This window comes from Notolepis coatsorum, assembly GCF_963971535.1.
Source record: "Notolepis coatsorum genome assembly, chromosome: 14".
NCBI classification, from domain to species: domain Eukaryota; kingdom Metazoa; phylum Chordata; class Actinopteri; order Aulopiformes; family Paralepididae; genus Notolepis; species Notolepis coatsorum.
This window is the reverse complement of record NC_140178.1, coordinates 34,573,917-34,646,005: the sequence shown is the minus strand read 5'-3', so window position 1 is coordinate 34,646,005 and position 72,089 is coordinate 34,573,917. Positions and strand designations below refer to the sequence as shown.

Genomic DNA, 72,089 nt, shown 5'->3' with positions numbered 1-72,089 from the left:
CTACTGCTTGGCGTTACTCCTAAAACACACCTTACCCCTGCCCATTTTGACAATCTAGGATGGCTTAGAGTAGACGACAGAGTACAGCAACTTGCAATGGGCCTGGTCTACAATATACACTATACCACTAAGATACCCATGTAGGCCTATCTGTCAAAATACTTCCTAAAGGTCAGTGAAGTTCACGACCACAACACCAGAGGGAGTTCCACAAATCATGTTCAACCCAGATTCGGCTCAAACAAGGGACTAAACACATTTCGCAATTATGCCACAATAATGTGGAACGCCCTACCCACAGCCGTAAAGGAATGTGAATCCTTACCCTCCTTCAAAACCGCTCTCAAAGAGCACCTACGGGTGGCTGCAATTAGAAACTGGCCCCTGTAAATGTCAAAATTCCCCTCACCTTTTTTACCCATTAAAGGTCCCATATTGTGAAATACTCACTTTCTCTGTGCTTGTGCATATACAGTTGGGTCTCTGATGGGCCTACTAACACTCAAGCTGTGAAATAAGACAACCCAGTCAAATCTGGGCTGCCTAGGTCAGAAAACATGCACTTCAACAAGCCATTCAGATTTGCCTCTCCATCACAGGTCAATCAGGGATCATAGACAGTAGCCCTTGACCTGTGTGTGCATGTAAAGAAACGTGCACGTACAAAATGGCAGCTTGCTCAAAAATGTTCTTGTTTTCCACCAAACGGTGGAATAGAGACAATATTTTAGGCGAGAAGTAAAGCATGCAAATGCTGCATCTTATTTTGTATCTGAAATGCCTATAGTTTGACAGTTTGATCTGAATTTCATGAGCCAGGCATGACGGAGTTCCGGAGCACGGTGTTGGGGAGCGGGAGCAGCTCATTTGCATTTAAAACAACCTGTTGAGAACATGACTGAAACAGAGGGGCATAGAGGCGTTGTTTTAGACGCTGTGTGCATATAATTACAGACTGATGTGACAAGGGACATTGCATACTGAATTATGCACAGCAATGTATGAGCATAAATAGAAGTGTGCATAAGTATGTGTGCATTGTGCACACACACACACACTTACACGCGTTTGCTTAACATACAGAACCCTTGTATATAAATTGAGCCCCAGCAGCACTGTGTAGGGGCACAGAGGAGAGGAGAACACATGTCTCACTTCAGACGTCTCAGGTTGTGGGGCTCCCTAATCTGATCCTCCAGGTCCTCCACAGCTCAACATGTTATAATTGCATCTCTACTCTTATTAGAAAAAGAAATGGAAATCAATCCCAGTGCTGGTGGAGCTAGTCTATCTACCCCCCCCCCCCCCCCCATCCCCTGCTCATCTCGCCTGTGCGGTAAACATCTGAAGCACAAAGCACTATAATACCACGGCAAGATAATTAAGATGCACTCCATTTCATTGTTCAGGACATCGTTCTTCTGTTGATTTTGTTGCTCCTGTCACACTCTGTCAGATCAGATCTAATTTCTTACTGACTGACTCTCTCTCTCTCTCTCTCTCTCTCTCTCTCTCTCTCTCTCTCTCTCTATCTCTCTCTCTCTCTCTCTCTCTCTCTCTCTCTCTCTCTCTCTCTCTCTCTCCTTTCGACAGCTGATGGTGTGACAGCTCCCCTTCATCTGTTTCTGCCTTTATGGGACCTTTAAGGGGAAAATGTCACAATAACCTGTCCTTTCACTTAGTTTCTGCCTACAGAAACGCAAACGTGCATGTGTGTACGCTTGGTCAAGAGAAGTCGGCTCACTCACCGTCACCGCCATCTTGATAATGGGGACTAACATGTCATCCATATCTAACAATGTGACACATCACTGTTTTTCGTTCATATTGAAGTCACTGGTAAATTACGAACTACACAAAATGGTTACTTTGGTCAAAAATGCCCTTTTCCCACTTAGACCATCTTCTACACATGCACTATCCAGTGTTTCTGCCACAGAGTCCCTAGTTACCACAGCAACCACTCACTTTTGGCTGAGATTGTTATACACTTTTTAAGATGTATTTGAAATTTCAAAATATTAAATAAAACATTTTATAAATGTTTTTTTCCACCAAATGGTTAAATAAACTACTAAAAAATACTTCTACACCTTTACCTCATTGAAAATGCAAGTACATATGCATATGCAAATTGGCGACAAGCACACATTGATATTCAACAAGAATTCCAAGTCGGCAACTATTCATTCAAGACATGTCACTACCTACTCTTCCTGTGTATGCTGAAGCAAAAGGTGTCAAGTTACCAGATATCAGACCATGAGAGATTCAACCTATTATACATATTAGTGACGTCATACATGGAACTCAGATTTTAGGGAAGTACAGAGAAGCTCTCCCTCGCCAGGGGAAGAATGTGAAAAAAGCACTCTGGTGTCAAGTTATGCACAAATAACAATCTGTATAGTCAAGGTCATGCCTCAGAGAGGAGTTAACCATTAAGAGAAAAACATGTTTTTGAGTGGACGGGATCTCTAAATCTTTCAAACTCAAATGTAACCTCAAGATGCATTGAATTAGCATTTTAATCAACATGAAATCACATCACATTTCATTATTTAGTTTATGCAAGTAGTTTTGATTGATTGAACATTTTATTAACAGATTGCAGAATGGGTACAATACAGTACAGCTCAATACACACAATTGTTAAGGGGATGCAGACCAGAGAAAGACTTTCGACTTGTTTACATCAGGGTCCCCCATTTTCAATTCATCATAACATATATGACATACATGACATAAAGGGTAGACAGTACTGTTGCATCTAGACATTTATGACATACCAGATCTACAAATATACAGTACTGATGAGTACAAAAATAGTCTAAAAAGAGAGGGGAAGAAACTGTACATTGGAGGAGGTTGGGTAGGTGGGGTGGGGGTAACTGTACATTGGAGGTCGTTGGGTGGGGCGGAGGTGGGTGGTTGGGGTAGGCGGGGTGGGGGGGAAATTGTACATTCTTCTTTTTGCTAAATCAACTCTGCCTCTCTTTGTTAACTACAACAAGCAATGTTGTTTGTTATTTAAGATGAGGTCGGACTCTGCACTGACAGATTTGTGTTCATTGTGCTTCTTTATAAAGCCTCAAATGACTGCTTACAATATTTCATGAAAGCAAAGTGTTTTGTTTGTCTAAGATTTAAAAAGGTGTTTGGAAAAGGTTTAAACTTTACAGCACTGACAAAGTTGAACAAAGTGCTGTACAAGTCCCACAACATTAAAAAAAAAATGCTTTTTCTCGAAGCTTCGAATTAAAATCGAATCTTGGCCCCGAAGCTTCGAATTCCAAAAAAAATTATTCGAAGGTCAGCCCTACCAACCAGTAATCCTATCCTGTCATTCATAGAGCTTTGGAAGCTATTTGCACACACACACACACACACACACACACACACAACACACACACACACACACACACACACACACACACACACACACACACACACACACACACACACACACACACACACACAACACACACACACACACACACACACACACACACACCTTTTGATGGAGAGAAATTAGGTCATATCCTATCAGGATCGTTGTACAGAGGACTGTCAAGCATCTTAAATTGATTGGAGAGGAGACATGGGATAGCAGAGAGACGCAATTCAACAGCACCACCAACACTTCTTCATAAGTACTACACTGCAGGCACTCAATCGGAACTCCAGTGATTATTTAAAAGATTTCTCTTTTAGGACAAAACTTTTTTCTAACCCATGTGCCATCGTCCTCGTGTAACTGAGAGGTGTGGGGAGGGGTCAGGAAAATAACAGGCACATGCAAATGAGCTGAACCTGTTTTTCAACCGATTTGACCTGACCAAACCCCACCCCCCCCCCCATTCAGCACCAGTGTCCCCCACCCCCCAAGTACCCCACCACTAGGGTGACCAAACGTCCCGATTTGTGCGGGACAGTCCCGCATTTCAGCCCTCTGTCCCGCATGCCGCAAGAGAAGAATATTGTCCGCATTTCAATAGTGGCCCACAAAAAAATAAAAAATTATTTATAAAATATTATTAATTAATAATTATTGTTTTTGTCCTCTCACTAATCCCCAAAACATGCACTAATGCACGCACCGCAAGTACTACATACGTAACGTTATGTAGCCTATAGTCTAACCAGCACAAGCGCATTATATATACCTGGCGCAAGCTGTTTATTTCCGGTCGCCTCAACTGCAATAAACAGCTCCGCCAGGTACTGTCTATATATGCAAGCTGCTATTGGTTATTGGTTATTGGGGGATGACGTGACTGTATGCGAGGTCTACCCCATACCCTGCGTCTGGCACTGACAAGTCCAAAGCTTGTCGTTATTGGCACAAACCAATTTAAAATTAGAAACGGTAGAAGGATCATGAATATCAAACGGCCACATACATACTCTAGCTACCAAGCGGGCGAAGACTGGTCTGTTAGAGGAGAGTGTTGCGGTCAGATCCCTGGTCTCAATGAAATCAGCTCAGATGGACAAGTTGAAGCTGCTGTTCCCACAACGTTCACTGCAATCGGGAAGAAAGGAAGACCCTTCACCGCCAAGTGCCTCAATGACGACAGGCCGGTCGCTCTGACGTCACACGTCATGAAGACCTTTGAGCGGCTAGTCCTGCAGCACCTCAAGCCCCTGGTGAGTGACTCCCTAGACCCCCTGCAAGTTTGCTTACCAGGCAAACATTGGTGTGGAGGACGCCATCACCTACATGCTCCACAGGGCCTATACACACCTGGAGAGGCCACGCAGCTCAGTGAGGATCATGTTCTTCGACTTCTCCAGCGCATTCAACACCATCCAGCCCACTGCGGCTAGAGGAGAAGCTCACTGGGATGCAGCTGGACCGGGGAATGGTGGCCTGGATCACTGACTACCTCACCAGCAGACCTTAGTACGTGAGACTTCAGGGCAGCCAATCAGAGGTGCTGGTGAGCAACACTGGCGCTCCCCAGGGTACCCGTGCTGTCACCCTTTTTGTTTACCCTCTACACCTCCGACTTCTGCTACAACACAAGAACGTGCCACCTGCAGAAGTTCTCCGATGACTCCTCCATCGTCAGCTACATTGTGGACGACGATGAGGCTGAATACAGGGCTCTGGTGGAGAGCTTCGTAGGGTGGTCGGACAGTAACCAGCTCCAACTCAACGTCAGCAAGACAAAGGAGCTGGTGGTGGACTATCGGAGGGGAGGAGGTAGAGATGGTGGAGTCCTACAAGTTACTTGGAGTTCACCTGAACAAAAAACTAGGACTGGTCGGACAACACTGAGGCCCTCTACAGGAAGGGACATAGTAGGCTGTTCTTCCTGAGGATACTCAGGTCGTTTGACGTGTGCAACCGACTGCTGCTATCGTTCTACCAGTCGGTTGTAGCCAGCGTCCTCTTTTTTGCTGTGGTGTGCTGGGGGGGGGGGGGGGGGGGGGGGGGGGGGGGCAACATCAACTCAAGGGACTCCAGCAAGCTGAACAAGCTGGTGAAGAAGGCTGGCTCAGTAGTGGGTGGTGAGCTGGATAACCTAGCGGTGGTGGCTGAGAGGAGGATGAAGAAAAAGCTAGAAGCCATCCTGGAAAACCCCTCTCACCCCCTCTACGAGGAGCTAGCCCAGTATGAAGAGCACGTTCAGCCTAAGACTCACCCCCCCCCCCCCCCCCCCCCCCCCCCCCCCGACACACCTCAAACCGCCTGGGCCGGTCCTTTATACCGACTATCTTGTTTCTTTGCACTAGAGACTCATATCACTGGACTCTCACCACTGGACTATCTTGTGTTTGTACTTTTTATATTACTATATTGTATTTGTATTGTGAAGCTATGCATCCCCCACCCTGTACCCCCCCCCCCCCCCCCATGCTGCTTGACAACTGAATTGCCCCAAGGGGATCAATTAAAGGATTATCTTAACTCAAATATGAATCACGAAAAAAAGAGTCACTGGCTGTCGCCACGCGTGTCGGAGGAAGCGTGCAGATGACTTCAGGGTTCCTTGTACCGACCAGTAAGAGAACATGCGCACAACAACCAGGTAGGGGGAGGGTGGAATTGGCACAACGACTACATTTGGACGGGGAGAAACAGAGAAAAAATCGGAGAAAGAGAGAATTAAAAAAAGAATATATATATATATATATATATATATATATATATATATATATATATATGAATCACTGTGCTTTATCTATTCATCTACTGAAGGTGAATCTCTTTGTTTTCACAATCAAACATTCTATAGTCTAGCAGGGGCTATCTGTTCTTTCTTGGGCACTATTTTGTCTTGGCCAAAGAGCCTTTGAGGGAAAGAACAACGCTATGCAACAAATAGCCCTGGAGGAAAACAAAACACTTGTGGAGCACACAGTGGGAGAGAGAGAGAGAGAGAGAGACAGTGAGAGAGAGAGAGAGAGAGAGAGATGAGAAGAGAGAGAGAGAGAGAGAGAGAGAGAGGAGAGAGAGAGAGAGAGAGAGAGCAAGAGAGAGAGCGCGAGAGGAGCGCGAGAGAAGAGAGAGAGAGAGAGAGAGAGAGAGAGAGAGAGAGAGAGAGAGAGAGAGAGAGAGAGCGAGAGCGAGAGCGAGAGCAACAGAGAGATGAGGGCGGTGTAGTTGGGAGGTTTCCTGTTTTTTTTATCACTTCTCTCGCTTTTCTGTTGTTCAAACATAGAGGTGACTACGTGTGACTCTCCTGTGCATAGATTGCCTGAAGCCACAATTACGTCCTGAAGTCTCTTCCATCACCTGTCCCCCCTTCGGTCATATAGTTTCCTCTTCAAAAGAAAGACTAAACCTGGTTATGTAACCTCTGGCTCTGTTCCTTATTGTTAAAAAGAAAATCCTACCGTTCAATGCCTCATGAAAAATCACACCTGTATGAAATGGAGAGAATATTGTGGAACACTCCAGCAAACGTCCACCATGGCAGGTGTGTTGGCACAGGTGTTGCAGGGCTGCGTAGGAGATTAACCCTACAGGACAGGCCAGTGAAAAGAATGCAGGTGTGTGATTGTACTCTATGCCTATATAATAGGGTTGGGTTCTCTTTAAGAAATGTAGTTCTGTTGGTTTTGTTGCTCCTGTCACACATCTGTCAGATATCTCTCCATTTCTTACTGATTCTCTCTCTCTCTCCCCCCTTCTCACTCTATTTCACCATACTTTTTTCTGTCTATTACCCCCCCCCCCTCTCTCTCTCACACTCTCTCTTACGCTGCCAGCTATGCCAGCATCATCCTTTTGGCAAGGCCTTCCCCCTGTGGCGATGCCCTGCAAGGCTGCCTTTCAACAGCTGATAGTGTGACAGCTCCCCTTCGCCTGTTTCTGCCTCCTCTATGTTCATATCATTCTTTCTGTCTAGTCCCCCCCCCTATCTCTCTCTCTCTCTCTCTCTCTCTCTCTCTCTCTCTCTCTCTCTTTCTGGGAGCTGAATAGCTGGGCTCTCCCTGCCTGCCTGCCTGCCTGCCTGCCTGCCTGCATGCATGCATCATTAAGCCACCCAACTCTCTGCTCAGTGTGCTGTGCTGATGTGGAGGTTGGGAGAGAGAACACTGACATAAACAAGCTCCAAGCACCTCGGCTAATGCTGTTTGTCTTCACTGCAGCCAGTTTTACACGCTGAACACAGACGTGGCTGTAAGCGGCTCCGAGATAATAAGCGCTTAAGTGAGGGGGACAGTCACTCTCCTACATCATCATCATCTGCTCAGTATCACAGTGCTTGAGGTTCATTAGCTAATGCCTTGGATGTACCTAGTTCTTATACTGCGTAAACTATACCGTGTGTGGGATTTCTGCCTTATTTGAGAGAGCGTGCAGGGGGAGAATGACGGAGATAATAAAGGAGGTTGTGAACCGCAATAAAATTTACAATGTCACCCAATGACAGTGGAGAGCCTATACATTTAATTAATGTTTTTATCTCCAATAGGCGGAAACCTGGAGTGAGATCGTGTGCGTTGTGTGTGTGTGTATCTGACTGTCTGTCTGTGCGTCTATCTGTCTGTCCGTGAATCTCACGAACTACAAGGCCGATTGGTCTAATATTTGCGGTGCACATTCATGACCTCTAGAAGAAGGATCCTATTGATTTTGGTGACCCCATGACCTTTCCTCTAGTAGTGCCACCGTCAAGGTAAATGTTCAATACTTAAATTAGCGTACCTCCTGATCTGATTTCGACCAAACTTGACACATGTCTTATCGTGTAATAGTGTAATTGTGTGTAATAGGAATAATGTCCGGAGATCTGCTTTTGCTGGTCCATTTTTGCCACACCCCACACTTAAAGGACCATACCAGTCTAATTTTTACCTCTCACCATTACCAGAGATTGCACCTGTCTTAACAAATGTTGTGTTGGTACTAGGTATATACGGCCGGTGTGATCGCTGATATCAGCTGAATGAATGAATGAATGAAAACTTTATTTAACAGATTGCAGAATGGGTACAATACAGTACGGCTCAATACACACAATTGTTAAGGAGATGCAGACCAGAGAAAGACTTTCGTCTTGTTTACATCAGGGTCCCCCATTTTCAATTCATAGTGACATTTATGACATACACAACATATGACATCATGACATGTATGGCATAGGGACATACATGACAAACAGGTATATAGTACTGTTACATTTGTGACATATATAATATGCAAATATACAGTACTGTTACCCATAGATCCTGACAGAGAGTATGACCTTACTAAACACCATTTACACTGTCGTTGAAGTTGAAAAGGGGTGGAAAATACTCCATTAGACTTCAAAGATGTTCGAAAGTTGCTAGTGAAATTCATCCTGGTGAAAATCATGGCACTGTTTTACTTTCCTTAACACTTTGGTTGCCACTTGTTAACATGGTAAAACATGGTTGGATGCCAGCACCCACTTCAATGATAGCGTTGTGAATGCATAATCTCTGTCTTAAATTATGGCTATGTGTCTAATCTGCCCGTCGTTTATCAATGACTTGTTTGCAGTCAACATTGTCAAAACGGATTGTTTTGTTTTTTAATCGGTTCATTTCCGTTTTATGGCATTTTGAAAAGCCCTCGCTTTTCAGGAAAATATATAGATTCCGTGATAAACGCCCTTTACTGGAATATTCTGGCATACACAAAAAACGTTGTCATTTTTCGGCCTATTTATGAATCGTTTTCAAATAAACGCTAGATTATCGATAGTATATCAAGTATACTTATGCACGCTATATAAGCGATCTGAAAAATATATTCTCTCATTTCCTGATCAGCGCGCACACACACACACACACACACACACACACACATGGGGCACATGCTGATATATAGGTCAAAAAAGATCCGATTACCCCAAGACTGGTCAAATAAATTGCTTACCTCTAGGGATGCTCGATATTGGCTTTTTTACCGATACCGATATCGTCCAACTCTTAATTTCCGATACCGATATCAACCAATATCAACCGATAAAAAATGGAATAATTTCAGGTAATTAACATTACATATCTCTTGTTGTGGAATTAACACAACATTATGCATACTTTTGACAATAAATAAAATCAGAATTTGTTCTTACTTGCTTGCCTGGGTAAATAAAGGTTATAGAAATGTAATTTTTTTTTAAATTAAAACCAATACCGATATTTTCCGATATCACATTTTAATGCCGATATCATCGGTAGGCCGATAATATCGGACATCCCTACTTACCTCAGATCAGATGTTCTCCAAAAAGATTATTCCAATTCCTGATCGCCATTCCAAATATCGATCGCATTGGGTACTGTAAATATGTATTCCACACGTTTTCCGGCTCGGCGATCACTTGGGTCTCTTCAGATGCCTCGCCGGAGAAGTACAATGAGGAGGCTGGACCCCCCCCCCAGTCTAACCAAATGGGGTGCAGTTACACAGGGAGAGACGATAGGGGGCGATATTTTTCCAATGGAGCTCAGAGAGAGTCTGCAACACTAGCGTGAGGCTCGATTGATGAAATATGAATTTAAATCGCTAATAAAATAAAAAATACGACAAACAAACACTATATAGCGTTGCTGGCATTCAACTGGCGGCATGAACTAACGACAAAACGCGTCCGTGGCACTCAAAGTGTTAACACTGCATTACAAGCCCTGCGTGTCAAACCTCAGCATTCAGTTGGGTGAGCTTGCTATGAACTCCCGGGTGCTCCCGGTTGCTGTGCAAATTTGTGCAAGCTTGTAGCAGAGTAATACAGTAACATTAGCAAAAATAAATAATACAGTGGGTAAATTACCTATGACTGCCGACTTTCAGGTTTCATGGAGCATATTTTCAACCCAGTGGCAGTGTGAACGGTAGACTGAGATCTACCAAAACATACACTTTATACATCTACGCACACGCAATTTATTAAAAACAAGGACAATCTCTTTAAGCTCTGCCTAACATGTAGGAGCTACTAGAGAAGAAATGTGTGGCTGCCGCCTGGTGAAGATTCACGCTCTACCGAGCGCACCTTTCTAGTTCCATATGTGTTTTGTCCTTTTCAAAGTCTTTGTACAGCAGAGTCGTGGGAGACTTTAAATTTTTTTATCCTAAAGGTCTCAAATTTTACATGCATAGGGAAATAAAAGGCCTTATTCCCTTGAGGAGAGGAGGACGTTCTTCCTTTGTGCTCGTCATAAAGACCCCTCATTATCTCTCTGTGGGGGAACTCACTCCCAGGAGAGCTGTTGACCTGACATGGGGGATCAGTGGTCATTATGAACGCACGCCTCCCTCGCTATATTATTCCCTGAGTTTTGTGCTTAGAGGTTCAACTGTCTCACCACCACATCCTCAGAGCCTGTGACTCTAAAATATCACTGCTGAACTGAACGGTGTTGGACGTGGCTTTGTCCAACTGCAATGGTCCCAATTAAGACTCCCTTTACTCTCCTACCACAGTGGTCTGAGTTGCACCTGGCTGCCACCCAGCCACACAATCTCAATCTCAATTGCCGGATTATGGTGATGCTGTCTTGAGCCTTTTTTGTTTGACAAGACACACATTGTGTGGAGACACCTGCTTTAGGCTACTGTTTTGAATAAAGCTGATTAGGAATATTCAGATGTTTGATATGTAATATGCAACTGCTCCCTCACATTGTGTGGTTAAACGTTCATGGTTCCAGGATGCATACTGGAACCATTTCAGTCAGCAAAGAGTCCAATCATGGTGCCAAAGGGAATCATGTGTTTTTTTTGTTTTTCAATTTCCGTGAGCTGTCTTTCCTAATTTGCATATGTGTTGATTTGTGGTGAAATGGTTCTATGAAGCTCAGAGGGGCTTGTTCTCCCCAATGGAGCTGTTTACAATCCCACATGAGCCAACGCCACAACACACACTCTCCCATTATATTTCCATAGGACATGATGATGTGCGCACAGCAGTGTGATTTGCACACAGTATTCTGACACGCTTGTGAGTTCAATTATACCCTCTATAGCCTATATGTCACAGTTTTAGTATGGAATGATCACTATGGATTATTTTATGGTCAGTAATAAACAGTCTCGTGGCGCAGAGGCCATCTGCCGCTTTTTGTTTGCCTTACCTTTATGAGTTTGCACCTGATCTGCGCGGACACCATATGGCTGTTGCGCAGGTTGCCCACGCGGAACATGAGGCACAGCTTCCCGTCGCGCTGGGAGATCACCGCGTACTGGCTGAACATGAGCGTCTCCGCGCGCTTCTTGGGCTGGGACATTTTGATGAACATGCAGCCGATGAGAAAGGCGTCCACTATGGAGCCCAGGAGGGACTGGAATAAGAAGAGGATGATTCCCTCTGGGCATTTCTCAGTGATGTAACGGTAGCCGTAACCGATCGTGGCTTCTGTCTCTATGAAGAAGAGGAAAGCCGAGGGGAAGTTGTAAACGTTGGCCACGCAGGGGATGTAGGACGGGTCGTGGCCGTGGTTTATGTCCCCTCGGATGTACGCGATGATCCACCACATCGACGCCATGACCAGCCAGGCGATGGTGTAGGTTAGGATGAAGATAAGCATGTTCCATCGCCACTTCAGGTCTACTAAAGTAGTGAAAAGGTCGGAGATGTACCTGCTGGTCTCTCCGCCAAGATTTCCATGCTGTACGTTGCAGCGACCGTTCTTCTCCACGAAGCGCTGGCGTTTCTTTTTGTTAACTGGCGCCGAAAAAGTGGTTGCTCGGTTTGTATTCACCACCTGGTAATCGTCCCCGAATTTCCTCCGAAGCGCAGCCATAACTTCACGGGTCAATCAGTTGTTATGATCCATCTTTTTTTAGTTAGTTCTTGTCCCAAAAGACTGTTTATCTGCAGTGCGTAAAATGCGCCATGGCCACTTCAGTGCGCAAGGATGAATATCTTCCAACTCAAAACAATGCTGTGTATTTTAGTATTGTGAAGCACAGAGTCCTTTGCCTTGTACATTTGCCACCATCCCTTCATCTATGTGCGGATAAATGTTCAACATCCAAAATCCAAGTGACGCTACTGAAGTAACCAAGTAGTGCGCTGAGTGCGCTCGGCTCAGACATACAAGTGCAGCCACAGGGACGCGCTCACCAATGGGCGAGTGAGGGGACATACGAGTTGCCTGCCATTCACAGCTTCTTCTGGGCTGTCGAAGATGAGAAGGGGGGGTGTGTGACTAGGTCTCGGAAGAGGGGAGGAGGGAGGGATGGAAGACATCGTTTTGAGGCGGAGTGTGAATATTACTTTTAATCACTTTTATAATATTTCACTTGTAAAAAAAAAAAAAAAAAAAAAACGCGTGCTTTCTGTAGGTAGTCAAATAGTGTGGTGGGGGAGATGCGTTTTGTATCCACATGTCATAAAAGCATATTGAACCTCTGACATATTAATTAATAATCCTATAGCCTAAATATTATTTGATCTTTGAAATTTGTGTGTGTGCGTGCGTGTGTGTGCGTGCGTGTGGGGAGGGGGTGAAGAAGACACGAGCGGACTTTGGTAATTCAATTTCGGTTATTTTGGTCAATTTAGTCAGATTTGGACAGAAATTAAACACTATAAATAATTCGTCACTCCTAATTGGTTTGAACATATTCATAATCTTTCTCAAATTATGCTCCTCGGGGGATTAGCAATATAGAGAATTCGGAGAACAAGTCTAGACGCTCGGGTGATTAGAACAGCGAGTCTATAATTGATGAAACGGTAGAATTTGTTGCCTACACTCCAAGTTACACACCGCCATCTACTGGCAGGAGCAAGCATGTGCACGGACGGGAGACTTGGTTGGACGGTGGCTTCATTGAATGCACTATAAGTAAACCTTATTGTAAACTGTAAACTGATTCCATTAGTAATTAAAAGCATTGTACTGAAGCTTGGCCCAATCGAGGCCTGACCTTGCCTTATCTTCAGTCCCTGGAGACTGTTATTGATTCAGGTAGCGTGGCTGGCTGGCCCCTCCATTGAGCGACCCATATCATCCCAAAGGACATTGTAAAGGGGGGGTTCGACCTTGGCTCTCAGCAATAATCAGACAGAAAGAAGAAGCCATCAGAACCTCACGTCTTCATGACTGATATTATATAGGCTTTCATTATGCATTGTTGAAAAATAAATGGTTATGTACTGCTGGATACAGTTTGAAAATATATTGTTATCGTTGTGGGAACGTTGACTTTTGTCTCCCTTGGACATTGAGGGGATAGGCTGTCCTGCTCACTAATGTGATGTCAAGCTGATACAGTACAAGTCCATACAGAATTAACTGGAAAATATAAAGGTCAGAGACAAATGTCACAGATGATGTTCTCGAGACAATGGTACATTTTCTGGTTTGGAATGGATAGCATTGGTGCGTGCAAATGTCATTTGGGTTCAAATAATATATTATACAAGTGAACAAATGCAGCTCCCTGGCCTCGTTAATAGATCAGCCCTATAGCTGTTCGTCGGTACAGCATCACAGATTAGTCTTGGTTCTTTGGTTTTTGGCCTTGAGGCAGAGATGTTTGCAAATACTGATTAGACAGAAGAACAACACACAGGGCGATCTGTAAGTGAGTGGTATCAATCTTTACATTTCTGGAAGGGAGAGGGCGGTATCTTAAGTACACATCATGTAGCTCAAACATTTCAATTCAAACTAAAATATTTTCGCTCATGTCGGCCTTCAACTCCGCTTCCCTCCATTTGATCTAATTTCATATAGTCCCATATAACCATTAGGGCATAGAGACCCTCATCTGCACCCTTGTTTACACTGTTTATTTTTCTAATATTTTTATATTCAGAGTTAATTATATTTTTTATACTATTTATTTTTCTCATATTTTATATTCAAATCAAATTGTATTGCCTATATCTATGTCTTTCTACTATTACCTTGCACATGCCTGTACCTCCCCCCTCCCCCCTTCCCCGAATTTCTCCAAGGGGATCAATAAAGGCATATCTTATCTTGTTTTATATGAGCCTACGCCGGCTGAATAGGCACACGTTTAGGGCTGTACCGAATAGTTCGAAGCTTCGAAGCTTCATTATAACTTTGACAATCGAATTCTAAATCAACATTCGAATTTTCTTTTTATTATTATTATTAAAAAAAATGTGTATGTGTCTATTCATTCTGTTTAGACCATGGGTTTTTTCTTCACAGTTGCAGATAAAGATTAGGCTACACTAATATTATACTATTATAGTATATGACTCGTCATAAACATTTAAAAACATTTATCATAAATAATGTAGCCTCTGCATCCGCTTGGTGCTCGGCACTCCATCAAGACGTCACCATCACTTTCTTACCAACCGTGCCCTTATTGGATTATTTATGTTGACGAAACTGACAAGTTATATTCATTAAAGAAAGTTAATAAAAAAAAATTTAAATACTAATTTAATCAGATTAATCACTTTATTCAAATTGAGGATTTTGTTTGAGGGGTTTTACATTTAAAATTGTATGATTACGTCGAGACGACAGACATTCGAAGCTTCATTCGAAAACTTCAATAGAAGCTTTGAATGTAAACAAATAAAATGACATTCGGTACAGCCCTACACACGTCTATTGAAAAAAGATCAGGAAAGATGGGACGCTAGTCTCACTTACACACTATTAAAGCAGTGCTCACATCAAATGTATATTTATAACTTTTAATAGGCTATAGTTGTCATGAAGGTTTCGTTTTTCTGTCCTTTAAACTTGTGGTCATATAGCCTACAGTTATCCTACATGCTCACAGGGGTGTACATTCGGACAGCGGAGGCCCATGTTGTGTGAATTTTCGTCGCTCATTTAGTTAGGATGACTCATGCAGCAACCAAGAGGCCTGGCAGGAGAGCGGAGCAAACAAATGAATTGTAACAATATTACAATTGCCTGTTAGAGCCATTAAGATGGCTGCTGGCAGACAACCAACAGCTTTACAGCCATTAGTCACCACAGCAGGAAAAACATCCCTGTAATATCTTGAAAGACCGGCCCCATGAGTGAACAGTGTGTAAAGACAATGGAGATAGCTCCACCTCAGCAGTGGATACAATAATTCATTATTCATTATTAAATTAATTGTGTTATTTTTGCCTTGTCTCCATTAGCTATGTTCAGCCTGGCTGGGGCTATAGCCACGGCCAGGTTTGGTCTGGTTGGGTTTGTGCCTCCATTGCCTTTCTTGTAAACTCTCCGGTTGCTAGGCAACCTTTCAAAATTCACACCAACAACTGTGGTGCACAAGCTAAACCCTGATGATACAACAGTCCCAGCCGGCTTTGGTCAGGTCTGGCCAGGTTGTGAAAGGTGGCTGTCTCAGCCGCGGTCCAGTCAGGCTTGTCCTGGTTCTAATATAAAGACAATGGACATTTCCCTCAACCTTTCCAAGGGATGGAGATACAAGAGATAGAGTTCTAGAGGCTCTATTCTAGATGTGGTCAAATGAAGAAATAGGACTCACGTAGTAAATGGAAGATGATCAAATTATCTATCCAAATATGTAATGGGTCAACAGAGATCGAGAGAGAGTTGGGGTGGGGGGGGGGGGTAGAGAGAGAGAGAGAGGGGGGAGGATAGAGAGAGAGAGAAAGAAAGAGAGAGTTTATATTGAAGCACACCTTCGAATCAGGTGCATTTCGTTTTTTCAAATTGAATGAGGCTCCGTAAAAATAACCAATAATCATTTCTATTTTATTTGATTGTGACTGTAAGAAAATGTTATTTTAATAAACCTAAGGCTATATGCATTGATGGCTACAGAGGCATAAGAATGATTTCCTTTCACAATGTAGACCGCTGTTATTCTGGGCTGTTGAACTGTGCCATTTGTGGTGCTGAGATTTCACTGTGGAGGAGGTTGGTGTAAGGTGAGGGTGGTGTAAGATGAGGGGGGTGTAAGGGGAGGGTGGTGTAAGGGGAGGGTGGTGTAAGGGGAGGGTGGTGCAAGGGGAGGGTGGTGTGCCAAGCAGCTTTTGAAGTGTGCCCCTTGTCACTTCACTTGCCCCAATCAGGTGTATTTAAGTCACACACCAGCTGATAAGGCATTTTTTATTTACCTGGTGAGCTTGAACTCTAAATAGGTTAACCGTTTCTGTTTGCACAGCCTCTCTCTAGATATGTTCCCCTTGCAGCATGCATAGAAAGATAATTATGCGCATGCTTACTGATCTTAATTTACGATCTCGATCACACAGCTGAAATACATTAGCATCTTTTGCATGGAGAAAAGGGTGCAACCATCAGCTTTTTTTCTCCTTCTTTTTTCCCCTCCTTACCGTCTGATCTTTGTCATTTGATATTCAGCACATGCACTTCTAAAGAAAACCTAACCAGGAATTCAAGACTGCAAACATAATCTTACTAACACACAGGCGGGTTGATTCTCATTCCCACCACTCGTTGGACTGATTCTAACCCCTATTACAGAAAGGTTCAATGAAATCACTAGATCTTTGAAAGAAGTTAAAAAAGCTTGAAGCCAAGTCCACTGTCAGACAGGAGGAGTTGGAACACCAAGGTGCTGAAACAGCAGACGGCTGTCTCTCTCTTAGAGAATAGTACAGCGGCCAAAGTGGAGTTTTCCAGAGTGCAAGAGACGGACCACGGCGTGCTGTTAGCCAAGATGCACCATTATACCAAATCAACTAGAACCGATGGTGTAGAAGCCGCCATGGAGCAGTGGGAGAACGTTTTAAACCCTTTCACTGCCACACTACAGAAGGTTTAACCCTTTCACTACCAACCGTCTGTAGTGTGGTAGTGAAAGGTTAACCTTCTGTAGTGTGGTTGTGAAAGGGTTAACCCTTTGTCGTGTGGCAGTGAAAGGGTTAACCTTCTGTATCGTCGCAGTGAAAGGGTTAACCCTTTGGTAGTGAAAGGGTTTAATAGTGCCTGCACCACCGAACACAAACTGTTAAAGCATTAAATTGAATCGTTTAGCCTTCTAACTAGGAACGGCATTTGTCATACAGTTTGCCAGGTTGATGTTTCACACCTCTCTTCTGTAACTTAAATGTCGCTCATAGATAATGAACTGTAAGACTCTGGCGATGAGGATTAGAGTGTAAATAGCATGGTCCCGTAGGCCCAGCCTTCCAATGAGAAACGGATAAGTCAGGACAACAAGGCTCATCAGTGAACCTTGGCCCTCAATCACCCACACTTTCCTTGGCCTTCATTAATAGATGGAAGACGGAGATATGATATTCATAGTGACATACAATTTGGTATATCAGGTTTGTCAGGTTGGCGTGGCTTTGGGGGAGAGAGGAAGACAGAGGGAGCATAGCAATTCCATGTGTAATGAAATATTAATGAGGAGCAAGAATTGATGACATTCACGTCAGTTGATATAGCGAATTACCTTATAGATACCAAACAAGAAGATGACGTTGTATTGCGTTTCCTGTTTTTCAGATGTTCACCCTCGGTAGGCAAGGAGGCCTGCAGGTGTAGAGTTGGTCGACCCTCGACACAGAGGGCAGATTACTTTACGAGAAGTGGAGTCATGACATCTCTGACCTTAAAGCCTTAATCAGTGATCCAAACATAAACAAATGGGGAGCCCCACCACAAAAAGGTACAATAATAAAATAATAATAATAATAATAATAATTCAGTGCAATGGCGATTCTCTAGTAGTTGATTGACTTGGCTCTTGATATAACAACGTAAATATGAGTTTTTAATTGTAATTGCTGTATTTTGTGGCATTAAATGTTTTGTTTATGTTGGTAAAGTAAAACATTGGAGTAAAATATACCTACATTCTACTTTATGAAGGTTAAGAAAGTTCCCAAAAGCTTATTTTATATTTGTAAACCAAACCATATTCCAAGAATATATTTGAATATAGCCCACCACATCTGGTCCAAATAAATTCCGACTTAGGGCTTTAATGTCCCATCTATAGTGCCTCCAACCGCTCACTTGTTCAGAGAGGATGGTGGAAAGCTGAGCCTTGCATTGACATTTTCTAACCTCAGTCATACAAGCTGAGCTTTACATAGACTAAGATGACATTGAAGTGACACAATGCTTGCAAGCTGACCTGATCCCCTCTCTCTCTATGGTGTGCGTGTGTGTGTGTGTGTGTGTGTGTGTGTGTGTGTGTGTGTGTGTGTGTGTGTGTGTGTGTGTGTGTGTGTGTGTGTGTGTGTGTGTGTGTGTGTGTGTGTTGTGTGGGCCTGTGCATATGTACGTATGTGCATGCATGCATGTGTGTGTGTGTGTGTGTGTGTGTTTGATGTGAAGAAGTGCCCTCTTGTCCTTATTATTCTGTCTCGTTGATACTTTGATGAACTTTGGTTAAACTGAATTAAACTTTGGTTATTACATTCTAAAAATGGAATCTCTAGTTATCCCATAGATCACTACGTGGCAGAAAATAACACCCGAGTCAACCATGGTCGCATTGCTGAATTTGATGAATGAAATACTAATACATATTTAAACACTCCCACAATGACAGTGATTTCAAAGATATATGAAGGGACTGGGGACATCAAAACCATAGTCCACTGACCTTCTTTTCATTAATTCTACCATGCATTTCAATTACACTCTCTCTCTCTCTCTGAATTAATTGGGTCATTAGTGCAAGCCAGGATTGGAATGCAAGGCCCAAAGAAAGAATTCAGTTTGATGTGCTGTTGGATGTATACACAGTCATTCATCCAGAAGATCTAAGGGGCTCACGTCTAGGGATCCTTTACTTTAGGGAATCTCTCTCATCTCAATGGCCTGGAAATGCACTTCCCTCCTTCTCCTCTCCTCTCTTGTTTTCAGGATCATGCCTTGTTTTCATAGGTCACCCTGTTCACAAGAGACCAGACCATCATGACTAATTAGTTTGAATGTATTTATGGAATTGATTTCTTTTGTGCTAAATATGTCACAATAGGAACCGGCACAATTAAAAAAAACAAGCAGACTTCCATCATCTTGTACTTTTAAAGCAATAGTTCACTGTGTACATTTTTGGTTTTTATTTATTTTTATTTTCCTGCACACACTCTCCACATCAGCCTTATTTTCAACTTAATCGATCATGCAACCTGGCAAAGTTTATTGGTGAAAAACGCATACAAACATATAGAAGTAATATTATCTTGGATAATGACACAAAAGTAATCGAGTGACATCACTATGGGACAGTAATATGGTTGCAGACTATTGTTTAACCTAACATGCCAGAACCATGCTAAAACCAAAGAGTTCTGGAAAGACAAAAAACTGGAAAGACATCTGAAAACATTGCTTGAAGTCATTGAAGAAGTGTCTATTTGAGGGATAACCCAATCAGAATAATGGGTTTTATAGGGAGACTACGGACATGTTCAGAATTCATGTTATTATATTTTCATTTAATTTCAACCTTTATTTAAAATCGTATGCTTCTGCGGTTTCCTTCATTTACAGAAACGACGATTATACAAAATGTAAACAGTGCATCATACAAGCAATATTCACAGAAAATTAAACACCAGAGTACAAATTAAAAACGTTTAAAATAATGTAACACAATGGTCTGAAATCATACGTTTAAACATACCAAGGCCCCAAGGGAAGGGAGAACCTCCCATTTCAGAGAGAATTGAAGGACATTAAGAGGAGTTAGAGGCATCAAAGGAAAAAGATGACTTCCCTATAGATCAGAACAAACTTGAGGGACCCTAAGAACCATCCAGTAATTTGATATGGTCTAAGATAGTCCAGAAATATTAGTGAACACAAACTCTCTCATAAATCCCTAAACTAAAGCACTAAAAGTAAAATTTGTGATTGAAGTTGCTCCATAGAGAATGAATTGAGAAAAACGGTACAGGTGACACAGAGAGCACCCAGGGGAATAATCTGACTATATGGGAACATTTTCTGTTTCAGAACTGGGAACACTGCAGCAGAATAAAGCTAATTTGGGTATACAAATAAAACATTCTGTGAGTATCCCATTCATTGTCAATGGAGTAGTCTGACTCACAGGATATAGACTGTGGGTATAAGCATGCCACTGGTAGACTATTTCAGTCGGAATTCTCCTCCCCTTCTGCTATCTGCAACACTATTTTGCAAGGGCACCATCACTGCATCCTGGACATAGCTCTGCCCAGGATGATTGTGATTGGTTTAAAGGAATACAAACAAGTCAGAGTGTATACAATGTATATACAATACAATGTAGTATGGAGAGAGTTCTGGCTACGTGAGACTATCAATGGAGCAGCTCCAGATTTTCTACCTGATTGATTGATTGATTGATTGATTGAAAACTTTATTAACAGATTGCAGAATGGGTACAGTATGGCTCAATAGTCAATACAAACAACTGTTAAGAGGATGCAGACCAGAAAAAGACTTGTCTTGTTTACATCAGGGTCCCCCATTTTCAGTTCATCAAGACATTTATGACATACATGACATACAGATATACAGTACTGTTTCATCAAGACATTATGACATACATGACATACAGATATACAGAACTGTTTCATCAAGACATTATGACATACATGACATACAGATATACAGTACTGTTTCATCAAGACATTATGACATACATGACATACACAGATGTACTGTTTCATCAAGACATTATGACATACATGACATACAGATATAATACAGTACTGTTTCATCAAGACATTTATGACATACAAGACATACAAATATAACAGAAAGAGATCATTAAAAAAATATATATCGAAAAGGAAGACATTTTATATTGGAGGGGGTTGGGTGGGGGGGGGGTTGGACATTTACAGGGGCCAGTTTCTAATTGCAGTCCTGTAGGTGCTCTTTGAGAGCAGTTTTGAAGGAGGGTAGGGATTCACATTATTTTACGGCTGTGGGTAGGGCGTTCCACATTGTTGTGGCATAATTGCTAAACGTGTTTAGTCCCTTGTTTGAGCCGAATCTAGGTTGAACATGATTTGTGGAACTCCCTCTGGTGTTGTGGTCGTGGAATTCACTGACCTTTGGGAAGTATTTCGACATGTACATGGGTATCTTAGTGGTGTGTAGTGTATCTTGTACCAGGCCCATTGCAAGTTGCTGTACTCTGTTGACTGTTGTCTACTCTAAGCCTATAGGTTGTCAAAATGGGCAGGGGTATGTTTTAGGAGTAATCTGGACTTTTTACATAGGCCTGTTTATTGTGCAATACATTGTAATGCATAACCTCTTGTGAAATCACAACATGGTTAGGCTATGGTCAACATTTCAGACAAAATATCACACACACACACACACACACACACACACACACACACACACACAGACAGTCACACGCAACCTATTGCTGTTCCTAAATTAAAGATTGGAGTAAAAACGTACTTGGGCAATTATGTCTTGCTGAATCACAGATATTCAGAAAGAGTTGACAAAGGGCTCTGTGGACAACGAATGAGAGATAACGAAAGCCGAAATTATTTATTCAACATCAAACTATGTATCCCCATACATACTGCAGTTTATCCCCGACCACTGCCTGTGTCTGCTCTCCTCAGAGAGCCCCGTCTGGGTGACTCCTCGCAGGACCCGTCCGCTAGAGCTAAACCCACAACCCCCTGCGCTGAGGCAAGATGGAAGAACACAGCAGCAGCTGCGGGAGGAGAACAATGTTTTGCCTCTAAAAAGATTGAAACGGACGACCGAAGGTGACTTCAATTGAACCGAAAAAAGCAGACCGTGGTCATGCACCGGTAAGGGAAATTCTCCAGAATGAATTTTGAGCAGGCTAGACTGGCGGAATGTGAAGCAGGCGCATGGGACAGACAACAAAGCGGTAACGTTACAGTGCCGCTGGTTAGTTAGCTCGCTAGCTGTGTCTCGGCTACAGTCTCCTCAATAGGGTATATCTGCAGAGCAGCTAGCCTAGCCGCCGAGACGAGCATCATTGTTCGCCTGAGTTGCATGGGCCGTTTGTTATGGGGGTAACATCGCTGCTTGCGTTGTCCTACCATCACTTTATACAGTCGGTTCACTTATCAGTCGAGCTAGCGGTCGGGGGGCAAAATAACAATGTAGTAGGTTTAGGTTATTTAAGTTAATAACACGCTCGTAACCATTTATGGGCAAATCAACTGGACGTCCTTGAAAATATTGCCGAATCGCGTGTTCTCTCTGCAGAGCGGTGCTGCCAGCTCCGCGCTCGTGTTTTAAATTACAATAATTTTTATTTTTTTTTAAAGAAAAGTTCATAAGACGATACTTATTAAAACGACTGTCTCGAAATCCTAACGTGCTTTTGTAAAACACGAGCCTCCGGCCGGTCACAGCGTGCGTTGATGTGTTATTTATCAAAGCAGACTGCCGTCATACATGGCCGATATTAATAATTGCATCCTCTGCATCACAAAGAAGGGCCCCGCTGCAAGAGTGGTTAGCCAAGTGGCTAGCTAGCTATAGCTAATTGCACGGCTAGCTAGCTTTCCTCACGGAGGCACCGTTGTTTAGTTTATACACCAAAGTCACTGCACTTCCACAAGGTGGAAATAAATAGCACTAAGTTGAGCTTATACACGAACTTGCCTTGATATCATTGATATACCAATGGCAATGATATATATACACGCATACACAAGTTCCTTTTTTTTGTTGGTAGGATGAGAAGAATGCATTTGGCATGGTATCAGTCAGATACAGTTCACTTCAGTTATTTGTTATCCTTGTTAATTGAGTGAAGTTAGTAGTCAGTAAATAGTTGCTCTAAAATGGTTAAACGATAATAAGCTACAGTATTGGGGGGGGGGGGGTTAACAAAAATGTATTGTTACAATAAGTGTTGCTAAATATCCTGGCTGTATTATTTCAAGTTGTGGTTGGTATAAGGCGCTCTCAATTAAACAATACAATGACTATATATAATTTGATTTTATGCCAAAGGCAATCAGCATAACAATAATCAAGTCAGATCAACTGCACATGTAATAACAGAGAATCAAGCAACAGTCTTTCCATTGCAGACTGCAGGCTCTCATTGGCAGATAAGCCCATGCAAATTGGATGACTGTGGTGCAGGCCCATCAAACAGATTAACATGGTGCTTCAACCCTGTCTCCTTCTCGTGAGATGTCTTGTTCAGGACAGCAGCCAGTGACCTTGTGGCCCTGCAAACCCAATACACACTTGTCAGTATCCTATAGTATCCTATAGTATAAGTGAAGGAATGTTGTACGGTAATGGGCCCAACATTTAGCTTGTTTCCACATGTCATCAAGCCAGACTGTAGCCCTTTTGTTGACCCACAAACCCTCATTTTTAATCCGACTAAAGCAGTCAGTGGTGAGATCAGAGGCCACGAGACTGATTTCTAAGAGCACAGCTTAGCTAACTCCATAATTATTGTCTGGTCAGTATCATTTGTGTTTGTTTATCCCTATCGCTTGATTACGGCTTATGTGTGCATCTCTAAAAGAAGTAGCTATATACCCAAAGAAGTATTCTGTTGCCAGGGGGACAGCTGTGGCCCCTGTTTATTTCCTGTCAGCAACTGTATTAACAAACATTGCAACAGGAAATGCAAAGGGGCCTATTTAGAATGTTTTATGTTGTCAAGTTAGAAAAGGTCAATAGGATACTATGTTACTCACCTCTCTCTGTCATTGACTCCTGCTATTTCTTTTTCTCCCTGTCAGGATGACACTGATTGGCTTCCTGTAGTTGTCCTGCCCGCTCGCCTGCCCACGATCAACCATGAGCATCATTCAAGACAAACTAGGCAATGAGTTCCTGCGCGCCAACGGGGGCATGGACTCCAACTTCGGCCCCGGCATGATCATGTTCAGCCACCTACCCCCGGTGACCAGCTTCACCCGGCTGGCCGCCCAGACCGTCATGCACGACCTCCCCCCGCAGGACATGATCCTGAAGAAGGAGCGGGACTCGCCCGACTGCAGCGGCGGCACCCTGGGGTGCGTGGGCGACTACGTTCACGCCATGGGCATCAAGCAGGAGAAGTTCACGGAGCACGACTACCGTCTGCCGCTGTACCCCGGGGGCCCCGGCAAGAGCATGGAGCTGCTGGAGGTGTCGATGGGGAACCACCAGAACCTGCTGGCACACGACCTCAGCATGGGCCATGTAAGAGCTGCTGACAGGAACAGGGAAGGCGGGGTGGATGGGGGACCGGAACGACACTACTAACGTAGAATTAGACAAATATCAGATATTATATATAGGTAAAAACATTTTTAATATTAAATAAAAAATTTAAATAAATAAATCTGTGAATAACACATTTTGGATAACTTTTTTAAGTTTAAATTGGCATACAATCCATGTCGTAGAAATGATCCCTTTACAGGTATGTATAATTTTCATGTATTCTTTAATTAATTCAAACTGGACAATATTGTCAATTTAGATAAGAGATATGAACCTCGTATAAGTCAGATCTCATATTCTGAGTTGAGTCTTGGTTCAAATCGGTTCCCCTTTCCTTTGAGTTGCAGACTTGTCAGACAGCCAATATTTGAAAAGGCGGCTGGAGGAGGTGGAGCATGTGGAAGGAGGGGTGTAGGGGAGGGGCCTATGTATAGCCAGTAATGGTGGCATAAATCTACTGGGGGATTGAGATGCAAAATATAAATCAGCCCCCACCCTCCAGAATAATGATGTCATCTAGCCTCCATCAGCATGAATGAAAATGTCTTGGCAAGGGCATAGCTGTCTTGTTTGAGCTTGCACTTCAGCTCAATTGTCTTTTATGCTTGCCTGAGTACACATACACACACACACACACACACACACACACACACACCTCTGCTCAACAATAGCCAGGCTCTGGTGATGATCAGGTTGTTGGCCAGCATGTTAAAACATAGCACAAATGATTCCCTGCTAGAGCTGCCGCGATATTGATTTTTTTTCTTACTGCACAAATTAGCGAAGCCATTCAAACCGCTGCAGTAACCGCCATAAAAATAAAATTAATGTTAAAATAATTGGTTCCTAAATAATAATAATAATAATAATCTATTCTTTATAGCCTCTAGTCTAAATGTCTATCTTTATTCCAGTGTTGTCATTAAGAGGACGACTTTGCAGCAGGAATATTGGTTGGCATTCGGCAGGCACGTGATTCGGCTACACTGGACCACATGTTCGTTGTGACAGAAAAATGGTCCACTTCTTTTATCTCGGCTACGATTTAATTTCTTACTTTCAAGTACATTTCTGGTATGGCTGTTTCAGAAAAATAGGTTCTGCCCGGCAGTTCATACTGCTTGTCGAAGGACTGAAGCATAGCTCTGAATAGCGACTTTTCTACAGTCCGGAAGGGCACCGTCTCCGCAACCAAATACTGTGTTACTGTTGTTGTAAGGGCTCGCCACTTGTTGCTGTCCCGGTTGTATTTAGTCACTCTGGCAAATGCCTCAGAAACTCCTAACTGACGCAGTGCTGAGCCGGTACCTTCCAGAGGTAGATGGGATGCCTTTCATTGCATCGTATACCGGGCGATGAGTGGTCCTAAAATGCGATGCATGATTTGTCGTGTTTCCTTGCATCACGTTTTTTCTTTTCTTGCTGCATTTTCACACTGCCTCATCTAAATTCTTTGGCTTTCCCTCTTCATCAGGCTCAAAGCCAAAGTGTTCCCCAACAGGTGAAGTAACATTGGGTTTCGCTTCAAGATCCATGTTTTTAGCAGAAAGCGAAAACTTTCCGTAGCAGCAAAGCACGTTCTGGGGTTCGATCATAATGTTAACTGCGCAACTGCGAGTGGAAACTTTCGAACACATGGAGTGAAGAAAATAGGCTATACACAATTATAATAATAATAATAAAAAAAAAAATTAAAAAAACAGCTGTGATCAGCTTGACTCTGCGGTGGGCGTGACGTGATAGCGATACCGCGGTAACCGCAGCAGCTATATTCCCTGCACCCTGCAAGGTTATTCTAATAGTTGATGCAAGGGGGAGCATCATGGGTGAGAGGATTTAGTTGAACTACAAGTCTGCACATAATTGGGTCCCTCTGGCAGAAAACTTTCAGTCATCCATACACACTTAAGATAATTTTATTTTGGTGAGAGGAACTATGTCGGGGAACATAGGTCCTACAGTTAGGAGTATTTCTCTCTTGGCATGCACCCAAACTGTTGCTGTTATTCTCCGGGTAATGGCCTACATGTGCCATTCTGCGCCTGCTGGCCCTATGCTTTTTGAAGGGGTTGAGGAAATGACTTTGTTTTGGCTGGACTTTCTTCTAATCTTATACAGTGATTAGGGTGATATTTAACCCTCTGAGACCAGCCGGCCGACATTACTATTGTTCTGAAGGATCAGATTAAACCGAATATATATATTTATTTATATATATATATTTAATTGTATTTGTATATCCCCTGATATCCCTTGTATATTCCTTGTACAATATGCATTGAATATCCCTTCTAGTCTACTGAACATCCCATAATAGTCTCCATTCTACCATTGGACGAGACCTTGGTGCCAGGTCGCCATACCCCTCAGACCAGGTTCAATCGTACCGCTCAACATGTATGGACAAGTCCTAGTTCCGCGTAGGAATATGTCTACCGCACCACTAACGGTACTATTTGTTCATAGTGCGTATATATACTGCGCTATTAAAGTAGAGCTTTCTTTTAGTCCAGTTCCTTACCCTCCAACAGAGTGACAGACGCAACAGCCTCCCCGCGAACCATGTGTGGGCAGTAAGGCCAATTCGACTCAGTATCGGCATTGAGACATCGTGTATATTAATATTTGAATAGTCATATTTGGCACTATATCGTCGAGTTGGACGTATTCTATTAAGCTAATAATAGTCTATTCATATGTAGTGCCTCGTGCGGTAAGAGTTCTATAGTAATCAGCACCCCCATCGTTTCGGGCATCAGCTGGACGCTTATCCAGGGTGGTTGACCCCACGTGAAGCTGCACCCGAGGAGCTCCAGGCCAAAGAGCGAGTGGACCTGTATATTGGATTATTCTACCGACGACGGCTAGCCTTCCCCGGCTTGGATTATGCTTTGAGTACTTTGATTATTCTATGGATAAAGGCCAACACTGCGGTGTGTTGGAAATACCCCCCCCCCCCGGAGAGGACGACAGGTGAGAAGACGCTCTACACGACGAGGTCGCCTCACGTCTCTCCATCGTGGACCGGAGGACGCCGGCCACAGAGAGTCCAACTGCTTTCATCTGTGGATCGAGGATCGCTGGGCACCGGGTCGCACGACTGTGGGCTCTCCCAGGATACCCTCGGCCAGACGGGATACAGCCAGACTCTACCCCCCCCCCCTCCAGCTGTCCTACAAGCAGTCGGAACCTTCCCCTAGTGTATCCAGCTATATAATCATTCAAGTATCATTGCTATTGTTCCCTAAATATTCCAGGTTGTATATTTGCTTCCTGCGCAATCAGAGATTGGACATTCGATATTGATCTACCTACGAATACTCATTTGCCATAAAAGTGCATACTATTTCAAATCATAAATGTAATTAAGTGATCGTTGTACATACCTTTTGCTATGTATTATTATTAAACGCAGACTTTCGACTTGGTACATTTGTGTTGGATCCGTTTCATCAGGTGGGAGTGTTTATCATAATTATTTATACCTAGTACTGGGTGGCCAGAGTCTAAAGTACAAGAGGTAGTGGTAGTAAGTATCATATCTAACCATACAGTCAGGGAATTGTACCCCTCAGTTACAATTGGTCCTTCGAGCCGGATGGTAATCAGTGTAATATTAATATAGTGTTATTAATATTAAAATGGCTCCACGAAACGATCCTCCTAACCAACAACGCCCGCGGCGCAAACGACAGCTCCCTCAGTACCTAGAGGCTTACGCTGTCAGTCAACAACCTAGTCTTCTACCAACAGTAGACGCGGTAAAACTAGAAAGTAAAATTATGTCTAACCCTAACGACCAGGCTACCCCGACCATAGAGGCCCCTATGGGTTCTAACGTAACTGACCCAGCTCACGGTGGGGACCAGGGGGAACCAGACATGACTTTACACCCCGCCAATACCGAAGAAGTAGTCCCCGACGAGTCCCGGGAGGAAGACAACACTACCGAGAGAGAACTCGGCACGGAAGAAGATGAGGAGAGCACCGTGGAGATAGAGCTCCAAGACTCCGCACGGAGTACCCCAAGGGACGGCTCCCCTATACAACCGTCTTCTCCCAGCGAGGCAGAGAGGACACTACAGCAGGCATTCCTCGTCAGCCTGAAAGCCTCTACGGAACGCGACAGACTCCAGGGTGAACGCGATCGATTGCAGATACAGCAACGGAGCGAAGAAGAGCACATACGCCTGGAAATAAGACGCATTCAGATGGAAGAGAATATGGCAAGAGACCGGGCCGACGCCCAGCGCGCCGCCACCGGTGCCCAGAGAGAATCGGATCTCACCAAGCGCGAAGCCGAGCGCGACAGAGCACAAGCGCAACTAATAGAACAGCTGATCAGAAGGACAACACCCCCTCCCTCCACCAGAGGCTCCAGGAACTCGTCTAGACATCACTCCAGGGCGGCATCCCCTAGCCGAGTAAGCGACCCTGAACTTGACCAACAGACGAGGTCTATACCCCCCGCAGACCCCCTTCCCCAACCGGTCCAAGCGAGACCCAGCCACCGGGAAGGAGCAGCATACACTGCGGAGAGGCTAAATCAGAGACTACAAGCCCTGGATGACCTAACGGAAGACGAAGAGGAAGAGGAGGAGAACCACGCCCGACGACAGCACAGTACTCTACCGGACCAGGAGGTCCAGTACAGCCCAGGCTATACCCCCGCGGAGCTGCGCTACAGACCCCCGACGCTATTCACGGGTGAGCACGACGCACGACCCGCACCGAGGAACAGCACCTGGACCAGCGGGCCATGGTACACAGCCGGTACCAGCCCACGCCAAGGAGCAGGAGGAGACTCGCCTAGGAGGCCTCTCCCCCAACGCTCGCCGATGTATCAACAATCCGCGTCATACATTGCAGGGCTGTACGTTAACTTTTTTTGCACATAGCACTGGTGCTACAGAGGTTGATAGTTTTGTAGCACAGGCCAAAATCTTGTAGCACAAGTATAAAACGTGTTATATTTGTAACAGTCACAAATGTGCCTATTGTATTTGTGTTATTTAGTTGCAGTGCCATGTTTGGCTGTCATTTAGTATATCGCCATGTGTTATTATTACTATGATACTCTCATATGCTATTTTCAATTAATATCATAAACAACATAAGGAATATTAGCATAATTTTGAGTGGACTGAAGGAATGAGTCAGCGTTAATAGTTTTAAATGCAAATAATTTATTGAAACATAGAAGTGGGGTCGGTTGGGACACACACACACAATGGGGGACCCTGATGTAAACAAGACAAACGTCTTTCTCTGGTCTGCATCCCCTTAACAATTGTGTGTATTGAGCCGTACTGTATTGTACCCATTCTGCAATCTGTTAAATAAAGTTTTCATTCATTCACACACACTGTTTCAACTCACCACCCCCGCATCATATTGTAGTCTAGTCTGTCTTCAAACTTCCACTCCTCTCGAAACTTGTTTATTTGAATATCAACATTATCTGTCCATCCTCAGTTTACTATAATATACTCCTGTCCTGAGTCCTGACTAGTGACTTCCATCATCTTTCCAAACGCACGCACGCACACACACACAGGGAAGGGGAGAGAGTGCCCCCCCATTTCCCTTTCCACACTGTCTGCTGGCTCTGCCTGTGATCAGGATTAGCTTGTTAGCTTGCTAACGTTGTAGTGATTGTAATGGTACATAAACGTTAATTTCGGGCGATGTGCGCATAAAGGAATGGCGACGGTGCAAAGCATGTAAAACACCACAGACTTATTTCGGGACGTGTAGGCGCACTGCTGTGTTAACGCAGCAGTGCGAACCGACCAACGCGCTGCTCTGCTTGCAGAAGGCGCACGGATAGGGCGGATATGACTCGTCGAGTTGTCACAAGAGTTTTTTCAAAATAAGATTATCATATGCACCTGAACGTTGCTAGCTTTCGGAGCCTAGCTGGAGCTGCGCGTGGGCAGAAATGAGACCCGCTACAGGATTTTCAAAATAAGAGTATCTATATGAACCGAATCCCTATCGCACCAGTGCTACTGAAGTAAATCCATCCATCGCACAGACCGCTGTTGCTGTAGCACGTGCGAGATATATGTCGCACTGTACAGGCCTGTACATTGGCACACCTATGGTACCAGACTTCACCCAGGAGAACCGGGCCCAGTATACGGAGCTCCGCATGTGTCTGGAGACAATGTTGGTGGATGTCATTGATGAACGCCATAAATACGCGATACTACTGAAGCATTTAAAGGTACCCCGCGCGCACAACAAAGCGCTCGCCTACGCCACTTCCACGACCCCATACACCGCAGCGCTGGTAGCGTTGGACCAGAGATATGGACGTATATGGGATTACGTGATCCAGGAGATCAGGCACATCGACCGCCTACCCCCAGCAACAGACAATCGAGCACTGGACGACCTGTCCATCAGAGTGCAGTCCCTGGTAGGGATGCTGGGAGCGCAGAGGAAAAAGGGTAGGCATGAACTATACGCCAACTCAAATGTAGAGAGGATCTTGGAGAAGCTACCGCCCGCCCGACAGGAGCGCTTTAGGCGGCAGAGAGACCACCGAGACCCTAATGGCCCCGAACCGAACCTCCTCGATCTAGCCGACTTCCTGGCGAGAGAAGTCAGCAGCTTACGGCTAGATACATTCGGACGGAGCACCCCTGGCTCCAGAGAAGGAACCAGGAGACTAAATGATGGAAGAAGATCGGTGACTGTCATGCACCAATCGGAGTCAGTGCCAAGCAGTAGGAGCCACAGTACCCCCTCAAGAAAGGAGAAGTGGAAGATAGTGTGCCCCTACTGTGAGAAAGAACACTGGCTGTCACAATGTGACTCATTCCCCAAGATGAATGCGGAGGAAGCGAGTCAATGGATAAAGTCCAACAGACGCTGTTTTCGCTGTGCGCGATCACACATGGCAGCCGAATGCCGCTTAAAGAAAAAGTGCAGTCGGTGCGATGGAGCCCATCTAGACATACTCCACGACAGTAACAGACGGCGGCCTCCACCCGCACCATCAAGCAGCAAAGCAAGCGTCATGTACATCGACCCCGCCAGCAGCAGCGGAGCCAGAGTGCTCCTACCAGAATAAAGTCATGGACACTTACGCCGTCCTTGATGACGGGTCAGAGAAGACCCTTCTGCTCGCGTCCGCTGCGGCCCAGCTAGGGCTGCGGGGGAGCGAAAACCAAATGACAATTCGGACAATAAGAAGAGATTTGAAAACGATAAAGGGCGAGAATGTCTCATTCTCTATCGCAGCAAGCGGCCAGCCCGAGCGACGGTACAGGATTACAGACGCTTTCACCAGCCAAGAAATAGGACTCTCGCGGTACACATACCCCGTAGCCAAGCTGATGGAGAAATATGTACATCTACGCAAGCTACCGATCCCACTCATAGACGGTGCTACCCCGACACTGTTGATAGGCTCCGACCATGCAGACCTCATTGTCCCGATAGACCGGGTTCATACCGGACCCAGAGGCTGTCCTGCAGCAGTCGAGACCCGCCTAGGATGGACTCTCCAAGGCCCACTCGCCAAATCTCTCAACCGAACCACAGCCACTAGCTGTCTCCACTCCCGAGTCACAGAGGGAGACACCGCACTCCTGCAGCATGTAGAGAGGCTATGGACCTTAGAACAAATGCCCTTTAAGAACGAAAAGAAAGACATTCGCTCTAAAGACGACATCTACGCCATTAACCTCCTCGAGACGGGAACAAAGAGAGTCCCAGTCAGCGGCGTGTTGAGATACGCCACGCCACTCCTGCGGCGGGAAGGGATGCCTACCTTTCACGCAAAGAAAGACGCCACAGAGCGGTACCTACTAAACACAGAGCGGCGCTTAGCCAAGGACCCCGCCCAAGAAAGTGTATACCGCGCTGAGATTGAGAAGCTCATCACAGCGGGACACGTCACAAAGATTGACATTAAAGAGGCCGACCAGACGACTGAATCGTGGTACGTGCCCCACCACAAGGTTCATCACAACGGCAAAGACCGCATCGTGTTTAACTGCAGCTACCAGATCGGATCCCAAAATCTGAATAAAGAGCTATTGCCCGGTCCTACACTCGGCCCCTCCCTACTAGGCGTACTACTCCGCTTCCGCCAGGACAAGGTGGCTATCAGCGGGGATATCAAAGGGATGTTCCTGCAGGTGAGATTAGTAGAGGAGGACAAGCCCCTGTTGCGGTTCCTATGGAGAGAGAGGCCAGGAGATGAGCACCCAGCCATCTACCAATGGGAAGTCCTCCCTTTCGGAACTACATGCAGCCCATGCTGTGCTACATTTGCACTACAGAGACATGTCGCAGAGGACCCAGCAGCGGACGAAGAGGTCCGACACAGTGTGAAGAACAGCTTCTACGTAGATAACTGTCTACAAAGCGTTTCGACCCAGGAAGAAGCCGAGGCTCTCCTACTTAAACTCCGCGCCTCTCTGATCAAAGGCGGCTTTGATCTCAGGCAGTGGGCCAGCAGCGATCCGCACGTACTGCGCAGCCTCTCCTCCGAGGACAAGGCAGCGAGCAGCGAGACCTGGATGGCCACAATCCCAGGAGAAGCCCAAGAGATGACACTAGGACTAGTGTGGCGCTTCAAAACAGATTCGCTCCACTATAGACACAAACCCCTGACCACGGAGCAGGGAAGGTCGACGGCAATACCGACCACCAGACGGAGTGTGTACAGAACACTCGCCCGACAATATGACCCGTTAGGATGTATACTACCGTACACCACCAGGGCAAAGATGATTGTACGAGCATTGTGGGACAAGGACCAGGGCTGGGACGACCCCATTCCCGCACAACTTGCATCCACCTGGAGAGAGTGGGAGATGGAACTCCACTCACTCCCAGGTGTTAATATACGCCGAAGCTACTTCCCACCCACGGTGAGGCCAGAGACATGTAAAATGGATTTACACGTCTTCAGTGACGCCTCCGAGGTCGCCTACGGATCAGTAGCCTACTTGCGGGCCCAAGAAGAGGGGGGAGAGATCTACACAGCATTCATCCTCGCCCGCTCGAGAATAGCCCCACGCAAGCAACAGTCTATCCCACGTCTAGAGCTCTGCGCAGCCCTCGCAGGAGCGCATCTAGCCACGCTCATCCAACGTGAGCTCACCATTCCGGTGCATAGAACAATCCTGTGGTCAGATTCCACGACAGTACTCGCCTGGATCAAATCGGATTCATGCAAATACAAAGTCTTCGTGGGAGTCAGAGTCACTGAGATTCAAGAGTTAACCGGAGAAGCAAACTGGCGCTATGTTGATACAAAACACAACCCAGCTGACGTCATCACCCGGGGAATGTCCCTAGATGACTTAACCCGTCATAACATCTACAGTGACGGACCAGCATTCCTCAAGCTCCCGGAAGGAGATTGGCCCACGCCCACCCCGAGGGAAGCAAGTGACGAGGAGGCTGAGAATAAGAAACCCATGTTCTGTGGATTGAGCACTGTTGTCTCCGCAGACCCCAACATAGACGATTGCATTACCATAGAGAGTGCGCAGCAACGGACATTCCTGCGGCACCACCCAAAGATTCAGTCCCCCGCTGATATGTCAGCAGCTGACTACGAGGAAGCAGAACTGCTTCTACTGCAACGAGCCCAGAGAGACTCGTTCCCCGATGAACTAGACTGTCTACAGGGAGGAAAGCCTGTCCCATCAGACAGCAGATTGATTCATCTGGCCCCCGAGAGTGACACACATACCCTCATCAGAGTGGGTGGTCGCCTGCGGAGAGCCCCCAATTTACCGGATGACATTAAGTACCCGATCGTATTGAACAGCCGACACAAGGTCACAGAGCTGATTATAAAGAAATACGACGAGGATGTACACCACGCAGGAGCAGAGAGAGTCTTCGCGGAAATCAGACGTCGTTACTGGATACTTCAAGGAAGAGAGGCGGTGCGACGCTTCCAGCGAACCTGTCTAGACTGCCAAAAGTGGCGCGCGCAGCCCAGCATACCACGGATGGCTGACCTACCTCCATGTCGTCTCCGACTCGGCGACAAGCCATTCCACTCAACAGGCATGGACTGTTTTGGCCCGCTGCACATAAAGAAAGGAAGAGGCACCGAGAAGCGGTGGGGTATTGTATTCAAATGCATGACCACCAGAGCGATACATATCGAGCTCCTTCCGACCATGAGCGCAGACTCATTCCTTATGGCCTTCCGAAGATTCACATCACGGAAAGGAAAACCGTCTACATTATTGTCCGATCACGGGACAAACTTCAAAGGCGGAGAAAGAGAGCTGAGGGAGAGCTTCCAAGCTATGGGCCCAGAACTTAAGACCCACCTCGCTCCAGCCCAGATTGACTTCCAATTCAACCCCCCAAACGCACCCCACTTCGGTGGAACTTGGGAACGAGAAGTACGTTCTATAAAGACAGCCCTGTACGCAGTACTTGGGGCCCAGACTGTGGCGGAAGAAGTCCTAATGACAGTCCTCACGGAGATTGAGGGAGTATTGAACTCAAAGCCCCTCGGTTACGTCTCCAGTGATGTAGCAGATGTCGACCCAGTCACCCCCAACACCCTCCTGATGGGGCGGCTAGATCCCGCGTTACCCCAGACAATGTACCGGCCTGAAGAAGCGAACGGCCGACGAATGTGGAGGTACAGCCAAGTATTAGCCGACAAGTTTTGGAGCAGTTTCCTACTGCACTACCTACCGTCTCTACAGACCCGCCAGAAGTGGGTAAAAGAGAGAGACAATTTGACGGAAGGAACAGTCGTCGTGATTATTGACCAGTCACTACCCAGAGCTATGTGGCCGGCTGGCCGCGTAAGCAAAGTGATCACCGGTGCCGATGGCAAGGTCCGAGCAGCTGAAGTACTCGTCCAGGGGCGCATTTACACCCGTCCTGTGGCGAGGCTCATAGAACTGCCCCGACTCCCAGACACGATCGATGATGACCATGACCCTATGACTTTGTGAGTTGACTGACCCTTACAGCGAACCCTTGAGTGGTAGACAGTGCGGTTAATCTGTCTCTGCTTAACTAATTGGGTTGGGACCAATTAGGGGGCGGCTGTTCTGAAGGATCAGATTAAACCGAATATATATATTTATTTATATATATATATTTAATTGTATTTGTATATCCCCTGATATCCCTTGTATATTCCTTGTACAATATGCATTGAATATCCCTTCTAGTCTACTGAACATCCCATAATAGTCTCCATTCTACCATTGGACGAGACCTTGGTGCCAGGTCGCCATACCCCTCAGACCAGGTTCAATCGTACCGCTCAACATGTATGGACAAGTCCTAGTTCCGCGTAGGAATATGTCTACCGCACCACTAACGGTACTATTTGTTCATAGTGCGTATATATACTGCGCTATTAAAGTAGAGCTTTCTTTTAGTCCAGTTCCTTACCCTCCAACAGAGTGACAGACGCAACAGCCTCCCCGCGAACCACGTGTGGGCAGTAAGGCCAATTCGGCCCAGTATCGGCATTGAGACATCGTGTATATTAATATTTGAATAGTCATATTTGGCACTATATCGTCGAGTTGGACGTATTCTATTAAGCTAATAATAGTCTATTCATATGTAGTGCCTCGTGCGGTAAGAGTTCTATAGTAATCAGCACCCCCATCGTTTCGGGCATCAGCTGGACGCTTATCCAGGGTGGTTGACCCCACGTGAAGCTGCACCCGAGGAGCTCCAGGCCAAAGAGCGAGTGGACCTGTATATTGGATTATTCTACCGACGACGGCTAGCCTTCCCCGGCTTGGATTATGCTTTGAGTACTTTGATTATTCTATGGATAAAGGCCAACACTGCGGTGTGTTGGAAATACCCCCCCCGGAGAGGACGACCGGTGAGAAGACGCTCTACACGACGAGGTCGCCTCACGTCTCTCCATCGTGGACCGGAGGACGCCGGCCACAGAGAGTCCAACTGCTTTCATCTGTGGATCGAGGATCGCTGGGCACCGGGTCGCACGACTGTGGGCTCTCCCAGGATACCCTCGGCCAGACGGGATACAGCCAGACTCTACCCCCCCCCCTCCAGCTGTCCTACAAGCAGTCGGAACCTTCCCCTAGTGTATCCAGCTATATAATCATTCAAGTATCATTGCTATTGTTCCCTAAATATTCCAGGTTGTATATTTGCTTCCTGCGCAATCAGAGATTGGACATTCGATATTGATCTACCTACGAATACTCATTTGCCATAAAAGTGCATACTATTTCAAATCATAAATGTAATTAAGTGATCGTTGTACATACCTTTTGCTATGTATTATTATTAAACGCAGACTTTCGACTTGGTACATTTGTGTTGGATCCGTTTCATCAGGTGGGAGTGTTTATCATAATTATTTATACCTAGTACTGGGTGGCCAGAGTAGTGGTAGTAAGTATCATATCTAACCATACAGTCAGGGAATTGTACCCCTCAGTTACAACTATCTTTCAGAGGCTGGAGCAGGCTCAGTTTTAAAGCTAGAGTGAATATACAGGTATTGTATGAAACGACACGACCATGGGTACCAAGCATGCTTGCTCATTGGGAAGGGGCTAAATAATGCTCCAAAGTTAGCCTACATTTTGGTGAGGGGATAAATGGCATGGCCATTTTCAATGTGGCCCCTCGACCTCTCACCTCAAGATATTTGAATGAAAATGGGTTCTATGGGTACCCACAAGTCTCAGACTGTCAGACATGCCCACAAACATGCTAATCCCATGCCGTTTTGGGCACTGAGGTTCTTGAACGGTCTTTGAATTGGATACATTTGGTACAACTGAAGCTGAGACTCTTGTGGATCCAATGAACCCAACTGTCTTCATGTGTGATGATGTTGGTCCCCATTTCATTGTAATGAGACAATTTATTTTCTCAAGTTGACCTCATGGTATAAAATGACCTATTGTGACCTCTAAGTGATAATCACAGCCTCATTAAACTTTACAACTAGAGACCTGGGGCGTTAAGAAGCTGTATGGCTTTCCTAGGTTTATTGACAATAAGGTCGCTTTCACATATAGTTTTGGTGGACTCGGTGCGGTTCTGGGGGTGAAGTTGCAACATTGTTGCATTCTTCATTTGGTTCGCCTGCGTTCACACAGAAATCTGTCGGCACACCGAACCTTCTGAACAATGTCACGCGGTCGAAAAGGGCGCTTGTCTATTGGACAGTGGAAATGTGTGTGTGGCTGCGAGCCCGTGTGTGCGCGCGTGTGTGTGTGTCTGTGTGTGGACTGCGGAGCCCTCCAAATCAGCGGAGCCGAGTTTTGACATGGCACATTTATCCATTGTTCTATTGAAGCACATTACCACCATCCTCTCGCTAAACAACTTGTAGACCACGTTGTTTTTATGAGTGCCCACAAGTAGCTGTTTTATTAATAATATAATAAGCCGCGTTTTTTCTTCCTTCTTCCCAAGATGCACAGATAGATAGAGAGATAGATGCAGTGTGGTTGTTTTGCAGTGAATGAATGCTGCGAGCAGTGGTAAGGTAATAATAGTATTGACGTGGCATTGATCCAATGCCGTGCGCCTCGGTAATAATAATAAGCCGCGTTTTTTCTTCCTTCTTCCCAAGATGCACAGTTAGATAGATAGATAGATGGATAGATAGAGAGATTAGATGCAGTGTGCTTGTTTTGCAGTGAGTGCTGCGAGCAGTGGTAATAATAATCACTTCCTATATTTGGTTCGCTTTTGGTTCGATGAAGCCGAACCGAGACCTACGTTTTCAGGCGGACCAGAGTTCGCCTGTTTGGTCCGCGAACCGAGTTCGACACGCATTCACACAAACCCGAAAAACCGGACTATCGAATTCTGGTCCGAAAGTCCGGACCAAACAGCCCCTGTGTGAAAGCGACCTAAGGGGGGATTTCTGAGCAATGTCCAGAACAGAAGTGATCCATCCAATAGTCGCAATTCTTACAGAAATCTCCAAATGTCAAAATATACCCCTTTATAAAAAGACAAATGGATCTATGGTGGGTCTCTTAAGGGTTAAGAGCATGATTGGTGCTGGTTGGTTATTCAGGGGTGTCGCACATGCATGTAGATTCACACTCCATATGGCGGTGGGGAGCGACCCATTCAAGTAATAACGTTTAATTTAAATCTGTATGGTAAACAAAAGGAGGGACCGCGGGGGATCGTTGCTCAAGGGCAGCTGTGGGAATCCGTCCCACCCTTTGCCAAATGAATGCACTGCTTGGATTTTTTGTTGAAGGGATAGATTTTCAAACGTGAGCGATCAAATGATACGTTTTAGGAACCACAGTGAATGAAGTCGGCAGTTTTGTTGGGTCTTTTACCACATTGACGGTCCTCACAATGAATGGCACTCGTGGAGGGGAGCCATGAAGTGTGCCATACATTTTGAGATTTTATCACTCTGCCCTCTGGAACCGCATCTAGCGCTGTGCTGGACAAGCGTTCAGTAGAGACTGTGCGGGTGAGTGTTGGCACCAAAGCACCAGCTGATCAGCTATGTATGATTTTCTTTGGACTTTGATCCAATTGATTTCCTTAGTATCTGACCACTCTCTCCGTCTCTCTCTGATCCTTTGTGGTTCTCGCAGCTGCCGAGTCGGTTAGGAAAGGAGCCCATTGGGAGAAAAGGTCGAAGGTCAAATGGTGATGGACAAGAGGGGAAGCCCAGAAAGAAGCGAGGCGAGGCGAAGGTTTGTCATATTCCCCCATTCTCACTTTCAGTCATCTGCCTATTAAAACACCATTATAGCCAGATGCAGATATCTGGTTAATCAAAGATGCACAGCTTTAATGCTAGTGAAACCTCCAATCATTTTGTAGACACTATAAAGGGGTTGGAAGTTGTGTGTCTGTGATCATGCAGTACTCAAACCCATGTGTGAAGTCAACTCATGGTATATTATACCTGTAATTGACCTATCTCAAACCCTGCCCTCTTTTCTTGACAGTTTGTCTGAGGGAAGTGGCAGTTGTGATTGGAGGATCAAGAAAAGAGGCCAGGGTTTGAGATGGGGCCAATTAACATACTAATATTAATACCACTTAATATATGATTTTGTTTATTAAATGGCTTCTATTCCATATGCATGTGTTCAGTCAGTATTTGTGAACATGCACTACTGGAGAGAGAGAACCCTCCAATCTGTGATGTAACTGGGATGTAAAATCTGGTCCTGCTCCATAGATGATGAATGGGGCTCTGACTTTATGAGGCCATACAATATCTGAGTGAGATCCTATACACTCAAATTAGATTTAAATTCTGGTTCAGATAATTTAGCAATGCTAGAATATAAATCTCATTTGAACCTTTTAATTTAAAAACAACATATTGAGCATGCTTGTCTCGTTCTTTTTTTAGAGAATATACGGAAATTGTTTTCCGTCTTTCATAAAGAAATATACCGGTCCATTACATTCATAATAATAATAACTTCATTTCATATAGCACCTTTCAGAAGACCCATGGTCGCTTTACATAGGGGAGGGGGGGGGGGGGGGGGGGAGATGACAAATTAACAAACATAGTGGACAGACACAACATATACATATAAAGTGAGAAATTAGGGGTTAAAGGCCAAGTTGACGAGGTGGGTTTTGAGCATTTATTTTAAAAAATGAGTCCAGAGTTGGGGCGGTGTGGAGTTCTGCGGGGAGGGAGTTCCAGAGGGTGGGAGCTGCCACACTGAAAGCTCTGTCCCCGAACGTCCGCAGTCTATGTAACAAATAAAGGAAAAGGAAAATGTCATTTTCAAAGCAAGGTTGAATTGGAAGTATCTGCACCACTGCTGAAACGGAAACGGTATCTGCTGGGTATTATTAAAAAGTCTTAAAATATATTGCATTCGTAATTAAAAATGTTAGGCCTTAAAATGTATTAAGTCTTAAATTTCATTTGCACAGGTATTGCATTTTTTTGGGGGCTGGCTGGCTGTCGGGAGATGAAATAATATTAAATATATGGAATGTTTTTGTATTAAAGTTGTTCTTTTTTGTGCGACTACCGGGAGCTTGGTGTGTCGTATAGTTGTGAAATTGGTATTAAAAAGTCTTAAATATAACTTGTTGAAACCTGTAGATACCCCGAACAATGTATTGAGCATGCTTGTCTCATTCTTTTTTCCCCCCCGTCTCTCATAAAGAAATATACCGGTCCAGTACGCTCATATAACAAATAAAGGAAAATGGTATTTTTCATTTTCAAAGCAAGGTCCCCGGTGCCTCTCAGACCAGAGTGAAACTGACACCTTTCTTCTTCCACAGCAATTGATGATGCTCGATGCGGAGGGATTCTGTCTGTCCCCGGGCTCCAAGCCACACATCTGCGAGCACTGCAGCGCATCTTTCAGAAGCTCCTATCACCTGCGCAGACATGTCCTCATACACACAGGTACTGCGTTGTCTCACCCCCACGCGCTCCTCGTTCCTCTGTTTTCTTTCTTTCTTTCTTTGCTCGCTCTCATTCCGTAAGCATTGTTTCTTGGTTTTGGATCTCAAGAGTATTCATTCTAATGAATACGAATAAGATAAGATATTCCTTTATTGATCCCTTTGGGGAAGTTCAGGCACCATAGGGGGGAGGGGCGGTACGGCCAGGGTAATACATAAATATAGGCAATAAAATGTGATCTGAATAAAAAAATATGAGAAAAAAAACAGTGTAAACAATATAATTAAAAACAAATGGTGTAAACATTAGAGCACATATTGGCAGGAGTTAACAATCTTGTGATGTTCAAAATGTGCATATTGCTTTGAATTCTAATCTCATTGATTGTTTTATTTTTATTTTACTAACCTAGACTATTGTATTGATCATATGCCATTACCTTTCTCGCTGATTCTACTCTTATTATAGCCCTTTTTCTGCCTCTGCTTTGATTTTCTGCAATTCTAATCAAGTTCTCAGTTTTTTTCATTATTACACATTTTCACTCCATCCAATCTTTGATACCGGTTACATGATAAATGCTCTTCTTGGAAAATTGTAGTCCAATTATGTGAAGCAGAGGGATATAAAAGTAATTTAAAAGGGTGGAACAAACACCCTGGTGCTTTCTCCTTGCTTTTTTGCTAGCTTAAAGGGGACATATTATATATCTTTCAACTATTCTATATGACTTCCTTGAATCTATAGAATGTATTTAAAAAAAGATGTTTGGCAAATAAACAACTCTAAATTACCCCTACGCTCTGCATCTTCTGGCTGCCTCAGACCCACTCCTATCCGAGCTCCGGGAGGGTCATCAAGGAGAACCTGCCTTTTCTCAGTCCTTGCCCCACAATGGTGGAATGAACTACCCACCCCAGTTAGGACAGCCGAAACCCGTCCAATCTTTCACCGTCGACTAAAGACGCACTTCTTCAACCATTATCTAAAAAAAATTAAAATCGAACCCTAACCAACCTTACATGCACTTGTCCTAATAAACGAACCTACACTGTAGCACTCAACACTTTGATGAACATTGTTACTCAGCTGATAGAGTTGTGCCCTTCCTGATGACTTGTCGTACAGAACTTGTAAGTCGCTTTGGATAAAAGCGTCAGCTAAATGACTAAATGTAAATGTGATTTCAATCTATTTTCAAGCAGCTCTTCCTTCCCTTGTATTAAACAGACCATTTTGTTGGGTATAGCACACGCAAAATTGTAAATTAATTATTTTCTTCCCTGTCTGGTTACCCCACACCCAGTAACAGGGTAGTAAAAACTGTAAATCATTGTAATTTTTTATAAAACTTTTATAAAAACTTGGCAGTACATTAGGCAAGCAGTGTCCCTGGCTCCAAAAAGCATTGCTAATGATTAATTGAAGCCAATTTATCCCATTGTGACTAGCACGATATTGATTTTTTGACACCGATATCGATAACTTTATGCTCCTCAAGCCGATAACCGATACCAATAACCGATATTTATTGTATTATATATTTTTTTAAATGTATATATATATTTTATTTTGGATCAAATTATTATTTTTGAGTTTTTTTTTGAGGAATTTAAACGTCGCAAACTAATCTTGTTGGCCGTTTTCTATATCTCTTCTGCCTCGGTGTCTGCCTGCGCGAGGAGCACACTCACACACACACTCACTCACTCACACACACACACACACACACACACACACACACACACGGGTGCTGCAGAGTACAGACAGCTCTGCTCTCATCATGGCGGACAGAACGAAACGTTCAAAAGTCTGTGTCTATTTTACTAAAGTCGATGCTGACAACGCTCGTTGCCATAAGTGCAACAAGACATTTGCCAGTAATGTATAAGCGCTGGTACTTGTCAATGTGGCTGGCGGGGAGATAACGTTAGCTCCGAGTAGAATAATGGCTGACAATCCGGAAGTAAATAAACTAATGAGAGCTTCCGATTGGTGGTAAGAAGAGGTGGGTGCAAGCGGTGGGACGTAATTGGCAGATCGACTGTCTGCCTCCGAATGTAACGTGACTACGTCACAGCCAAGAAAGGGAGCGCTGGATTTGTGAAAAACTCCCTGTTCCTAAACCACACGCTATCAGCCGTACCACAGTACTGGCAAAACGGGAGGAGGCTATAATAAAAACAAGCGCCCTTCATCCAAATCCACCCACACCGGATTTCTTTTAACCAAAAAATTTATTATATATTATCAGAGCTATCAATAACGTTATCGGGTTTATCGGGATGACGTCATAATTGCTGATATCGGCCCGATAATTATCGTGCATCCCTAATTGTGACATCATCAAGGGGAAACAATTCTTGGAACAGCTTGATTAAGCGTGTTAATATGAAGACTTGAAACACTGGCCAAATGGCAAGGAGTACATATGTAATTTCCCCCCTCAGCACCTAAATAACATTTCAGACAAAGATCAGGCAAAATGCATTTCCATAGTATCTCCCCTTGAAACCATCTGCACCAGCAGAGCATGATGACAATCGGGTAACTTTTCCATAGAGTAGTTACTGGGTGAGTGAACAAGCAAATATGCGCAGAGAAGGAATTTCCCCTGCAGTCATTTAGGGAATGTTTATTTTTGTTTGAGCAAATTACTTAATTTATCCTGATTTTAGTGCTTGAGTAATCTAAAACTCAATTTGACCGCTAGGCAGCTGATTCCACTCCAATCAAGTGTAACATTAAAGTAAATGTAGTTGATATTAACGTCAAGGAGAAGTGCTCGTCCTCACTACTCAAATCCAGCAAGCCAGCTATGTCACAATCTAACATTAAACAAAAAGTCAAGCAAAAAGGAGCCAGATCCTTGTCAGCAACAAGCTGATCTACCCGAGGTGTCGCACATAACTTATCCAACCACATCCAACGTTAGCATTAGCCAACACGGAACACCAACCAGCCAACCTACGTTGCACATATCATTACATGTCCACCACATCTAGCTAACGTTAACAAAATTAGCCGCCTTGAATCCTGTAATCATTCGTCGTATATTATTATTAACATCACTTTGGTGTCGGCTTACATCATGCCATGACAGGATTGTTCTTTCAGTAAAGCAATTAAAAATGAATCCACAAGGTCCATTAGCATGTTCTTGGTATCTAGGGACATCTATGGACCTCAGGGAATGTATTCCCAGTGTCAGGAATATTTCATTTCAACCTTTATTTAAAATCGTAAGCATCTGAGGTTTCCCTCATTTACAGAAACGACGATTGTACAGTACATAATAAAAACAATATTCACCGAAATTTAAACACCAGAGTAAAACAAATTAAAAACGTTTAAAAATCATTTTAAAATATCAACTAAAACAGTTACAGGTAGTCACACAATGGTCTGAAATCAACAAATCATACATTTAAACATTCCAAGGGAAGGGAGAACCTCCAATTTTAGCGTGAGTTGAAGGACATTCCATGAGTTAGAGGCATCAAAGGAAAAGGCTGACTTCCCTAGCTCAGAACAAATCTGAGGAACCCTAAGAACCATCCAGTCATTCGATCGAGTTGAATAGGTTCCAATATTCCAATCTAACAGTGAGGAGATATAAACAGGTTGTTTACCAATAAGGGCTTTAAAAATAAATAAATACCAGTGTTTGTTGCGCCTTTCTGCAAGAGAAGGCCAACCCACCCTATCATACAGGACACAATGGTGAGTATCATATCTGTCACCAGTTATAAATCTGAGAGCTGAGTGATATGCAGAATCCAGAGGTTTAAGAGTTGATGCCGCAGCATGCCTATAAATTACATCACCATAGTCCAAAACTGATAAGAAGAATATTGTGTCCGTTACTATGCTTTAGTAAATGAACTATTATTATTATTACTATATTATTATTATTATTATTTTTTATTTTTTTATCTTTGATGGTGAATAATAGGGATGCACCGAATGGGAAATTCTTGGCCGAAACCGATACCGAAAATAGAAAACAGTTGGCCGAAAGCCGAAAGGCCGAAAATGATTCATAGAATAGAATTTTTTTTTACCAATGTTGTGGAACATTATGATTATGGTAAATATATGATTATGGCTAAACTTAACTTAAATAATAAATAATCACTATTATGGGTCCATAAAACATTTATTCAGCACTTCTGAATGCATACAGTACATTAATTCCATCTTTTCTCTGGCTGCGCAGCGGACATCTGTGCTCTACTGAGCGCACCTTTCTAGTCCCCAGCTGAATGTGCTCGCTTGACTCGGCACAGTAGACGCGCGACAGACGGACAGCGGCAATGTGAGAAACACAATCCCCCCCCCCTCTCGCTCTGAATAATATGCATATTAGATCACTCAGTGATTAACCGCGGCATATAGTAAATAAGGATATAAAGCATGTTAAAGACGCATTTATTTGACGCGTTGCGCTCAGTTTACATAGAAACAGCGCGACTCCCGACAGCGCGACATCATCACAACAACACGCGAATAATATGTATATTAGATCACTCAGTGATTTACCGCGGCATATAGTAAATAAGGATATAAAGCATGTTAAAGACGCATTTATTGGACGCATTGCGCACAGTTTACATAGAAACAGTGCGACTCCCGACAGCGCGACATCATCACAACAACACGCAAGGTTGTTTCTGTTTCGGTGATATATTTTCGGTGAAAAAACTCTTTCGGCCGAAAGCCGAAAGGCAATTTTTTGCCATTTTCGGCCGAAAACTTTCGGTGCCGAAATTTCTGTGCATCCCTAGTGAATAACACCATGCTAACATTGACCAAAAGTGAAAAATTCAGCACCTTCTTGAGATCAAGTGTAAACAAATTTATCAATCATTTATCAATGCTGCCTATGGCCGTGTACGCACAGATATGTGCGTAAACCGTGCGTACGATAATTTCTAAGCATTATCGGAATACTTCTCACGGTGTGCGCTCCGCGCGGAGCTGTTTTCAGAGATACAGTATGACAGTCTATTTGCTAGGGCTGTCTTAAATACTTCGAAGCTTCGTTCGATGGCACAAGCTTCGAACATTTAAAAAAAAATCGAAGTTAAAAAAAATAAAAAAATCTTTTTTTTTTTACTTCAGTGTGTGTGTGTGTGTGTGTGTGCATGGGGACATTGGGTGGGGCCGGGGGACAAATACACTGGAGGAAAGTAACCCAGCTCAGCACTGCTCAAATTATATCATCACTATTGCCTGTTTGAAGGATATCATCCTCAAACACATATACACCACCTACACGCCTATTCTCAGTAGAGATGTTCCGATACCATTTTTCCCTTTCCGATCCGACGGCCGATACCGATATTTATCCGATACCAATGCATAAAAAATAAATAAAAAAAATGTATATAAATTATATATTTTTTTTTTTTTTTTTTTTTATAGATACTGTTATACTGTTTTTTAGTAATAACTAGAACGTATGGTATTTATTCAACAACAGGTGATTGTATAGATTTGTATTAGTATCATTAATCAATGAGTATGGGCTGCAGCACTGCAGATATACCCTACTCCAATGATCCACACGGACATTAAACGGTGTTGCACTCGCTACTCAGTGGCTCTGCAGATATACCCTATTCAGTCTGTAAGCTAGTGGCAGATAGAACGTTCATGTTGTGATTTTTGATGCAAAATAAATATTCAACATTCTCTTTTGAAACTCCGCCTCAGACTCTTATCCTTTGGCACTTGCTGTACTTTGCTTGCAGGTCTGCAGCCATTATTGCTGGATTATAAATAGCACCAACTTTAGACACGGTAACGTTATCAAGCTAAGCTAACTGACCTAGCTCGTCTTCCCGCATTGACATTTGATAACGTTAGTAATAGTCAGCTAACGCTAGTCCGTAGCTACTTAACTTAAATACAATTCACCGTGGGTGCATTATTGTTGATAGACGGTCACGGACAGTGTTAGGTCCTGGAGAAAGGACAGGCGATCATCTGATTTGATGTAACGTTAAAGCGGATGTTGTTCCTTCCAACTAGCTATCTTTCCAGCTAATGCTATCATAACACCAGCCAAACACATCCCGATTCCCGTCCGAGCTCCCCGTCACACCGCACTGTCGGGGACAATGGAATTTAAGAAAGTGTATCTGCTGTTAAAATGACACAGCATCACACTTTAAAACATGTTCATTTTATAATCCTCACTCTCCGCAGGACTCGGCAGGAGATAAATTACATCATGGGATCGGAGGCTAGAATTTACGTGTACTTGCCGATACCGATACCAGCATTTTAGGCAGTATCGGCGGCATTTCCGATACTGGTATCGGTATCGGAACAACTCTAATTCTCAGTCCTTGCCCCACAATGGTGGAATGAACTACCCACCCCAGTTAGGACAGCCGAATCCCGTCCAATCTTTCGCCGTCGACTAAAGACGCACTTCTTCAACCATTATCTGAAATAAAATTAAAAAAAATCTAACCCTAACTAACCTTACTGTCATGCACTTGTCCTAATAAACTAACCTACACTGTAACACGCAACACTTTGATGAATATTGTTACTCAGCTGATAGAGTTGTATCCTTCCTGATGACCTGTCGTACAGAACTTATAAGTCGCTTTGGATAAAAGCGTCAGCTAAATGACTAAATGTAAATGTGAATGTAAATGCCTTGTAGAATTCCACACATAAGAAAGAAAGATACTGGGATGAATAAACAAAATGGGAAATAAAATGTAGAAATGCATGCAATACATAAATAAATATGAATCTCCATATATGAAATAGAACATTTAGATAAGGTGCTACTGAGATGTTTTGGTGAGTTCTTTGTTTTTTTGTGGAAGTAGCCCTTCTTAAAAATGCATGAACATTCACTGATAATTGGTCTGTAGTGGAGTCTACAAGGTCTACATTGCCGGACCTTGTAGACTGACATAATTCTGTGCATAGTTTAGTCTACACAGGCCATATTTCAAATAATCAAAATCTTACTTCATTCATCTTAAACATTCTTGATTTGGGGGATTGGTAGTTCCCATGAAATCTGAAGTTGTTCAAACGACAACAGCGATCCACCTTGAATTAAATCACACAGCCGTGTTGGCTGTGTCACAGTCACGAAAGGGGCTACTTAATTCATTAATCCAATCCACTTTATTTATAGAGCACATTTAAAAACAACAAAGTTTACCAAAGTGCTGTACAAGTCCCACAACATAAGATAAAAAAAAAAAAATTATATAAAAAAAAAACGTAATTTTTTTTAATTCGAAGCTTCGAATTAAAATCGAAGCTCGGCCCCGAAGCTTCGATTGCCAAAAAAAATTCGAAGGTCAGCCCCAAATTTGCTGAGAGAACATAAGTAGAGTCCGCTACCCGAGATACATTCTAGAGTTGTTCCGATACCGATACCAGTATCGGAAATGCCGCCGATACTGCCTAAAATGCTGGTATCGGTATCGGCAAATACCCTCTAGGGCTGTCTTAAATACTTCGAAGCTTCGTTCGATGGCACAAGCTTCGAACATTTAAAAAAAAATCGAAGTTAAAAAAAATATTTTTTTTTTTTTTTTTTTACTTCAGTGTGTGTGTGTGTGTGTGTGTGTGTGTGTGTGTGCATGGGGACATTGGGTGGGGCCGGGGGACAAATACACTGGAGGAAAGTAACCCAGCTCAGCACTGCCCAAATTATATCATCACTATTGCCTGTTTGAAGGATATCATCCTCAAACACATATACACCACCTACACGCCTATTCTCAGTCCTTGCCCCACAATGGTGGAATGAACTACCCACCCCAGTTAGGACAGCCGAATCCCGTCCAATCTTTCGCCGTCAACTAAAGACGCACTTCTTCAACCATTATCTGAAATAAAATTTAAAAAATCTAACCCTAACTAACATGCACTTGTCCTAATAAACTAACCTACACTGTAAGGTGGTGTTTGTATGTACATACATAAGGACACCAAATTCATTACCCGTACTGACCTTCATCATGAGACAATTGAAACTGTATGGGTGGACATTTTATTTGAAAGGGCAAAATCTGTTCTAGTCGGCACAATATACAGACCGCCAGATCAAACTGGCTTTTATGATACTCTGGATGTGTGCTTAGCTGGAGCTGAGGATGCGGAAAAAATTCTTATTGGGGATTGGAACACGGATATGCAACAAAAAGATGCACCCGTCTTCAAATCCTTCAATAGGTTTTGTGATCTGCACGGCCTCAGCCAACTAATCACCCAACCCACAAGGATATGTGAATCAACTCAGACTACCATTGACCTCATACTGACCTCTGACAAGTCCAAGATCTCCAATAAAGGGGTTATAGCATGTGGGTTAAGTGATCATTATATGATATTCTGTACCCGCAAAAAGTTAAAACTAAAGGCTGGCTGTCACAAAACAGTCACATCTAGAGACCTCAAAACCTACTCTAGCGAGGCCTTTAACCTTGAACTGGAGAGTCTGGACTGGTCAGATGAACTCAATGGTACACTGGTTGAAGAAACTTGGCTTGGCTTCAAAACCAAATTTTCATCAATACTAAACAACATGGCCCCCCTAAGAACCACCAGGGTAAAAAATCGCGCTGAGCCATGGATGCACACTGAAATACTGACCGCTATGAAAGCCAGAGACAAAAAATGCTGAGTTTCGTAAAAGCCAGTCAAAGCTTACCAAAAGCACGAGCAGTGAACTCCAAGACCACTTGACTGAACTCAAACTAGAAAGAAACAGACTAAGAAATGACGTAAACTCCATGATCAAAACTGCTAAAGAAAAATTCATCAATGACAAAACCGAGGAAAACAAAAAAAAAACACGTGAACTTTGGAAATTACTCAACAATCAACTAGGCTGCAGTAAAAAACTTAAAACCAGGTTCTCAAACATAAACATAAAGACGGACAACACGCTCATCACAGACAAGCTGGATGTAGCCAATTACTTAAACACTTTCTTCACAAACATAGCCACAACACTGGTAAACAAACTACCCTCCCACTCAGGGCAGTATGGGGTAGAACACATAGTAGCATACTACAAGAACCTAGGCGTCCACAAAGACGACTTCAAACTGGAAATGGTAACTACAGATGAGGTACTCAAAAAACTGAGCGCCCTCCAACCAAACAAGGCCACTGGCCATGACAACATCCCCTCCAAATTCCTCAGAGACTCAGCAGCAGCCATCACCCCAGTCATCACACACATAATAAACCTCTCCATAAAACAGGGACACGTCCCCAAGGACTTCAAAATTGCGAGAGTAACACCCCTGCACAAAAAGGGCAGCAAATTAGACCCGGGCAACTACCGCCCCGTTTCTATCCTTACATCCATCTCGAAAGTCATGGAAAAAATAGTATACGAACAGATCGAAAAGTACCTCGTGGGAAAAAATCTAATCTACGAATTCCAATCTGGCTTCAGAACATCCCACTCCACTGACACATGCCTTCTCTACTTGAACGACCACATCAAACAAGAGGTGGACGCGGGCAAATACTGCGGCATGGTCATGCTGGACCTACAAAAGGCCTTCGACACTGTCAATCACACCATTCTGATTGACAAGCTAAAAGCAATTGGTTTTGATAGTTTATCAGTGAGCTGGATACAATCCTACCTGGAGGGGAGGGAACAGATGGTGGAGGTAAACGGTACCCTATCCCCCCCCTCACAGTGAGCTGTGGTGTTCCACAAGGAAGCATACTAGGACCGCTACTATTCCTAATTTATGCAAATGACATGTCGTCAGCTTGTGACTGCAACTTGTTCCTGTTTGCGGACGACTCAGCCCTGCTGGTCTCTGACAAGAACAAGTTACAGGTTGAAAAAGCCCTCAGCTCGGAACTAGGCAAAATCTGCATATGGCTCGCCGACAACAAACTATCATTACACATGGGCAAAACAGAGTCCATTCTCTTCGGTTCAAATAATAAACTCAGCAAGACCGACGGCTTCTCGGTTACAGTGGGTGACAATATTATCACAAGGAAAGATGAAATTACCTACCTGGGTTCCATCCTAGAGGCTAATCTTTCCTGTGACAAAATGGCATCCAATGTAATAAAAAAAGTCAACCAACGAACGCGATTCTTGTACCGGATCTCCTCTCTGGTAAACAAGAATACCCTGAAGACTCTAGCAGGAGCACTCATTCAAGGGTACTACGACTATGCTTGCACCTCAAAGGCACTAAAAAACAAATTACAAACATCTCAAAACAAGCTAGTCAGACTACTGCTTGACCTGACTCCTAGAACCCACCTCACCCCTGCCCACTTTGACAACCTAGGATGGCTTAGAGTAGACGACAGAGTACAGCAACTTGCAATGGGCCTGGTCTACAAGATACACTACGCGACCAAGGTACCCATGTACATGTAAAAATACTTCCCAAAGGTCAGTGAATACCACGATCACAACACCAGAGGGAGCTCCACAAATCATGTAAAACCCAGATTCGGCTCAAACAAGGGACTAAACACGTTTCGCAATTATGCCACATCAATGTGGAACGCCCTACCTAAAGCTGTAAAGGAATGTGAATCACTACCCACTTTCAAAAACACTCTCAAAAAATACCTACGTGAGACTGCAATTCGAAACTGGCCCCTACAAATGTCCTAACCTAGTTGTACAGTAAATGACCAAGTAAGGCTTTGTCAGTATTCCAATGTACAGTGTAAAATGTGTGTCCCCTACCCTACCCCCCCCCCCCCCCCCCCCCCACCTCCAATGTACAGCCCTCACCCACCCATCCAACCCCACCCCACCCACCCAACCTCCTCCAATGTACAGTTTCTACGCCAAATGTATATACACTCTTTTTCTGGACACTTTTGTATCACAAACGGTACTGTATTTGCAAATCTGATATGTCATAAATGTATAGATGTAGCAGTACTGTCTATCTGTATGTCATGTATGTCATATATGTCATGATGAATTGAAAATGGGGGACCCTGATGTAAACAAGACGAAAGTCTTTCTCTGGTCTGCATCCCCTTAACAATTGTATGTATTGAGCTGTACTGTACTGTACCCATTCTGCAATCTGTTAATAAACTTTTCAATCAATCAATCAATAACACACAACACTTTGATGAATATTGTTACTCAGCTGAACACTTTGATGAATATTGTTACTCAGCTGATAGAGTTGTATCCTTCCTGATGACCTGTCGTACAGAACTTATAAGTCGCTTTGGATAAAAGCGTCAGCTAAATGACTAAATGTAAATGCCTTGTAGAATTCCACACATAAGAAAGAAAGATACTGGGATGAATAAACAAAATAGGAAATAGCCCTAATACCCTCTAATTTTGCGCTCCGATACCACGTAATTTATCAACAACACTGCGGTCTGCTGTGAGCATTATAAAACAAACGTGTGTTTAACCGACCGTGAATTAAAGTGTCAATGCTGTTTGTCATTTTAACAGCAGATACTTTCTTAAATGCCATCCTCCCGACAGAGCGGTGTTGACGGGGAGCTCTGATGGGTTCGCTTGGTTGTGTTATTAGCATTGAACAGCTAACCGAAAGCTAGCGTTAACTAACGTTAAAGGTTTAGTCATAACGTTACCTTGGCTAAAGTTGGGGCTATTCATAATCCAGCAATAATGGCTGCAGACCTGCAAGCAAAGTACAGCAAGTTGGCAAAGGAGTATTCCAACATAAATCACATTTTCACCAGTAACGTTAGTCTTTCCATCTCCCGGTATCTCATGCTAGCTAACCTAGCTCACGTTAGCGTCGTCACTGAACCACCTCGCGTACACAATTAATGACATGTTGCGGACAGCCATATGTTTAGCTTTTAGTGCCAAATGATAAGAGTCTGAGGCGGAGTCTCAAAAGAGAATGTTGAATATTTATTGTGCAAAAATCACAACAGATCCTCTGCTACTTCAACGGAGCCTTCTGGAAACAAGTGCAGCAATGAATGTCTGTGTGGATCATTGGAGTAGGGTATATCTGCAGTGCTGCAGCCCCATACTCATTGATTAATGATACTAATACAAATCTATACAATCACCTGTTGTTGAATAAATACCATTACTTTCTAGTTATTACTAAAAAACAGTATATATATAAAACAGTAGCTGTATAATAAAAATTATCATTTATATAATTATTTTTAATTTTAATTTTTTTTTAATGTATGCACTGGTATCGGATCAGTATCGGTATCGGCCGATACCCAAAGCTTAGGTATCGGAATCGGATCGGAAAGGAAAATTTTTTATCGGAACGTCTCTATAATACATTCTCCTTGATTTGTACCCAAATTGGAGTGTGGAACAAAACGCACAAATTACATCCCCGTGCACATTCAAGTCCTCTCCACCCTGGGATCTTTGGCCATCGGCACGGTCCAGCGTGATATTGGAGATGGATCGAGCAATAGACTGTACCCATGTAGTTGTCAAAGCTCCATCAATAAACAAATTCAGTTATGTGAATAGAAAGGGATTCCACTCAGTCAATGTACATATAATCTGCGATGCGCATTTGGCTCATAAATGTCGTTGCTGGTGGCCAGGAGGAATGCACAACACATTCAGGCCTAATTGTATTTAATTAAATTGTAATGTTATTACTGGGGTATCTGTAATTAAAATATCACTTAAATGCAGGTGATCGGGGTTATCCACTGAAGCCATAGTTAATGACTCTGACCAACCCAACGACCCAACAGGAGCGCAATTATAACAGGCTCACGCACGCACAAGAGCCATTTAGAGCGCAGTTGGCCTGCTGTGTTTGGCATGGGGGGCAGACGCAGAACACCCACATCCAAACGGCGCAGCAATTCAGTCAAGAGGATCATACAGCAGTTTTAAGTAAGTCTCCCATTGCAAGGTCTTAATCTAACTTTAAAAAACCTAAACGAAAAAAGGTGTTTATTTTCTAGTATGATTATCACAATGACTCAAACGCAAGCGCAAAATAGTTGTTACGAGTTTTTATTCTCCATTGTGTTGCAACTTGCAAGGGCAGCAATTCGCTTCAGTGACTCGTTCATTTCAGTCAATACAGTGCAAATGTCGGGTCAGCTTGTCATTTATTTCTGTCAATGTGCTGGTTCTGTAGGACTGCGTCAGTCAACACCCTTGGCTCCCAAATATTTACAAATATTTAAAATCATATGATATATTGTTTAAAATAAAAAGCTAAATACTATTATTTTGTGTCATGTTTCCAAATAAGATTGTTCACAACGACCTTCAATTCTACCTTCAATTTGTTGGTTAGAATGTTAGATGACCTCCATGATCAATCTCGCTCTAAGTGAAGTTTCGCATAGTTCGCTTAGCCATTATTCCACATTCCACAAACAGGTATGTTCCCATGGGGGTGTTTAATTACCATATATGGTTCATTAGGGGCGATTCTGTATGCAAATACTTAGAATCGTGCACGAGCATAGACGGTAAGAACAATTGGTATTTATCAACACAGAGTGTACGCACAGTTGATAAATCCCGATAAAGCTACATTTGAAAGAGAAACGCAACATTACTTACTGTATTGATCTATTCATGACGTGAAATAAATCTTGTACCAGGCCGATCAGGCTTAAGAAGTTAACTCTTGTTTTCAATATGCATTTATTTAACATTCAATACACATGCATTGAAGTGTAAAATAATAATGGCCCCGCCTTATCAGATAAAAAGAAAGTATGTGAATAGTGTGTTGTGCTGGTTACTTGCCATCCTTTGTGATTGGCTTGTCAATAGTGCGGAATTGCAATATTATGGTTATCACGACAGCCCTAGTGCACACACATTGAGGGGCGACAGTGGTTCAGGAGGTAGAGCAATCATCTGGTAATCAGAAGGTTTCTGGTTCGATTCCGTCTCCTCTCGGCCACGTGTCGGTGTCCTTGAGCAAGACACTTAACCCCTAACTGCTCCCGATGAGCAGGTTGGCACCTTGCATGGTTGCCTCTGCCGTCGGTGTGTGAATGTGAGGCATAAGTTGTAAAGCGCTTTGGATAAAAGCGCTATATAAGTGCAGTCCATTTACCATTTACACACACACACACACACACTCAATCACACTCGCACACGAATCTGTGGTAAAAAGAGAGAGGGCGCCTGTCTCTTTGTATCCTAGAATGCTAAGACCATAGGACTACCAGCATGATTCTAGACCTGTGCAGTCTGGAGGTCAAAGAGACGATACAGCAGCTTGCATCATTCTGAAACATAATCTAGTCTCTGTTTGTGGAGGAAGTGAGGACCGGTATTGCAAGCCAGCAGCCTTCTCTCCATCCCAAATCCATTTTAGTTGATATCAATGAACAGTTTATAATGTAATAATTATTCATTATAATTTTTAATTATTATTATTTTTACAATAGTAGGTTCATTGAACATGAATATAGACGACGACAACATAAATATATAAATTGGTCTGAAGAATAGAATTTTTTTTTATCAATGAGTGGAATCATTGTCGAAGGACATCCCTAGTGGTTTAATGGTGTAGTGCATGATAGGACTGTTGGATCATCATAATCACAATTATTAAACATGATTTCTCATTGATTTGAGAACATCTTATGACGATGACTGATTTTGACTGACCAAAGGCTGCCTTCCTGTCATTTCCTACAAGTTGGTAAAGGCATTTCAAAATAAGCGGAGAAGTGTGCCGTGGCACCCTCCTCCTTCTCGACACGAGCTGAAACTACTGTTTGGGCTTGGAGGGCGGAACTCACCACTGTGAAGGAAGGATGCGCTGCATTTACAACACGAGACAAAATGAGAGCAACACGGCATGTGACACAATAAGTGTTCCATTTAAATTATCTTACTTCCAGACTGTCTCCCCTACTGGCTCCCATATTTGTTGTCTGTTACTCGCAGTTCTATGTTCTTGTGTATTCATATTGTTCCCTGTTTCCCTGTGGTTCTGTTTATTTGTTTCTTTTCTTTTTTGCCTATTGTCAGCGACTTTGGGTCATTGAAAAGCGCTATACAAAATAAACGAATTATTATTGTGAAACATGGTCTGTGGTCTTTTTTCAGGTGAAAGGCCCTTCAGATGCAACCAGTGCAACATGAGTTTCATTCAGAAGTACCTACTACAGCGGCACGAGAAGATACACAGTGGTGAGTGACAAATAGCCACCGTTTATCTGACCAGATTGCTGGTCATACCTGTGAAACGTGCATTCAACAAAGATGTTTAACGGTATGATTTGTGGTGCAGAATGGCACCCAGCTGTTGAAACACTTATCGCCCCACGACTGGCTTTGTTTACGTAGTCATTTATTGGATCAAAGAACATTTTCTTCATTCTGAAATCTATAGTTTTTATCTTATTCTAACACTGTATTTGTATTTGGGTTTCATATGACCTTTTGTGGAAGTTAGTAAACATTGGAGTAAATAGAGCTGTATTTTGAGGTATGATGGGTTATGGATACAATACAATTTCTTGTTGAAAACACTATTATAACAAATTATCTTAATTATTTTCAGTTCTAGTGATTCAAAGTCATGTGCAAAATCCATTGATAAACATATCAAAGCCTTCTGTCTTTGGTTTTACACACACACACATACACACACACACACACACACACACACACACACACACACACACACACACACATACACACACACACACACACACACACACACACACCTGGATCTAGCAGCCCCCATGCACTCACTTCTGCCTCCACTCTCTCCCTCAGCTGTCTCCCGCACGGCGACTTTTCCTTTCTTCCTCTCCTCACTTCAAAGTGTCCTCAGTGAAAAGTTGGCCAGATTTCTTTAGCCAGCTGATTAGTATGTCATGCGCAATTATAGGCAAACGATATCCCTCAGAAAACAGATGTTGTCCTCCTCAAAACGCATGAAAGTAAAACCGCTATGCGTGGTGAACTGCTCTTTTTGCAGTGATTTGTTTTGAAAATGGATTCAACACATTAATTCATAAAGACTTAATGAGCATGTGAAGCCAGGCAAGTGATTAGAAACAGTCTTTAAATTACTGATAAAAAAAAACCGTACATTTTATTTACATTTTTTATCCAACATCACAGATGCAAGTCCATGTTCTTAGCCTATTTTAATCAGTTAACCGTTAATAACAGGCTAACAAAAAATACAAATCCATCTACAAGTCAAATTCTTCAAGAACATATGTGAATTCACTCAGTTTATATGGTCAATTAGATCCGGATTGTAGCTTTAATCTTCACTGTTTTCATACGCCAGGAGAGAAGCCGTTTAGCTGTGATCAGTGTAACATGCGCTTCATTCAGAAGTACCATATGGAGAGGCACAAGAGGACGCACAGTGGAGAAAAGCCATACAGATGTGAGACCTGCCAACAGGTTAGTGAACCTCGGCCATAGAGATGAAACAGGGTTTGTCTCCAATAATAAAATCCTATACTATGACTACGTTCACACAAAGTGGTCCAAATCAGATTTGTTTGTGTGACTTGGATCTCTTTTTTTTTCATGACAGTGTGAACAGCACAAATCACATCGAATCTGATCTTTTCCATTCTGATTTGGGCCACTTTCATATGTGGTCCTAAATCAAATACAGGTCAGATTTTTTTTGCAATGCAACCTCAGTCTGAACAGTTATGCAACTTTCACATCACTCTAAATTGACATTCGTCACAATTCTTTACATCCATCTTCGTTATTGTTAATTTGCGCATGCGGGTCAGTTCAGGAGTATGACCGGTTCACACAGAAATCTGATGTTGGTCACATTTAAAAAATAATGTGAACAGCCAAATGAAATAAATATGAATTGAGCACTAAGGCTTGCAGTGTGAAAGTAGAGCCATGTGTACTATATCAGATTTCAAAGCAATGTGACCAGATTTCCGGGCACATTGAAGCATGTTAAATCTCTAATGGAGAAAACAATAATCTTTGTCCAATTACCACAAACGTATCAGCCTAAATCTACACTCGGTATAAGTTATGGGTTGCATCAGCGCTTGGCATCAGATGATATTTAGGTATGGTATAGCACCGATAACCACTTTTCCACTGCCAAGTACTAAACTGTCTGTCTCTGCCGATACCAAGTACTGATCCGATCCATAGCGTTGCCTGAACAGTATAGACTTGGACCATCGGTCTGCGGCCATTGATCATATACACACAGTGGGCATTTTGCTCCTATGTCGTGCTCAGGTTGACCCTATTCCTACCCTGTTTTTTTGCATCTACTTTTTTCTCTCATCCCAATTTCGTATTATCCAATTCTTCTCTCCCCTGTCTCGAACGTTGCTAGACCATGCCTCCCACTGGTCGGCTGCAATGTGGACGAAGCCTTGCATCACGTGTCCCCTCCGGTACACGAGGAAGCAGCCGTCGCATCTTTTTACCTGTACAGCGCAATCTCTCAGTGGCGAGGAGTAACGCGTGGGAGGCTCACGCTGCCCCCGATACTTCCTGATTCTGCTGTACAGGCGCACCAACCGACCTGTAGGAGTCGCTGTCCACAACGTCCGATCCCTACCCACCGGCTTTCCCACCCCCTAATACTGCCAATTGTATTAGTATGAACGACCAGCCAAGCCGGAAGCAACGCAGAGAGCTGGGCTCGGACCCAGCATCTCCTGCGTTAGTGGCGAGCGCCTTGCCCACTGTGCCACTTAACCGCCAGCCAGGTGGGAATCTGTCAAATAAAATCAAATAGCATGGCAAGGAACTAGGGATGTTCGATATTGGCTTTTTTACCTATACCGATATTGTCCAACTCTTAATTTCCGATACCGATATCAACCGATACCGATATATGCAGGGTTTCCCCCCCCCAAAAAACAGAATAATTTCAGGTAATTAACATTACATATCTCTTGTCGTGGAATTAACACAACATTATGCATACTTTTGACAATAAATAAAATCAGAATTAGTTCTTACTTGCTTGCCTGGGTAAATAATGGTTAGATAAATGTAAAAAAAAAAAAAAAATCAACCGATAGCGATCATTTCCGATATCACATTTTAATGCCAATATCGGCCGATAATATCGGACATCCCTACAAGGAACCCAATCTGAACATGTCATAAGAGCAAAATGGCCACCATGTGAATATGGACAGGAATGATGTGTAAAATCCTAACATGTGTTAAAAATGCAGCAGATTAACTCTCTTTGCTTTGATTTCTTGCATGTTGCACATTTCTTGGTATTAAGAGAAGAAGAAGAGGTCTTTATTTGTCATGCAGATTTATTAACACACATGCGATGGGCGACCCACAGGAACACACACACATGCACTGAGTCGCTGATGAAATGTTCTCTGCACTTCCCATCCCGTCATCCTTCCCCCCCAAGGGCAGCCGGGAGCAGACATGGGCTTCGGTGTGGGCCGTGCCCGGGGACAAATCCAACAGCGTTAGCGATCTGTTGTGCATGTTTTTCCATTGGGTTTATCGGGAGGGGAAACCCTTGCGAGCACGGGGAGAACATGCAAACTCTACACAGAAAGGCCCGGGAGATACCCCACCTGGGTAACTGGCAACACGGCAACCTGGTCCCCAAGCGGGAATCGAACCCAGGACCTTCTAGCTGTGAGGCGACAGTGTTAACCACTACACCACCGTAGATTTTAGTATTGGGGAAATGCTCAGATACTGATGCCCTATTATTGGTATTTGTTCATCCCTAGTTTTCAAGCCCCATTTGCCTCCTGAATTGACCTTTTAAATCCCCGTTCTTGTAAAAGCCATTTGTATTGTATTTGATTATTTTTTGCCGCATTTTGTCGTTCACGATTTGTTTTAAAAAAGGAAAGGAAAATAAAAAAATAATAACAATAATCTCTAAAACGTGGTCTTTCTGCTCTGCAGTATTTTTCCAGGACAGACCGATTGCTTAAGCACAAGCGAACATGTGGAGAAGCCATAAAGAAGGGGCTGGAGCCTGGGATGTTGGACATGGGTTGTGTAGACATGGGGCATGGCAGCTATGGAGCCACTCAGGGAAATGCTGGCGCTACTGGCAGAAAGAGGGGAAGGTCCAAAAACTCTGGAGAGGGAGGGGAGCGAAAGAGGAAGAAGGGGGCAGGAGTGTTGGCGGTGGTAGGTGGTTTGGGGGGTTCACACATCCACGGAGCAATGTCTGGAGGCTACAGTCTCCACGACTACTCTGTGGTGAATCAAACAGTGTCCTCCACTCAGCCGGGGCCCAGCATGCACCACGACCACCAGGGCCGAGCTCCAAAGATGGCCTTCAAGAAAGCCAACCGGAAGGGCCTGGACAAGCTGGGCCTGGGGCACGCCAAGCCCGGCTCCATGGAGCAGAGCGGAGGCCTGGACAGCCTTGGCCTCATGCAGAACAACGGCACTAAAGCAGGCCCTACCAGCAGCAACTACGACGATGCCATGCAGTTTCTCAAGAAGAGACGCTACCTTCACACTGCAAACAATACAACTGCGTCGGGCACTGGGGTGGCCGGAGGAGGCGGCGGCAACGACTACGAGGTGGGCGTCGGTCACCTGTCGTCTCAGCAGTCGGTCATACAGGGTGTGGTTTCCGGTGTGATGGACAGCGACACACCGCTGAGTCTGCTGGACTCCTCCCCGATGGGGGTGGACAAGCACGACAAGTCGGGGATCCCCGACGAGGTGCTGCAGAGCTTACTGGACCACTACAGTCAGAAACCAGACGGCTCGCACCACGACGTGCACTTTGACCTCAGTGACCAGCACGTGGTGCTGCATCCTCCGTCGGGCGACGGATCCGATCTTGGCCACGACGCCGACACCCCTAGCCCATCCGGAGACAAGACCGTCATCATGAACGAGTATTCCCGCTTCCTGCTGCAGGCTTTGGAGCGCACCAGCCACAGTGCCAGCTTCCCCCTGGGCCCTGTACCCTCCGCCTCCGGCCCCTTCACTAGCTCCCACCCCGGCAACCCCCTTTACTCCGACAAGAACATCTACACTACTTCCCCTCTGGAGTGTGGCTTTGGCCAGCCGGTAGCCTCGCCCTCCCTGCCCTCCTCTGTGCCAAAGTCTCACTTTGCAATGCTGTCGGGTTCTTCGCCGCAGCACAGCTTCCACCTGAGCAGCCTGGAGCCCTCGACACACCAGCAGCTCACCCCCTCTCAGGAGCTCACCGACCAGATCGACAAGCAGCAGTCCTCCTCCCCTCCTTCCTCCTACCAGATCAGCCCGTCTGACCTGGGCAGCCAGAAGGAGCGGCAGCCGGTCAAGAACGGCACCGTGGTTTACCCTCTGGCTCCCCAAGACCTGGGCTCTCTGGACTCCTCCAAGCCTTCTTACCAGATAGAGAACTTTGCCCAGGCCTTCGGCTCCCAGTTCAAGTCGGATGGCCGCGGCTTGTCTTATGGCACAGACTCTAGCGGGGAGGTGGACCACAGGATAAGGACGCCTGTGTCAGAATTCTCAGGGTATAGTAGTTTGTTAGCCGACGTCAATGAGCCAGTAAGTACAGGTTCCAAAACCCCAACAAGCCAAAGCTATAGATGAGGGCCTGAGAGGGGGGGGGAATGTTCTCTTGTTGAAAGTTCATGCTTTTGTTGCTCCTATTTTATTATTATTATTGTTATTATTATTATTATTATTGTTATTATTATTATTATTGTTATTTTTTTAAGTGATGTTTTTATTTTAATTATTATGCTGCCGCTATGTTTATATACCCCACCCCTCTCCCCAGGATAAGCCTGCAAGGCCTCCTACAAATGCAAATCTTTTGTTTTCTTTTGAGATTTTTTGTTTTTAAAGCTAAATATGTATCGAGTCTGTCTATTCATTTCATATTAGTGTCACTAGGTCTGCTCGTTAATCATTAGATTGAAAAGTACTTTCTAAAACAAGTGTAGGGTAGCAATGGACTTGTTTCTTTTCCAATGAGCTGAAGTGTTTTAGCAATCAACTTTACAATTGACCTATCTCAAACTCTGCCCCCCCCCCCCCCTTCTTGATCCTCCAATCGCGACTGTTGTTGCTTCGAGGATCAAGAAAAGAGGGCGGAGCTCGTGTTGGGTCAATTATAAAATAACAATGGAAATAACAATGGCAGGGAATAGCCCAGAACTGAAATAGCAAAAAAGAAAAAAAAAACGTTGTCTGTTACAAGGTTAAAAGTATTACTCAGGAAACAAAGTGTAAAAGGAGAAGCATGTGAGGTGCAGCGAGCGCTCGTTTCAGAGGTGTAAAGGTTTGCAACTTCAAAGAGGATGCTTTGGTTATTTTATAATGTTTTATTCCTTGCAGAATGAGTGTGACAAAAAAAAACAGACTGCTGCCAGCTCACTTACACTGAGATCACTTTCCACTTGGCTATATAGAGATTATGGTACTTTCTTGTCAATGTGAAACTCATGTTTTCCTCAATAAGGGCCATATATATTTATAAGAATATACAGTATATTATGTATAAAAAAATAACAGATTGAATCATTCTGGGGAACTGCCAGGTGAAAAAGAGGAAGAGAGGGCTGTCGGTGTCGGGGGTTTAAGCGTTTTGATGTTAGGGCTTTTCCTTGGCCAATAGAGGTTGCTGTTGGACAGCGATAGAAATGGCCTTCCTCGTCCCGTCTCCCCTCCTCTTCCTCAAGTCTTTTATTTCTTTAAAAAGAATCCAATTAGCACTTTTGAGCCGTTTATCACATTGAATAAACTACCCCGCTGGATCACAACAGCTCAGAACGTCGAGAGATGGACTTGCTTTCTAAAGAGAGGTCTGTGACTGGTGGTGTTTTGGGCATATGTAGAATTCGGGGTTTTTAACTCGTCTGGGGTCATGATCGGAGTACCCCGTGTTATGATGGCATGGTGTCGTTTTGGGGAGGGTTGGGTTTGTATGGGTATTATGGGCAGGTGTGGTCTTGGGATTTTTATTTCTTAACATATTGTCTCTTTTTTTCTCATGTTTGGGGAGGGTTTAGCTGGGGTGGGGGGATCTTTTAAAAAAAAGTTTTAACAGTTAATATGGGATAATGTAAATGTAATTCACAGCCCCTAGTTTTAGTTTCAATTGTTACCCAGTTTAGCAGCTTTGCTTTATTATTGAAATTGATGGGTAAAAAAAAAGTTAGTGACTCAATATTTTTCTTCTGCTGTTACTGAAGCAGCCACGTGTCAGGAAACGATGACTGAATTCTAATCTGAATGGCTTCTTTGTCCTCTGAGAAACTGTGTGCCTCATCCTGGGAAATGCAGTTATCGAAGACATTGGCAAAAAAATAGAAAGTGTTCGATGTAATTTCTGTCACACAATGAATTTTTTAACTTGCTTTTTGCTGTGTGTATTTTTGTAAATCAAACAATAACTGCAATGTCTTCCATAGCTACAGCTGGCCTTTTGCACTGGAAATATCGCTCTCTAATTTGGTTTGTCAAACTTTTTACGCCCCCCGTTGTCTTGAGCAATCACGATACCTGGCTGAATGACTGCAATGTTTGCAATATCATAGGGAACAATGACTGACCACTAGAATTTGCTGTGTTGGAACGGGTGAGGGCTAAACAATAACTAGAATTTCATATACCTCATATCGCTGTAAAGCAGGGATAGCGGACGGAAGGTTTGTTGTATGTAGCAGAGATGTTGGACATACAGGACATTTTTGTCATGTTACTTTTTAAACATTTTGTGTGTAAAGGGCATTTATGGGACCTCTTCAGAGGTGTTGCTTAAAGGGTTAACAGTAAATGTCGCTATGCCAACCAGTGTTCAGTCTACAGTTGAACTCCTGTCTCCTCGGTATATCTTTCTGTTACTTTGCCATATTGTTTTTCGAATGGCATATGCTTATTGTTTACAAAGAAGAAATGTACAAAACACTAAATCTTAATTTTGAGCCCCCATATAATTCGCATGATGTTTTTCTATTGCCTTTCTTTCCCTCTTTTTTGTCACCATCAAATTTGTAGCTGATATTATCCTCCATTTTAATTTTCTTCAGACTCTTGTGACACGAGTCACAAGGCTGTACTTGTCCAATGAATTTAAAACTGATTAGGAAAAAAAACAATAAAAAATCTGTTATCAAGAACTTTACTTCTCATCCTTCCTGTGTTTAGTGTTGTCGCCATTTGACACATCAGGTAATTGCATTTTTACATTGACAAGTGGGAAAGGTTTTAAAGTGGTATTATCTTTTGCTAAAATAAGTGGTCTACGTGTTAGAATAATAGCTCTACTTTCTGACAGCCATCACTGACAGTGTTTGGCCAGTAGCATGGGTCTCCCAGTCCCTCTGCTCTGAAGTAAACGGAAAATAAATTGTCTGGTATTCCATGCCCACTTTATCCAATCAGGAGAGAGAACTCCACACTGCAAAAATAAGAAATTACACCTAGTTTTAAGCAAATATGATCTTGAAACAAGTAAATTAATATGCAAATTTGGTTTAGCAAGATTTCTTGAAATAAGTAAAAATATCTAAGGTTCTCTGGATTGGATAGAGTGCATGGGAACGGGATACCAGAACATGTATTTCCTGTTTACTGCAGAGCAGAGGGACTGGGAGACCAATGTTACTGACCAAACACTATATTTCAGTGATGGCTGTCGGAATGTAGAGCTATTTAACACTTATTTATACCAAAAAATACCACTTGCAGCTTTGTCTTTTATCAACTTATATAGAGGATGTGTTTAGCATACTAGTATTTATGATTGCTTGTAAGTTGGCTTTGTGATGTAATGTACTCCTGTAATGTAATGTCTTCATCAGCATGTCATCGTTAGTAGCCTACCTATCTCCTACTGTATGTAGAAGGTTTATACAGGTCTGTACTGCCATGCTCATCATTGCCACTGGGTGGTGATAGCGTTTTATCAAGTGCAAAATACCTTATTTATTTGTTTTAGCTCTGAGAAGCTTTGCAATTTATTTGTTTATTCCAAGGTCCAGTCTGTAATCGAAAAGTGAACAACTAGGTAGTAGCCACAAAAAAAAAAGACTGGATTGAAATTAGTCTACAATATATTCTGATTTACAATGGATTACAAAAGTTCCAGAAGCTTATTTTCCATCATGTATGTGAATATGCACCACATTTATATCATCAAAACATTCCAGATTTGGAAGAAATATCTCCTCCTTTTACTGCATTTTAGCTATAGTAACTTATTATACAGTGAACTTCTGAGGTGTGGCCAGCAATAGCAACCCATCCCCTATCCCCACTAAACTCACACCAAAACAAAGTGCAATGCCAAGTGGGTATTCTTTTGCCTAGAGGTTGCTGTTTGATGGTATTACAAATTCTGCCTTTACAGGGGAATGCCACACATTTTAAGAATTCACATTAGTCATGTGCCACAGGACAGAACGGTCAATATTTGAGAATATGCAATACTCCTATAATTTAGTCACATAATGTCCTAAAACTAGGAATTAGACACAAAATCCTTGCATTTATGATCTGGGGCTGCTTATAGATTATGAGAAGAGCATTGACTTTGTGAGCTCATAAAATGTTTATGTAAATAGAATGGGATGCATGCATTTATATAGCACTTTTATCTAAAGCGCTTTACAACTTATGCCTCACATTCACCCATTCTCACACACAGACGGAGGAGGCAACCATGCAAGGTGCTTATGATTTATGATTTTATTAGGATCCGCATTAGTTGATGCAGAATATCAGCTACTCTTCCTGGGGTCCACACATAACATAAACATGACTATAGATAGGAAAGACATTTACAGACAAAATAACCAAGTGGTATTAAAATCAAAGTTACAATATATTTTCTCAAACATTAATATACATACCATATTCTTAATTATATGTAATCATACATAGTAAAATATATGTATAAACACATACATACTACAGTCTTTTAGCCTGATTCATTGGCACTGGATATGCATACAAAATAAACACCACTTATTTGTTTTTGAACAAATGTTTTTTTATTTCCCCTTTTTTAACATGAAACTAGACAAACAATACAGTAACAGTAATAATCAATGATAAATCACAGGACAATAACAGAAATAATAATAACAATAATGACAGTCCAGTAATTAAATCAGAATGAATGTAGATTAAAAGACATACAAATAATAAATACAATACATGTGCTCTTGCTCGCTCTTTCCTTCCCCTCCCCCCCCCCCCCCCCCCCCTCAGGACCCCCACTTGGACTATACATCCACTATTTCACCACCTATTTGTATAAGCTATTGATATTCCTATCACAAAAGAAATGTATTCAATGAAAATAAAAGTAACTAGGTGTGTGTTTGTATGTATGTCTAAATGTACATAATGTGTTTGTTGGCATCAGCTTGTTTCAGTTTGTGATTTAGCAATCTGTTCTGGAAGTGAGTTCCATAAAACCATGGCTCTACAGCACTGTGGGTTCCATTGATTGTGTTCTAGCAGGTGCCGATCTTCTCATCGGGAGCAGTTAGGGGTTAAGTGTCTTGCTCAAGGACTTTGGCATGTGAGCTCTAAGCTGAAACAAGGTTCAAATTCTGGACCGAACATTGTACCAGAATATAAACCTAATTTGGGTGTGACAACTGTGTCAGCGCTCCATTCATTGTCTAAGGAACAGCCCCAGATTTTACATCCAGGTGACATCACAAATTCAAGGGTTCTCGCTCTGATTCTATAGCTTTAGAAGCGTGGTGCACAGCAAATACGGATTACTGTCCTGGTGCACAGGAGCTACATGACTTCTTAAAATTGGTGGCATTCCCCTTGCGTGCATTGGCATAAATATCTTTTCACTTCCTTATTGGCATCTGTTGGAGGAATTGAATTGGTTCCTGAAATTACAAAAAAGAGAAGTACTTTTTTGTGTTTACATACATGAAAATAATCTTTGCACATATTTGATTATTTGAATATGGTTCAATGCAAATCATAACAAGCTATGTGTCTAATTCACAATATTCTCATGACGTATGTTGCCAACCAAGGTGGCACAATGCCACAGCTCATTAGCCATGGTTGATACCACCTACTAGTTGATTATAATTATCTGTTGTTTGTCGACCAACATGTCTGTGATGCTATGAATACACTGATGCATAGGATGTATTTATGTCCTATTTGTGAATGACATTCCTGCTAAGACAGGCCCATCTCTATGTGCTAATGTTTGTTTTGTTTGTTTTATTAGGATCACCATTAGCTACCAATTTAATGACGTCGTCTTTGGGTCCTCACAAGGAAGTAATACAACCGAATACAAATTCAGAATGTAATTACTAATAAGAAGAAGAAAATAATGAAAGCATGAAGGAAATCTAAAATTAATACTCAACATTGAACCTGTTGTTGAACAAAAAATTCACATCTGCAAGTGTAACTGATTAATAAATGAATAAATACAAAAAAACATAAATTAAAAGTCAATCACATCTACATCAGTTCACTTTTTAATATATTTTTTAAACTATATATGAATGTGTTCAATGAAGTAACTCAACCTTTGGATACACCTGCCCATCAATCTTGTCATTTCATGAGTCCTTTGTCTACTGTTATAATCACCCAAAACCAATGTGATTCATGGCTAATCCCTTTATTCTGTGTCAATAAATCACGGTCTTTTTCTATTTGCCCATGGTGTCATGACGATATGTCCCAGATTCCACATTTGAGTTATTTGTGCTCACTACTTCCTCTACACTACAGCATCACCATCATCAGTTCATTGTGTACACTGTATGTTGACTGATTACAAATGAGAAAAACCATGCCTTAATAACACTGAGACTGAAACGCAACAAGGGTGTAGCCACCAGGACGGTGGTGTTATTTACTAACCAACCCATGAAAAGTATGGCTCAAGTCAAGGTGGCCCATCTCAGTCGACATGCCAGTACGTAGTGGTTCCCCTGAGCTGAATGTCAAAGAGGAGCTTCTGGCTGGATATAACATGCCAGGCGTTGACTTAACCCTGGGCTTTCTAAACAACGGGCAGCCCGCCAAACTCTATCCTCTCTCTGCCTCTTTCTTCTCCTTACAGTGGAAAGCGGTCTGTTTGACTGTGACATGCATGGTGTTCTCTCTGGAGCAGCTAGACACGGCTACGTATTGAGCTGTGTACACAGGGAGATAGTAAGTGGTGATCGAGAGTAATAAAGAGTAGACAGAGTTTCAGTGATGCTGTTTAGAGCCACAGCTAAGCCCATGGTGATCCGTCATTATAGCAAAATAAAGGCATCTCTAGCAAACTGATTTGTCATCTAGCAAACAATCTTTTATAATCCACATTGTTCTCATATTGATGGAGTGAGCAAACATTGACTAGAAATTGATTGGCATTTTTTTTGTTATGAACGTTGGAAAAGGCTCACATTGAAAGGGGATATAACTTAATAATAAACTCAATAAACTCAATAAATATATCCTAAAGTCTTATCAAATCAAAATCAAATTAAATGTATTTGTAAAGCCCGAAATCACATTCTTTAAACAAGTCAAGAAGATACATCACAATAAATCAAGAACAAAATCCACCATAATATCCAAATAAGCAACACTCCCAGACATTCCCCAACGAAGATAAGGAAAAACTCACCAAAAAACCTAGCAATAGGAAAAAAGCACCACATGCGATGTGGAGGAGAGAAACCTTAGATGGGTTCAAAGGGGGATCCCCCAACTTAGATGTGATAATATAGTGTATTATATTCTCTAAATAGATTTTGTCCAGTGAGCGACTCCCATCAGTGCTGGATTCAATGTTGACCTTCACCATTGCCTCAAAAAGTTGTCCATCTATCATCACCTTAACCCTTTCACTGCCACACTACCAAACGGTTAACCCTTTCACTGCGACAATACACAGAAGGTTAACCATTTCACTGCCACACAACAGCAGGTTAACCCTTTCACTGCCACACTACAGAAGGTTAACCCTTTACTATCACAGGTAGTGTGATAGTAAAGGGTTAACCTTCTGTAGTGTGGCAGTGAAAAGGTTAAGGTCAGGTAATCACCGCAAGCCGAATGTGTTCAATGATGTGAAAGCGAACCATGTCATCTTTGGATACACCTGTCCATCACTGGGTCCTTTTCCTGAGATCAATTATGTCAACAATCTCTTATTATACTAATCTTGACGGCTGTCAAGCTCGAAATCGACACTGAACAATGAAAAATGTTGCAATGACATATTTGCATCAGATAAGAATGACGTCAGTAAGGCATGTATGTGTATAATATAGGCTATTTCTATTTCTATTCTGTATACTGTATAGGAGTTGCCTTTAGCCGTGCCATGAATCAACATAGGCTATAATCAAATAGTTTGATGGGGAACATGTACATATGACAAGTGAATCAGCAGGGTATCTCAAATGAGTAACTACGTTATGAAATCAACTATTAATGTTAAAGTCCCGCCTTGGTAAAACTATGACATGGGTAATCATAGCCTACACAGGATAGTTCCTGAAAGAACAATTCCTTGTTAATTAGTCATGGTTAGTCGTCATGTTTAAATGTTATACGTTATGACGTCCCAATTGGATCGGAAAGATTGATATTGGAGCCATTCACGGCATATTTGTATTAATCGGTATTGGCTATATTTAGCCTGATCAAATACTGTAAAAATTGTTTTAATGAAAACCATTAAGAGAAAGCTGTGATGTAGGCAATTATTTTTTCAAGAAATGGCAATGGTTTTTTTACGGGAGCTGTTTAGTGATCTCAGTTTAAAATAGTGCTGTCAGGCGATTAAAAAAATTAATCTAATTAATTACAGGATTTGTAATTAATTAATCTAATTAATCGCATTTTAATCACATAACCATTTTATGCCTGATATTCTATATTATATAATCATATTTCAAATTGCATGTGTCCGGATGGCAGAATTCAGTACTGTATCTACAAAACCTTCTGTTTAATCATCTTCCATCTATTAATTTGCTTAGATTTTTCAGGTCTGGTCAATTTGAGCATGGTGTTATTCACAGTCAAAGATACAAAAAAAATTATTGATATTCTCATTTGGTTCATTACAATTTACTCAAAATAAAATTTTCATTCAATCAATCACCGCGCAGATTGATTGATTGAATGAAAATGTTATTAACAGATTGCAGAATGGGTACAATACAGTACGGCACACAATCGTTAAGGGGATGCAGACCAGGGTGCAACTTGCACCGTGCAATCCATTCTTTGTGGATCTAGCCCACAGTATTTCTGACACTGGGAATACATTCCCTGAGATTCATAGATGTCCCTAGAATCAGATACCAAGAACATGCAAATGGACCATATTAAAAAATAAAAAAAGTCTGTAAATGTGTATTCTACATTCTTATGGAATGAATGAGATAAAAAAAAAATATTATAAAAAAAAAAAAAAAAATCTTGTAATTAATTTTGAGTTAATTTTCATAACGCGATAATTTGCTGTGTAATTAATTAATCTAATTAACGCGATAAACTGACAGCCCTAGTTTAAAACAAACAAGGTCATAAGGTCACTGTGGTTGATCAAATCAAATGTGACGGATGCTTGGTCCCTTACATCAAATAAAATTTATTTGTAAGGCCCGACAACACACGTTAATGTCCCCGTGGGCCGTACACGTCTTCTTTAAACAAGTCAAGAAGAAACATCACAATAAGTCAAGAACAAAACAAGAACACCATAAGGTCCAAATTATTTTTAATAAATGCAAAATAAATGCAACACTCCCAGACATACCCCACGCGAAGGTAAGGAAAAACTCACTAAAACCTAGCAATAGGAAAAAATGCACCACAGGCAATGTGGAGGAGAGAAACCTTAGAAGGGCCATTCAAGGGGGGATCTCCCTTCTTAGATGTCGGTGATAGTAGTGTTGCAGTAAAAACAGGCGAACAGTTGGTAAGCATGCACTACATGTGTGTAGTGAAACACAGATGAGTGCATGCGATAGCAACTGAACATTTTGAAAAAATAAAGATAGAGCTGATAGCGATAACAACTGAACATTTTGAAAGATTAAAGATAGAGCTGATAGCGGATCTATTTGAGGCACAGGGGAGGTGCAAAGAGGGTCGCGTCCTCCCGGTCTTCATCACGGGACGTCCAACACTCCGGTCATCACTACGAGACAGCCGGAGACAGGGAGACAGGGGGCGGCGCAGAGAGGGTCGCATCCTCCCGGTCTTCATCACGGGACGTCCAACACTCCGGTCATCACTACAAGACAGCCGGAGACAGGGAGACAGGGGGCGGCGCAGTGAGGGTCGCATCCTCCCGGTCTTCATCACGGGACGTCCAACACTCCGGTCATCACTCCGAGACAGCCGGAGACAGCCGGAGACAGGGAGACAGGGGGCGGCGCAGTGAGGGTCGCATCCTCCCGGTCTTCATCACGGGACGTCCAACACTCCGGTTGATAGAGGATCATTTCACAGTTCTCTTTTTTAAATTATTGGAATGTAATTTGTATTTTTGTGTGTGGAACCTTGTGTTTTTGTGTGGAATTATGTGTCTAGCAAGAGTAATTTGTTCAGTGATCAAGACATGATAAAGAGTTATTTTTGTTGTATCACACATTTGAAACTGTAAAAGAAAATACACAATACCCTCTCCCTGTCAATTTGGTCCTTGCTGAGTCAAGGTAGTGCAGAGCTCAGGAGAACATGCAGTCTATTTGCCTGACGGAGCATATTAGTGATTGATTATTATCATAAGAAAACCAACACCTTCTAAATCAATCGGATCAAAGCACCTGTAGCTCAAATAGAGCAAGTAACAGAGACCCGACATGTATTTATTTACTCTCATTATTTACTCATATAATTCAGAGTCTGTTGTTACTTAGCAACAGAAATAATTTCTGTCTGTAATATTTTGAAATCTGCTTTCTCCTCTCTGTTTAACAAAAGCAATTAAGCAAGGACTGGGCAGAGCCTGTTTGACATAAAAGCAGGCTAACATTCTGGGGGGTTTATTAGTATGATTAATCTTGTACTGTATGATCTAGTCTGTGTTACACAACCATCTTATTTAGGCAATAAAGAATCTTGTAATGGGACAATATTACTTGTTTATGACATATATTTTATGACATAAAAGTGTACATGTGTGTAAAGAAGTATATACAAAGTATATTGAAACATATAGGCATGTGTTAA

General features: G+C 43.1%; 2 protein-coding genes across 2 annotated transcripts in view; one reads left to right on the top strand and one right to left on the bottom strand.

The window, feature by feature from the left end:
- Positions 1 to 12,234, bottom strand: part of LOC311240004 (G protein-activated inward rectifier potassium channel 1-like) — a gene marked incomplete at both ends in the record, with an annotated part of 93,411 nt that extends 81,177 nt beyond the window's left edge. Inside the window, one exon of the mRNA XM_084328496.1 lies at positions 11,566 to 12,234. Within this exon, the coding sequence (XP_084184622.1) occupies positions 11,566 to 12,234 (669 nt within the window). The remainder of the gene's footprint in view (positions 1 to 11,565) is intronic.
- Positions 12,235 to 22,026: 9,792 nt separating this feature from the next.
- znf281a (zinc finger protein 281a) lies at positions 22,027 to 62,792 on the top strand. Its single transcript, XM_084329324.1, has 7 exons — positions 22,027 to 22,163; positions 24,099 to 24,543; positions 39,153 to 39,254; positions 40,828 to 40,954; positions 56,028 to 56,111; positions 57,229 to 57,347; positions 59,841 to 62,792. The coding sequence occupies exons 2-7, from the start codon at positions 24,157 to 24,159 to the stop codon at positions 61,482 to 61,484; spliced, it is 2,463 nt and encodes an 820-aa protein (XP_084185450.1). The 5' UTR covers positions 22,027 to 22,163; positions 24,099 to 24,156; the 3' UTR covers positions 61,485 to 62,792.
- Positions 62,793 to 72,089: the final 9,297 nt, after the last annotated feature.

Bases quoted from the DNA above. Each gene is read 5' to 3' on its own strand.
- znf281a (XM_084329324.1), top strand. From the start codon at position 24,157: ATGAGCATCATTCAAGACAAACTAGGCAATGAGTTCCTGCGCGCCAAC. The intron at 24,544-39,152 runs GTAAGAGCTGCT...TGGTTCTCGCAG, and splicing joins ACGACCTCAGCATGGGCCAT to CTGCCGAGTCGGTTAGGAAA. The intron at 40,955-56,027 runs GTACTGCGTTGT...GTCTTTTTTCAG, and splicing joins ACATGTCCTCATACACACAG to GTGAAAGGCCCTTCAGATGC.